The following is a 72,089-nucleotide window of genomic DNA, read 5'->3' on the forward strand; positions in this document are numbered from 1 at the left end:
GATTTTTTTAATCATTCTCGCCCTTAGACACTTCAGTGTCTGTTGACACATCATTATCATAATCTGAATCTTCCTCATCATAATCAGTCTCGCAATCAGAAACATTATTGATGATACTCGTTGGTTGGTCAACTTCAATATCATCTTCAACAGATTTAGAATTTTGAAAGTACCTGCTAAAGTCGATTGAGAGAGTGAAATTAGAAGAAGCATTACTAAGAACGACATTGGTTGAATCATTATCGACATTTTCAATGGGATCATGGTCGACATTTTCAATGGGATCATGGTCAACATCGTTCATCGGTAGATCCCAAATTCTCACGTGATTAACATTTTCAAGAACCCACTGTTGGTTGTCATTTTCGTCACATCGAGAAGGTTCTTGGATGTAAAATACTTGTTTGGCATGCGTAACAAATATGAGTTGATCTTCGCTGTTGAATTCGTGTTGTGGGTCGATACTGGTGAAATTATTATCACATTTAAATCATGCAGTATCGAACCACTTGCAACGAAAAAGTCCGGTGGAATAGTTATGAGGATAATGCAACTCGATAATCTCTTCTAGTTAACCATAATATTTTTGCTTATTCTCTCCCTCAGTTAGAACCCCCGAGTTTTGTGTTGATTGTTGGGCGTCACGCATAAGTACCATAAACCTAACATCATTCACTATGCAACCGATGTAAGTAAAATCATTCGCATGCGCACCGACTAAAAGAGCCGATAACTCCTTGTTAAACTCTGGAGATTTTTGTTTTTGCATATCATAGACCTTATGAAGGAACCATATAGGGAATTTAGTTTTTTCATCACTTTCAGGATGTAATGATTTGAATTCACTACATTGATGAAATATATATATATATATATATATATATATATATATATATATATATATATATATATATATATATATATATATATATATATAGGAAAAAAGGAGAAATTAAAAACAGACAATGAATTAAAAGATAAGAACACTTACGCAATATTCTTTCTGACTTCCTCACAACTATCAAGCATGAACCAATATAGACGTTTTCTCTCATCTAGACTGAGATTTTTCATTTTCTTTGTGCTATCCGGTCAACACTTAGACTGAAACGCCCATAACTTTGTTTCTTTTATGAAAACATCCTCGTTTCTTTCGAGATGATTGAATCGAGTCTTGACATCTTCAAGGTACATCGAACAAAATGATAATGACTATTCAGTGACATAATCCTCAGCTATAGAACTTTCCGGACTTGCCTTATTTCTGACATAGTTTTTTAGTTTTTTCGTATACATTTATTTTTCAAAGGGATACATCCATCTCGTACATATTGGGCCTTCGCAAATAGCTTTATCACGTAAATGCAAAACTAAATGAACCATAATGTAAAAAAACGCAGGAGGATAGATCACTTCTAATTTTCATAATATTTTAATAATGACTGCTTTCGCTTCTTTCATATCATTCACCGATAGTGTTCTTGAGCAAAGTTGCTTAAAAAGCATACAAAGCTCTACTAGTGATATATAAACACCTTTTCCCAAAAGCCCTTTAACTCAATGGGTATCAAATGTTGCATAAGAATGTGATAATCATGAGATTTCGGCCCAATAATGTTATTATTGGTTTCATTCATTGTCTTACCGATGTTAGATCCAAACTCATCTAGCAGTTTCACATCTCTTATAAACTTACAAAAACGAATGTGGTTAGGTTTCGTGAACGAGTAAGGTGGGTGAGGTTTAAGGAACTTTGTAACACCCGAAATTAGAAAGGCCAAGAAAAGAAAGGAAAACCATAAGTTTATGGGGTCGACTCGTCGAGCCCAAGGAAGAACTCGACGAGTCTGAGCAGGTTCTGTGTCGCAGACTAAGTGACCGACTCGGCGAGTCGGGGTTTGGACTCGGCGAGTCTAGTCTGGGTTGGGAAACCCTAATTCCGGGACTTGGTACCCTATTTAAGCATCTTATTCTCTTCCCTATGGCTTATTTGCGGCCCCTATAGTCCAGAACCCCAACCCTAGCCACCATAACCGTTTTTGGAGCAAGATCTACTCTTGGTGAAGTAATTTGAAGCTTGGAAGAGAAGAGATTCATAGTGGTGCAAGAGAAGGCCTTGGATCCAAAGTTGGTGGAAATTTTTAGAGCATTTAGAGGTAATGAATCGTTATCCTTGGCTTTCTCCTTTCTAGATCCATCTTTCATGGAGTTTTAGGGTTTCTTTGAGAATATGTGATGAGAAATTGGTGCACAAGTTAGATCTGTAGTTGAAACTCCAGATCTGACCTCTATTTGGATCAAAGATGTAGAAAGCCCTGTTAGTTGCCATGCAAAAGCCATTCCCCATGAGTTAAGTTCCTTTCTAGCTTGGTTTTTTTGTATTATGAGACAAGAAGCATGTAAAGGTAGCAACTTTATGTTGCTAATGGACTCTGGGAACCCAAATCTATTGTTTAGAGCAAATGAGTAGCTCCATGACTTGAGATTATGAGAATACACGTAAGGACTCGCCGAGTTTGGGATAGGACTCGGCGAGTCGGGCTAGATACCGGACTTAAATCGCGTAGTAACTCGGCGAGTCACATGGGTGGACTCGGCGAGTTGGATGAAGACAGGCAGGAACTCGATGAGTTAGAAGAACAACTCAGCGAGTCTGTTGAAGATTGCCTTAAACTTGGCGAGTCTGTTCTTGGACTCAACGAGTCAGGTCGCGAAACCCCAAACCCTTCTAGTTAAGACTCGGATCAGTGAGTTGAGTGGAGACTCAGTGAGTTGGACAAGACAGAACTCGGAAATCAGTAGACTCGGCGAGTCATGGTCTGACTCGGCGAGTCGAGTCGCGAATGAAAGGGGTTTCTGAGCTTATGAACTCGGCGAGTCAGTAGGCTGACTCGACGAGTAGGGTCAACCTGGAAGGTTGACTTTGACTAGGACTTTGAATTTGACAAGAGTTGACTTAGTTGACTTTTGGAGGACTGTCTGACTAAGTGTTATATTGATATTGGTAGCACGGAGAGCTAGAGGAGCAGCGCCTCAAAGGGTTTTCGGTTAGCAGCCAGAGGATTATCAGTAGAGCTCAGCAGTTCAGGTGAGTTACCTTCCAGTAGCAGTGGGTCTACGGCCACAATGCCAGCCCACCAGTAGAAGTTGGGTGTTAGATGATTGTCTTTGTGATATCATCTAGTTTTGCTACTACCTGATATGTTATATGCTAGCCTGATGTGTTATAGTAGTAGAGTTCGGTTGCTAGGACCGATGGGTAGTCAGACACCCCAGATACGTCTGACAGTATGTGATTCATGATTATATGCTAGCATGATTTGAAATATGTGTTAGGGGTAGTAGGAGAGGAACAGTCCCCGAGTTCGGTTGTTAGGACCGAAGGGTGGTCGGCACCCCAGAATGGCCGTACGGGTAGGTCGGCACCCCAGAATGGCCGTACCGGGTAAGTCGGGCACCCCAGAAATGCCTGACAAGTATGGTATGTTATATGATTGTACTTTATGTTATATGACTGTATGGTATGTGGTATGTTGGGGGAACTCACTAAGCTTTGTGCTTACGGTTTCAGGTACTCAGTTTTCAAAAGAGGAGCTCGGAGAGGTTGCAGCGCACACACCATAGTCAGTTAGCCTGAGAATGTTTTACTCTAATAATAAGATTATGTTTCGAATTAATACTCAGAAATTATGTTATGACTTATGATACGGTTTTTATAAATATGGTTTTAGTAATGTTTTAAAAGAAATTTTTAGTAGTGATTTTTGGGTCGTTACAAACTTGTTGCCACTCTTTTTCAACCATTGAGTTTTCCGAATGTTTAGTTTTGTCATGTCCACCCGAGCATTTGATGTGTCTTTAGACTTATCATTCATCAGAGAAGTACCCAAAATACTCTCACCCGCATTTTTTTCAATATGCATAAGATCGAAGCTGTGTTTCAGCTCCAGAGAAGACCAATACTCAAATTCAAAAAATATGCTCTTTTTAGACCAATTCAACTCGAAATCCTCATGATTTCTCTTAATACCAACTCGTTGAACAGCTACTTTACCCGGTGGACGAAACACTAGACGAGTGTGTTGCGCTTGTATTTCTTCCTCATTAAACTGTCTTAGAGGGCCTCTTGTCTCATGTTCACCATTATAGTCAAAACTTTTTCTCCATGGATGGTCAACATCTAACTTACTTTTTTATTATAGCATTGTACTTTAGCGTCTTAATTTTGATTTTTATTTTTTATTATAGCATTGTACTTTCAACGATATTATATATTTGTTATTTATATCATCTTTTTTTTACATATAAATACCTACATTTTCACATAAAAATGCCTACATTTCATATACATACATTTTTTCATATATATACATATATACATATATTTCACATAAAAATATACCTATACACACATTTTCACATACATTTTTTCATACATGCACATACATATATATTTTTTCATACATATTCACACATACACATTTGCATATACATTTTACATACATATTCATACATTATATCTAGATTTCACATACCAAAATATACACATTTCACATACCAAAATATATACATTTCATATACATTAACAATTGAAAAAACTAAAAAACTAAAAAAAAAAAAAAAGAAAATAAAAACAAAAAAAACTTGTTGCCGGCAAAAGGAAAGTTGTCGCCGGAAAATTCGACCACTCGCCGGAAAATGATGAAAACGGTGGTGTTGTGGTGGTGGTCACCACCGGAGTTTACTTACAATCACAAAAAAAAATAGGGTTAAATATTGGTCAGAAAACAAGAGAAAGAGAAAGGGAAGAGAAAACGCACCTTACCAGAGGTTTATTATCACTGGAAAACGCCGAAAATTGGCAGAAAACACCGGAAAATGAAAGCCTGGAAGCAATCTATGTTAGTGGTGGTTTGTGTTGGTGTAGAACGCCGGAAAAACGCAGCAGAGGACCTTGGTCGTTGGAGCTTTGCGAGAGGGAGGGGTACGCAGAAACTGAGTCGTCCGGAATGAAGGAGTGGTCAAAAGGACGCTACATTTAGCGGCGACAAGTTGGAGGGAAAAACACGCGCTATTCTTTGGTGCCTAGTAGCCGTCCGATCTAAAAACAATTGAATGGTCACGATGACATTCACGCGGATCGCTATCAATAGCGATGACATGTCGCAATTGGTGTCGCCGCTATTACTTCTCACCAGATGAAACCCCAACCGATGGATCACTATAGCAGCCTACGGTCATGATCAAATGGCGTGTGGCACAAAAGGATCGCTGGTGGGAGCCCTTTAGCGACGACATTATCTAGGGTCGCCACTAAAGGCCAGTGTCGTCGCTAAAGGTTACCCTAAGAAGTCATTTCCCCTTTTTATTATACCCTTAATGGTTATTACTATTACTTTTTTAAAAGAACCTTCTTAAATATAAATAGAAAATATAAACTTTTCATGATGCCTTATTTCACACAACGGTCAAAAATGACCACCCGTGGTGTTGGTTGCAGTTTTATTGATAAGTGGGACTTAAAAACCAATGAGAAATACAAAAATGAAACATGGTTTTACATGACTATCTATGTTCGTCTTTTTTGCAAATTTGCAATTAACACGACCACCTTCACATAAACCCAATCTTCGAAGATATCAAGAAACATAAAAAAAGCAAATCTTCCACGACGGTTGAGAAGCAAAGCACCACATGCTATGCAAAATCCAACAGTGAAACCAATGGCCCCACCAATATAGAACCAACCTTGAAGTTCGTCTATACCTTCACCCTCACTTTCACCAATGATGTGTTGTATTCCCGATTCTTCATCTCCAGGACATTTTTTGGTAAGGGGAGGTCCACAAAGCCCTAAGTTCCCTTCGTATCTTGAAGGGTCAAAGGTCTGAAGTTGTGTGCTGGATGGGATTCTCCCTGACAAGCTATTATCTGAGACGTCTAGGTAATTTAGCCAAGTCATTTGAGACATGGTTGATGGTATTTCTCCAGAAAAATTGTTTCTAGATAAATCCAAAATTAAAAGGTTTTTCATCTGACCGATTTTCCATGGAATCTTTCCTAGTAGAGCGTTCTTAGATAAGTTGAGTGCAATCAGTTGATCAAGATTGGTAATCTGATATGGGATTTCCCCTGATAAGTTGTTGCTTGACAGGTCGATGCTCCTCAACAACTTCATATTACTTCTGATGAATTCACGTTCACTTCCTTGCCACTGGATCATCACATGGTCAACATTATATGAATATATTATTAATATATCGTCAGGATCTAAATTCTGTAGTTGAGAGAATCCTTGTTGCACCATGATCGTAAGATTACTCAAACATGAGGGGATGCTTCCATGTAAATGGTTCACGGACAAGTCTAGAATTTGAAGACTTACTAATTGACATAATTGTAAAGGGATGCTTCCAGAGAAGTTGTTTGATCTTAACATAAGAACATACAACCCAGATAAGCTTTCCCCAATCCAAACAGGCAAATTACCAGAAAACTTGTTCGCCCCCAAATTCAATGATTTTAAGCTTGTGCAATTCTTAACAGACAAAGGAAATTCTTCGGAGAAATCATTCTTGTATAAATCCAACGCCTCTAGCTTAATCATAGATCCAAGAGAGGCAGGAAGCCTTCCAGAAAGATTATTGTGTTCTAAATTAAGAACTTGTAGTTCTTTGAAATGCCACAAACAATCTGGAAGTTGTCCGCTTAGAAAGTTATGGGAGAGGTCAAGAATAACTAAAAAGCCATGGACAACTTGGCATAAGAAGGAGATTCCTCCAGAGAATTTGTTTCTGGAAAGATTTAGTAATGCCACAGTGGAAGAGACATTAGTTATTGGACCGTCAAAGCTGTTGGAGCTTAAATCTATCACTGAATTGCTGTCAAAATTTGATGACAGATCTGGTAGTTTGCCACTTATGTTGTTGGAAGAAAGATTCAGGAATGTTAACCGGGAAGGCCATGAGTCCCAAAACTCAAGAGGAATAGTATCTGAAATGCCATTATTTGCAATATCAATACTGGTAAGATTTTTCAAATTTTGAATCCATTTGGGGAAGAGAGGCCCTAGTTTGCAAGAGCTTAGTTGAATAGATTCTATATGAGAACGGTTTGACATGTAATCTGAGGCAGGAAATTCATGGAGTGAGTTTTCGGAAAGATCAAGATGTATAAGCTTGGGCAGTTCCCACAGTTTCTTACTTATAGTTCCTTTTAGCTGATTCTCAGAATGGGACAGAGACGTTAGGGATGTGAACTTTTGGATGTCATCAGGCAATGACCATGTAAATTGGTTTGTTGGAGCATACAACCATTGTAATGAAAGCGATGTGCATCCAGACAAGTTGTTGAGAAAATCAGGAAATTTGATAACACCAGAGTTGTTATAGAAGTAAAAACGTTCCAAACTACAGAGGTTACCAAGATATTTGGGTATCCCATCTAACATGTTGCCAGAGAGATAAAATCGGACTAGGCTATTGCTGGTTAATGGGAACAACCAATGATACATGGACGAGGTGAGATTGTTGTCTCCAAGAATAAGGTATTTAATAGATGAGGAAGAAGAGTTGATAATTTGTGAAGAATATGGATAAATGACCTGTGACAGCTCACATCCCGATAAACTTAAAACAGAGAGTTTACGGAGACTGAGAATAACATCTACCCAATGATTTGTTTTGGCCAGTGAAATCCCATCCATTGCAAGTCCCTCCAGATGAGATAGAGGAGACAACCAGTCTAGGTTCTCAACTCTACACCTTCCAACCTCGACAAGGTAAAGCACTTGCAAGTTGGTGAGGTTTCCAAACTCTGGAGGAATGGCTCCATAAAGAGAATTAGATGAAAGGTCAAGGTATTTTAATTCTGTCAAGGAACCGATGGACATGGGAATGGTTCCATTAAGATTATTGAAGCCAAGGTGAAGGGACCTTAATTGAGTCAACGAACCAATGATCGCAGGAATGGTTCCATGAAAAGAATTGTAGGAAAGATCAAGATAATTCAAGTAGGTTAAGTTAACCAATGAATGGCTAATCTCACCTACAAGACCACAGGACATCAGATCAAGCTCTGTGACATGACCACCTGTTTGGTTGTTGCATGTTACTCCACTCCATTGACAGCAGTTGTCTTGTTCAGCTGTCCACATAGAGAGACGATCAGAAGGGTCTTGAAGGAGAGATTTGAAATGAAGGAGAGAATATTTCTCCTTCTCAAAACACTTCTTCCCAACAACATTTTCATCTCCTCCTCCCACTGCTGCCAATTGGTTGGCAGCTGCAGTCTCAAGACATAGCAAGAGAAGTGAGAATATCATAAAAACACAAGGATGCATGATGTAAATGCAAATCTTAATTGGTGATTTTTTTTGTTTGTATTAATGAAAATTTGAAGATGCCCTATGCAAGTTTATATAGTGCCAACTTTGAAAATGAAGGATTTAAGTGGATGGCGTCAACTACAGGCCTAAAAAATAATAAATTCTGTTTTTTTTTTTTTAAATAGTAGGAACAAAGTCTTTTTTTTCCTTTTATTTTTATCAATATGGAAGCATTATTTTCATCTTGTGATATCTTTTGGTCCTCATCTTATGTCATACAAATCCCAAAAAACAAACTAACAAAATCAAATACACAAATCATTTAGGAAAAAGCACAAATGGTAAATAGGTAATGAATTAGTGCCTGGAAACATTATGTGTCTTTTGGCTTAATATGTTATGTCAAAAAGAAACAACCATATATAGTTAGCTTTCCAGATCAAGGGCTTAATTTATTAAGCCTATTAAGTCATAAAGAATCAGCCCCTAAGGGCCTAAGTGCTGAGTGATAAATGATGAATCTCCAGAGAATGTATTGGATAAAATAACGCTAATTGTTTTTGTATTTTGGATTAAATGAACCATTCGAATAAGAGAAAATGACCATTTTACCCTTATTTAGCAGGTTGTTTGTTTGAGAATTATTGTAATGTGAAACTAAAAATCAGTGTGATGCGACCATTAGACTTAAATATGTTTGTCAAAAACAACCATAACTGTCCTGTAATTATTTTGTACAGATAGTGCAAGACCTTTTTCAAAGCATTATTTCCTAAACAACAAATCAGAATGTAAACGAGTTGTTATATCCAGAAACATTGAATTAAACACTAATTTAACGAGGATTCATGCATATCATATTCCCGTCAGTTATTAAACAACTTCTATTTATGTCTAATTGAGACAATTCTTCCAATCCTATGCAGATTTAATCTCTTAAACAGATTTTTGATACCATTTAGAAAAGTTCCAACTTCCAACATAAACATTAACCCAGAAACAACTCTAATTTATGGAATCAATTGAGGTTTTCTCAATGGAAACAAAAAGGCACCGTTCCGTTAAAACTAAAAAAAATTAAGGAAAAAAAAAAGAAACAGAGAAACATCAGTCAACAGAAAATGGTGAAGAGAGAGAGAGAGAGAGAGAGAGAGAGAGAGAGAGAGAGAGAGAGAGATGATCGAGAATGAACAGCTGAGATAGTCCAACAACTTACCTGATGGAAGAGACCGAGGGAGGAACGACGAAGATGTTAGGTATATGTTGCTTTCACATGGTTAGTGGACAACACAAAAGAGTCACCTATCAATTGGCACACAAAAGGAATAATAGGCACTAAGAAGTAAGAAACTCCAACGGACCACTATTATTATTATTATTATTATTATTATTATTATTATTATTATTATTATTATTATTATTATGGGATAGAGGCCCAAATCACTCCAATGGCACGCCAAATGAGACGCTACTTTTATGTTGAAAATAATAGGCACTAAGAGAACTCCATACGAGACCACTATTATTATTATTATTATTGCGGGATAGAGGCCCAAATCACTCTAATCACATGCCAAATGAGACACTAATTTTGTGTTGAAACTAATAGGCACTAAGAGGACTCCAAAGGACCACTATTACTATTATTGTGGGATATAGGCCCAGATCACTCATGCCAAATGAGACACTAATTTTGTGTTGAAAATAATAGGCACTTTAGAGGACTCCAACGGACCACTATTACTATTATCGTGGGATAGAGAATCGCACGCCAAATGAGACACTAATTTTGTGTTGAAAACTTTTGGCCTTTAAATATGGTGCTCACTCAATTACTACACAAAATCATTTTTACATTATAACTTAGGGTTAATGACTTAAAAGGGTAATTAAGTTTCAATTTTGTACAAAATACACCATTGAAGTATATCAACCAACTTAAAATATCGTTTACATAATACCATCTTAATTGACTTTTCTTTCTTATATTCCATTGTGTAACTGGTTCTACCGATTATGAGGTAAAGATGACTTGAAAAAAATCAACAATTACCGTTCATCGTCCTCTCCATCTTCGGAGCGGGGCGGAGACAGTAGGGGGGCTGTCGGATGTTTTGCCCCCCTCAATCTCTTTTAAAAAGAATAGCTCTCTTATATATAAAATAAGCCTATGAGTAAATATTTATCCCACATCGGTAACTATTAAAGTAAGCCCTTCTCAATTATTTTTATAAAAGCAATTGTTTTATGTGAAAAGTATGAAGTTGTGAGAATTATGACTAATTGAGGCGCACATAAAAAATGACACTCCCTCTGCTCCAAATATTTTTATTTTAATAGGCTATTGATTTTATACCTTATTAATGTCAACTAGATGGGTATCCCCGCGATGCAGGGATTCGAAGGTATTTTTTTGTAAAGTACATTGCTAATCTCTTGAATTCATCTATTTAACTATGTTGGACTGATAAGCAATGCACCATTATCAAACGTGGCACTCGATTGCTTTTTACCTACAATTTCTTTAAAAACTCTGAAACAATGCTGAAGTTGGTATAAATATAAAATGCAAGAATCCTATCATCTATTTTAAAAGTAGTAATCTAGGATCCTTATTTGTAACAAATCAAAGATTCCTAATTACATAAATAGTCCCTGTAATTACAACATTGGAACTATTGTTTTAAGCAGCAGGCGGATGCCACTTTCTAATCTAGCTAATCCCTACAGATGTACAACAGCAACTTTGAACAGATTATGTATCCTATTGCACTTTCTTCTCTGTTAAACCTTCGTCCACTTTAGGATTCTCAGTAAAAAAAAACAAAAAATAGAATTCTATGAAATGCAATGCTATATCAATGTACTTTACCATTGTTTCACATGTGGAGATCAGGTGTAGACTCTAAAAGTTGCATCATGTAGATATGAATAATTAAAAAAATAGTGGAAATTAACATGATATTGACCAAACTTTGGTTTTTTGAGTTATTTTTATGTTTATCTGCTCCTTTGAGTGAATTCCAACAACATCCTTTGCATTCCTCCTACCAATGTATTCATTTCTTTCACCTACTCCATGTATCTGGTAGTAATTTTACCCATTCAGACAATAAAATAAGTTTGGATCTCCCAGTTTGTATCTTTTTAAATAAGAAAATAAAGCAAAGATATGGAGAAGAAGATATAGTGTCGGATCACCCAATTTGCATGAAGAGCTTCCATTAGTTCATCCACTATTGAAATATATTCTTGTCCTTCCAACCTTCATTCTCGTAGCCCTAAATCTGTCAATTAAATTACAAGAAGGTCATTAGTTAAAAGTGTGCTATGACTCTATAAAGAAACGATAGATAACATAAATCACAAAGTTTTGTGTGTATGAAAGTTGTAAATAAAAATAAATTTAAGTTTTGACTTAAAAAATCATACCCTTTGTGGATTAATACATATAAAGTTTCCGAATTAGAATACCAATTTCCTGAACTCCAAAATCACCTAACCCAACTATACGATTGCCATCTCTCAGCACCATGATGTCCACCTCATTTGCTTTAAATTTAGTCAACTAAAAATTGCTATAATGCAAAATGGCTTATTTGACCACTTATGTTAAAAAGGGATCATTGAAAACATATAACCTCATGAGCTGTCCCATTTTAAATTAATGACATCATCTCTCTATCTTTTGCACTAAAGTACATTCCACTTGGACGCTTAAACAATCCTGAATAGTTTTGGCATTCAACTCGCCGGAAACCAGGTCGTCGACTTTACAGGTGTATCTGCACCCTTTCTCTTGTATCTGAAATAAGAAAACTGGAATATCCATTAAAAAAATTTAATGAAAAGAATTGAATTGAAAATTTTGTTAAATGACCCAAACGCCCTTTAATGGATTTTTTTAAACAAAATTCTACTTATGGAGGATCAAATGGGGCCTTCTCTACCAAAATCCATTCAAATAGCTATCTTAAGTCATGCTTACTCTGCAACATGAATCAGAGGATGAATTAGCGCAAACAAACTGAAGCTTATGAAGCATTAAACTTTTAAAATCCACATTGTTGTTTGTATCCAAAGATGTCAAAGGGTTATATGCATGGAATAGCAACCTACTTTAGGCAATATATTTGTTTTCACAGAATGCCTATATACTTTACATTTTGTTTGTATTTTTATTGTTTTACACAAAATAACAACATAATTTAGATTTCATCATGTTAGTTCCTTGAGGCATGTTGCCTAAAATTAACAGAAAAAGTAGGGGTGCAAACGAGCCGAGCCGAGCCCGAGCCGAGCCCGAGCCTGGTCAGGCTCGGCTCGGGCTCGTTTAAGTTATATGAGGCTCGAGCTTGAGCTCAGCTCGATTCGATCTTTTTTGTACTGAGCTCGGCTCGAGCTCGTAAAGAATTATACAAGCTCGGTTCAGGCTCGGGCTCGACTCGTTTTTTATCTGACGTGTCTAAATAAGCTTAAGCTCGGCTCGAGCTCGTTAAGAAGCTCGTTTACGAATACCCTAAATCCATAATTCTCCTAATATCTTTTTATTTTAATATATATATAAATAATAATAAATTATATTATATAAAGGCTCGTTTAGGCTCGCGAGCCTAATCGAGCTTAATGACATAGGCTCGAGCTCGAGCTCGTTTAATAAACGAGCTTAATATTAAGCTCGAGCTCGACTCGGGCTCATTTAAAATCGATTTCGAGTCGAGCTTTTAATGATCCGATCCCGAGTAGCTCGCGAGTAGCTTGGCTCGTTTGCACCCCTAAGAAAAAGGGTGCATTGCTTAAATAAATATTGAAAAGGGTGTGATGCATAAGATAGGAAATGACCTAAAGTGGGTTAATATTATGTGCTAGAAAGTTTTTACAAATCAAAATATTTAGGAAGTAAATGATACCCTAAGGAATAGAAATACCATTACCTGAAAATAATCCATCCAAGTGATATTGCTTTTTGAATTCCTTAAACATTTGAATTGTTTTCTAGATTTTTATAGTTTTATAGCATATTCTCTTATTACATTTTTCAAGATTTTATTACTTATTAGTATATCTATCGAAATGGCAGTTCTTATCAGTCACACAAATTGTTACAAATGGGTCTTTTTGTCAATGTATTAAGCGTACTTACGTATTTTTTAGATATTATTGTTACAAACTCATTACTATTCTTGTCTAAACCCTAAACCCTAAACAAACAACAATACATTTTCCATAATAACAAATATTCAGGTTAACATCAAAATAGCAGAAGAAATTAACTACCTGGCTATAATTTCTGAAACTGGACAACCTTTTTCCTTTAATTTCAAACCCTAGGCAACAAATTGTTGAAGAGGATGATGATGATTCTGCTCTTCAAGAAGGAATTCAGATCACGAACAAAAAATATAGAAGTATGAAGTTAAAACCAAAAATTTATATATTGTTTATTTGTATTAAATCATGCACTCTTCTTCCTTATTCGAGCGAGGAGGTGTTGAAGAAGTTAGTGCCGAGTCGAAATGCTTCACGAACGGTGGCGATGGCTTCTTCATTGGAGACAGGAAGCCTGAAATCCTTCTTGATTTCCAATCGGAAGCCGCTAGGTTAAGAAGACCATGTGGATTCTCTTAGCACTTAATTGGATGAGAACGGCGGTGATGAATGGGCGTGTGGAGATCAGTGAATCGGCGCACAAAGGAAAGATGGACATCAGTCAAATGACAGTGATGAAAAATTGTTGTCGTTTGATTTATGGAGGCAAATGCAAAAATCAAACCTGACACCGACTATTAAGAAGGGATAAAATGAAGAAGCAGAAGGTAGACTATGCTGGAGCTAATGGCGGTGACACCACCAACCTTGGTTATAAACCCGACAATGACATCAAACGTCAACCTACACCATCAATTTAGAGCAGAAACATCAACATGCGTCTAGGTTTCCTGAGGTTGGAGCGGTGGGAAGCATGGAGAAGAGCAAGATAACCTGATAGAAAATAGTGGAAGCGTTAGATGGAGAGAGATAGTCAAAGATATCTATGGAGTTACTGGGTGATAATACGTGGAGTACCGGTATTGTATCGTAGAGACGGTGTATCATGGGGAGGACACGTAGCACCGACGAAGAGTGAAGAGGGAAGGAAAGAATGAGACGTATCAACGGTACAATGCAGATGAACAGGGACTAAATTGCCAATATGACAAACTCTTGTGGCAAAATCCTTAACCAATGAAAATATGTAAAGTTGTGGACCAATTTTGTCAAATCCTTAGCCACTTTACTGTAGCTAAGGATGGACAATTTTAATATATATATATATATATATATATATATATATATATATATATATATATATATATATATATATATATATATATAATTCGTCAAATATGAAGTTCTTGGCTATATTGTTATTTAATTTAATTCTCTAATCAATAAAAACCAAATTTTGTAAACCTTATTATACATTTTATTTTTTTGTAACTTGTAATTAATAATTTAATTATAATTGAACTTAAAGTCAGATACTACTTTGTATATTTTTATAAATTTTATTTAATTGCATTCTTCTAAAATGGAAAATAATATGATATTATTTGTTTCCTAACTTGTTCTTTTTAATAGTAATAGGTTAATAGATAACAAATATGATTTTGATAGTTTGAAAATTTTAAAGATTGTTTTTTACAAAGATGAATATAGTTCCTATTTAAATGAATTTTTTTCTGTATCAATTTCTTTTTAAATTATACATACTCTATTATTATACTCTATTGTGATATTTGGATATAAAAATATTTCAATATCTAATTACAATATAAGCCCCTCTTATCCTAAAATTGTGACTCCGCCCTTGTCCATCTCTTCCTGGCTTCCGTTCCAGGTCTAACCGGAGACCTGCTGTACCTCCCCCTTGCGCACTGCCTTTTTCGAACCGACATCCAAATGACCCCTCGCATGCTACTGTTCATCGTCCTCTCCATCTAAAAACCTGCAACAAAAATCATAAAAGGAACCAACAAAAAAAATGCTTCTGCTCACTGACAAGTCGGAACCACCTCTTGTTACTTTGCTTTGCTCCAAGAAACATCACCAAACTAACCCATTTTCCAGCCCCTATCGGGATGCCTTTTTCCAGCCATATTCAAACCTCAGTCACCCTCGCAACCTCCTCTTCTCGCACCACCTCCAAACAAACTTGCACCGCCTCTAAACAAACTCACATGCTGCCTTCTTCGTTTCGGTCCAACTAGAGACCTTGAAATCCACGGGATACTACCTTTAAAAACTCGAACACCATCACCACCTCTTACCTGTTTTACCCTGAATCATCAAGAACCGAAGCTACTGTTCATCTTTTCCAATCGAAACCTTGAACAAAAAGAAAATACAAGAGAATCCAAATATCAACTGTTCAATCTTTCTCTGCTGCTTCTTTCATCGTCTTTACCGAGAACCCAACACTCGGAACCACCATCGAAAACCACCTCACCACCATCGAACCTACCTACTGTCACCACTCTTTTTCGTCGCCACCACTTCGTCGGTTCCAGCAGAGACCCCGAGACTTCCTTAGCAGCTCCTTCCCTTCGGTTCCAAACTAACCCATCTTGAAAAAATGGTCTTTGGGGATGGCTTTTTCCAGCCATACCCAAGTTACATTAATTCCATGTAGTATACTAAAAAGCCAAAGTAAGTGTTATTTTTTTTCCCCGGTAAACTATACCTCAAAATCGGCGGAACCAGTTAAACAAAGTAACAGAGGAACAAAAAGTCAATTTAGATGGTATTGTGCGAACCAAATCTTAAGTTCAATGGTATTCTGTCAACAGGATACACTTAAATGGGTTCATTGGTTGTCAAACCCTTTCCTAGATTTGTTTTTGTAATTTTCTAGCTTGCTAGTGGTTCTTTATAAAATTCAACTATTCAAAAAAAAAAAAGATTAATCTTGAAGAAGATGTGGCACACCGCACATAACATCAATACAAAGAGTTACAATTTCATCAACCTATAATGAAGTTATGTCATAAAAATTTGATGGAAATCAAAAGTGATAGTGGAATTAAAGCTTGAATGGACTGATTTTCCACACTTGAGAGATGAGTCTCTCCCAAACACTTGTTACTGATTATAAAATGACCAAATGAATCTAATATTACCTGATTTTCTTCCTTTTGACTTATTTAACTTGGACTTTCCTGATTGACTTCTTAGGCTGGAGGGAGTGACGCCACCGAAACCGCACTCTCTTCACCATCACATAAGCGCTACGTCACTTTTTACCACACAAGTGTGGTTTCTTGCCACACCAAGGGAGTGGTGCCATAATTTTATTTTTATTTTATTTTTGTTTTTTTTTAACTATTTTAATTTAATAAAACTTATTTTTTAATAAAAAAAAACATTATTTTAAAAATATAATATTTCATTAATTAAAAATACAAATATCATACATTGCTTAACTTAAAAAAAACCTAAAAATTTAGAAAAACAAATTAGAACCATAAAACCTATAACTTATTAAAAAAACATACACACACCAAATGATTAAAAACTTGAAAAAAAAACTAGAAGTTAGCCACGATTTGCGTAACGTTTTTTCACTTTCTCCTTCATCGTCAAAATAACTTGAAGCTCGTCCCCGGTCATATTCGACGTGTCCAACGATAGTACTCGCATGTTGTTGTCCCTTTGTTTCCAAAGCTCTCTTTCAGAAGCAATTTGCAAAATCTTGTCTATTCTATCTTTTATACCCTTCATGTCCGCCCCCATTTCTTTCAACTCATCTGAATTCGACATTTTGCCTTTTCTTTTGCTTTTTTGCTTTGTCTCTTCCCATTGGTCGGGAAGATGGTGAAACTGAAACACGTTCATCTTCGTTCAAATCAAATTGAACACGAGCATCTGATATAGTGTGGTCGAACTCAAATGTTCTGCTGCGTTTTGAACCACTGTCGATATGCCCGTATGATGTTTTGCAACTTTGCCATTTCTTATTATCTTTCACAAAATTCCAAACTTCAAGAAACTTGAAAGCCTTCTGGTTTTCTTTTTGATACACTTTCAGCGCTTTCCTCAAAATCACTTTATCGTTTTCTCCACTTTTCCATTGACGTTTCATGTTGTTATACAAATCATTAAACAACATGATTTCCTTATTCATCTTCCTCCATTTCGAGTACGTTTGATGTTTTGAATTGTATTCTCCATGGTTCATTCATTTATGGAACCTATGTAAAACGCGAATCCAAAAGCGGTCAGGCTTTTGGTCTTTTCCAACCATCGCGTCTTCTGAAATATCGGTCCAAGATTGTGTCAACAATAACACTTCTAGGGGTTCCCAACATTTAGCCTCCACCTTCTCTTTTCTTTTAGTTGCTGCTCGAGTGGGCTGAGTTTTTATAACGAATTCCGGTTCGGAATCAGAAACGACCGTTTCTGGTTATGTTTGTGTTTGTTGAACAAACTCGGGTTGAGACAAAAAAATCGAATTGATTAAAATCTGTGTCGGGTTGTGGTAGTGGTTGTGTTGATCGTTGTGGAAAATACGAAAGCATACCGCCATAGTGGTAAAACGGAGGTGAAAAAATCGGTTGATCAAATGAATTTTTTCTAACGGGTGTTTTTTTCTTTGCTGGGCCTTGTGGAAGAAGACATTTTCAAAAAAAATTGGAGGAAAAGAGAGTAAAAGTGTAAGGATTTTGGTTGAATGTTATGTAAAAAAATTGTAAGTATATATATAGAGTAAAGTAAAAATAAAAAAATAAAATAAATAAAATAAAAATAATAAATTAAATTCAGACGCAAGGACCGTTCAGCGGTCAAAGATGCAACAACCAATCACAGCACGCGGTCTTTTCTAGCCACACTGCGGCCAAAACCGCAGGAAACCGCACCCAGGGGGCGGTGTTTGCAGTCCAGGTGGCATGAATGCGGTTACAAACCGCAGCCCACTCCCAGCAGCCTTAGATTTTTCGAACTTCTAGACAGTCGTCAAGACCTGTCCTCAAAACTATCACCTTGTCCTTAAGTTGATGTTCATGGAAAAAAAAAAAAAAACTATTTGTGTTTATATCCTCTATCAAACATTAACTCTGCTTGATGTTGAAACATTTGTAATTGATAGGACAAACTGAGCCTTGAGTAATTGACCATTCCCAAACCGTGTCTGAAGTTGTAAAATTCCTTTAACCCATCAACAATCTTGATTGCAACATTCTTTTCTACAATTGTCGAGCACCCTTGTGATATTATCATTTTAACCTCTTCTAAATTTCGAACATCACTAAGAAGCATGTCTCCCTTTCTTCAACTTCAACGTCACTGGAAGAGCTAAAATTAATATAAAGATTATTAGGGTTAATGAATTGTACCTTGAGCATAAATTCTGGTTTTTTCTTAATAACTAAATTAGCTACCCCGTCCTCTGAATCAACTAGCTTCTCATCTTCTTCACCCACAATAATTGTTTTGATTTACTCTTTTCTTGGCAGCAAGATCTTCTGATGCCCTCGAATTCAGATTAGAAAGTAGAAATGATCCACGACTTCATCTATATCGTTTTCTAGCCCAATTTCTCTATTTCTTTCCTTTTATTCTTGAACTCCATTGCAGGTTTGTATCTCTAGTAGGTTCCATTTGAATGAAAACAAAGTATTATCTTCAAAAGGTCAGTCCGCCCTCCAAGTGTTTGATGAAATGTCTGAAAGAAGTGAATATTGATTCAAGAATTTGATTTCTTCGAATAAATCTGTTTCATGTGTTTGATCTTGATTTCTAATTCTTGATTTTTCTTCTGACCTCACTGTATGATTGTGTTTTGCCGCCAACACTTTGTCCTAATTCTTCCCAACTACAAATCGATCTTCTGTTGTGCTCAGTTCATAACAACCTACAAACTTTCATCATTGTACGATTGATTTAGGGAAACATATTGATCAACTTTCAAAATCCATATGGATTTGAGCCAACAAATATAGATATCTCTAATTGTTTACCTAAGATAGCAGAAATTAGTTTTGGTTCTTGAATTGTCCTCTGTTTCTTGATCTTTCTCCATCTTTAAATGGTAATCAATCTCTTTTATTTGATTCTTTTTTAATTTGATTGAGATGGTTAAATTGTTGCAGAATTTCTTGTAACATTCCCTCCAATTCCATGGATTCAAATGTGAAACCTATCCTTGATTGTGGATTCATGCATTTGCTTTGCTTTTGTGGATTGTAATTTTGTTATTCCGCCTTCATTTCCCTCCATGTGATTGTTTGTTAATCTTATTTCCATGGTGAATCAAAACTGCTCTTATACCATTTGATGCATATTACAAAATTAATGCTACTCGACTTCCCTCCCTTTATACTCATTCCATCCAAGTCTAACAGAATTTCCCTCCCATATATGGCTAGTTAACTAACAACTTTGACTCATTAACTTTGACTTTCCTGGTTGATGAAAAATTTCCCTCTTCTAGACACCCGGCTCATCATTATGGTGCACAGTTTTGGTAAACTCTTCTTTTTAACTGTTTGTTATGAAACATTTTCTAAAATATATTTGTTTTATGATGGAGTGCAATTAATGATTCCAAGTTATATTCAGAATAGAAATCAACTTCTGGTTCTAAGCTTTTGAAAGAATCATCATTTTAGTTCACTTCCCATTACCTATATTGCATGTTTTCATTTCCATTTTGATGTAACATCCTCAAATGTTGGAGGAATTTGTAATAAATGATGAATTGTTAATGCTAAGTAATGACATTTAACTTAGGTAGGGTATTATTTTAATGTAACAATGTTGATTTTCTGAGTTGAACATTGATTTACCGATGAACAAATAAGGCCAGTGAAACGTTTTATTAATTATAGACATAACTTCATGTTCGCAGCGGGGGATTAGTTGGTACGTGAAAGCTGGTCTGGAAACCCTCGTTAGAAAAGTTCCCTTTCCAATAAAAAAAAATAAGAAAAAACTTTCTAAAATATAAACTTTTTATGATGCCTTATTTCACACAGCAGTGAAAATGGCCACCCGTGGTGTTGGTGGCAATTTTATTGATAAATGGGACTTAAAAACCCATGCCAAATACAAAAATGAAACATGGTTTTACATGACTATCTATGTTCTATCTTTTTTGTAAATTTGCAATGAACACCACCACCTTCACATAAACCCAATCTTTGAAGCTATCAAGAAACATAAAAAAAGCATATCTTCCACGGCGGTTGAGGAGCAAAGCACCACATGCTATCCAAAATCCAATACATGAAGTTCGTCTACACCTTCACCCTCACCCTCACTTTCACCAATGTTGTGTTGTATTTCCGATTCTTCATCTAGAGGACATTTTTTGGTAAGGGGAGGTCCGCATAGCCCTAAGTTCCCTTTGTATCTTGAAGGATCAAAGGACTGAAGTTGTGTGCTGGATGGGATTCTCCCTGACAGGTTATTACACGACACGTCTAGGTAACTCAATAAGGTCATTTGAGACATGGTTGAGGGTATTTCTCCTAAAAACTTGTTTCTAGATAAATCCAAAGTTAAAAGATTTTTCATCTCACTGATGTTCCATGGAATCTTTCCATATAGAGCATTCTTTGATAGGTTGAGTGCAATCAGTTCATCAAGATTGGTAATCTGATATGGGATTTCCCCTGTTAAGTTGTTGCTTGACAGGTCGATGCTCCTCAACAATACCATATTACTTCTGACGAATTCACGTTCAACTCCTTGCCACTGGATCATCACATGGTCAACATTATACGAATATACTGAAACTCCACGTTCTAAATTTTGTACTTGAGGGAAACCTTGTTGCACCATGATGGTAAGATTACTCAAACATGAGGGTATGGTTCCATGGAAATGGTTAACCGACAAGTCTAGAATTTGAAGACTTGCTAATTGACATAATTGTAAAGGGATGCTTCCAGAGAAGTTGTTCGATCTTAACATAAGAACATACAACCCAGATAAGCTTTCCCCGATCCAAACAGGCAAATTTCCAGAAAACTTGTTGGCACCCAAATTCAATGATTTTAAGCTCGTGCAATTCTTAACAGACAAAGGAAATTCTTCGGAGAAATCATTCTTGTATAAATCCAATGCCTCGAGCTTAATCATAGATCCAACAGAAGCAGGAAGCCTTCCAGACAGATTATTGTGTTCTAAATTAAGAACTTTTAGTTCTTTGAAATGCCACAAGCAGTTTGGAATTTGTCCGCTTAGATAGTTATGAGAGAGGTCAAGTATAACTAAAAAGCCATGGATAACCTCACATAAAAAGGAGATTCCTCCAGAAAATTTATTTCTGGAAAGATTTAGTAATGCCACAGTGGAAGAGACATTAGTTATTAGACCATCAAAGCTGTTGGAGCTTAAATCTATCACTGAATTGTTGTAAAATATTGATGACAGATCTGGTACTTTCCCACTTATGTTGTTGGAAGAAAGATTCAGGAATGTTAACCGGGATGGCCACGAGCCCCAAAACTCGACAGGAATAGTATCTGAAATACCATTATTTGCAATATCAAGACTGGTAAGGTTTTTCAACTTTTGAATCCATTTGGGGAAGTGAGGCCCTAGCTTGCAAGAGCTTAGTTGAATAGATTCTATATGAGAATGGTTTGACATGTAATCTGAGGAAGGAAATCCATGGAGTGAGTTTTTGGATAGATCAAGATATTTAAGGTTGGGCAGTTCCCACAGTTTCTTACTTATAGTTCCTTTTAATTGATTCGTAGAGAGAAACAGATATGTTAGGGATGTAAACTTTTGGATCTCATCCGGCAATGACCCTGTAAATTGGTTGTTGGAAGCAACTAACAATTGTAATGAAAGCGATGTGCATCCAGACAAGTTGTTGAGAAAATCAGGAAAAGTGACAACAGCAGAGTTCCTATCAAATCTCAAACTTACCAAACTACAGAGGTTACCAAGATATTTGGGTATCCCATCTAACATGTTGCCAGAGAGATCAAGATATATAAGGCTATTGCTGGTTAATGGGAACAACCAACGATACATGGATGAGGTGAGACTGTTGTTTTCAAGATAAAGGACTTCAATAGATGAAGAAGAAGAGTTGAGAAATGAAGAAGAATATGGATAAATGACCTGTGACAGCTCACATCCATCTAAACTTAAAAGCGAGAGTTTCGGGAGACTGAGAATAACATCTACCCAATGATTTGTTTTGGCCAGTGAAATCCCATCCATTGCAAGTCCCTCCAGATGAGACAGAGGAGACAACCACTCAAGGTTCTCAAGTCTACACATTCCAACATATGAAAGGTAAAGCCCTTCCAAGTTGGTGAGGTTTCCGAACTCTGGAGGAATGGCTCCATATAGAGAGTTGTAGGAAAGAGAAAGGCCTCTTAATTGGGTCAAGGAACCAATGGACCTGGGAATGGTTCCATTAAGATTATTGTAGCCAAGGTAAAGGGACCTTAATTGAGTCAACGAACCAATGATCGCAGGAATGGTTCCATGAAAAGAATTTCCGGAAAGATCAAGATAGTTCAAGTAGGTTAAGTTAACCAATGAATGGCTAATCTCACCTACAAGACCACATAACATCAGATCAAGCTCTGTGACATGACCTGTTTTGCTGTCGCACGTCACTCCACTCCATTCACAGCAGTTGTCTTGTTCAGCTGTCCACATAGAGAGACAATCAGAAGGGTCTTGAAGGAGAGATTTGAAATGAAGGAGAGCGTCTTTCTCCTTCTCAAAACACCTGTTCACAGCACCATTATCATCATCTCCTCCTCCTACTGCTGCCAATTGGTTGGCAGTTGTAGTCTCAAGACATGAGAAGAGAAGTGAGAATATTATAAAAACACAAGGATGCATGATGTAAATGCAAATCTTAATTGGCGATTTCTTGTTGTTTGTATTGATGAAAATTTGAAGATGCCCCATGCAAGTTTATATATTGCCAACTTTGAAAATGAAGGATTCAGTAATTCTCGTGAGAACGGTAGGAATACATAATTCTTTATTCCCTTTTTTTTCATCAATATGAAAACATTTTTTAAGGCTAAAAATAATAAATTCTGGAATTTTTTTAATAAAATAAAACACTTCCTATAGCAACATCTATAGATGTCTATTTTTACATCACAAAAAGATATTTTGGTATATTTGTTTTTATTTTTTGAAAAAAATAATGCTCTAATAGATAAAAATAATAATAATAATAACATAAAATAACAATACTTGTCAATGAAAACATCATAAGAAAGACTTTGTATATCTAATGGATGTCTATTTATACAACATAAAAATATATACATTTGGGTCTTTCTGTTTTTATTTTTTCGAAAAGTAATATTACATTAAAAAATAAAAGATAACAGTGATTAGGCATATTCACCAACAAATGGTTTATTATTTCTCATTTTTACAACTATGTTCTTATCAAAAAAAAAAATACTGAAATTTATTATTTTTATCCTCTAAAAAAAAAAGATATCAATATACAAAAAAAAAAAAAAAAAAAAAAAAAAAAAAAAAGGTTCCTACCATTTTTCACAAGAATTGTCTTTCTTGCGTTTACAAACACCTTATGAGTTGCGATTCGTGTGGAGCATAAAATCTGTATTTTCCTTTGAAATAGAACCAAACTATAAGACAAATTAGAAAAGAAGAATTGAAACAAACTACCGCAAATCAAACATTGTGTGGGGCATAAAAGCCTTGGTTTCCTTAAAATAGAACCATTCAAACTATAAGATAACTTAGAAAAGAACAATTGAAATGGATAGCTAGCTTCAAAGAATCTCAGGTCTTGAAATTTTGTATTTTTCCTATACATATCTTTTTTCATATTGTGATATCTTTTGGTCCTCATTTTATGTCATACAAATCCGAAAAAACAAACTAAACATTCAGGAAAAAGGACAAATGGTAAATAGTTAATGGGTTAGTGCCTGGAAACATTAAGCGTTTTTTTGGGTTAACATGTTATGTCAAAAAGAAACAACCATCATATATATAGTTAGCTGTCCAGATCAAATGCTTTATTTATTAAGCCTATTAAGTCATAAATGATGAGTCTCCAAAGAATGTACCGGATAAAATAAGGCTTTTTTTTTGTATTCTGGATTGAATGAACCGTTCAAATAAGAGAAAATGACCATTTTACCCTTCTATCTATCTAAAAGTGATGTAGAATAGCAAATTGTTGTTTGTTTGAGAACTATTGTGATAGGAAGGCACCGATCCCAGTTAGAGTATCCAAATATTTGACTGCATGGAGTTAACGTTTTTATTTCACAGGATTTTTGTTGTTTTCTATTTTTGTTTTATTTGTTTGAAGTTGTCAAAGTAGTAAACTAGTTATTTGGGTTTCCACAAGTGTAGGAAACGTGGGGTGGAAGTGCTAATGTTTGTGTCTTTCTTTTCACACATATTTACTGGAAAATTGTAAGATTTTCCTGAAATTTATTCCCTGTACTTGGCAGGATGTTTTATTTACATGCTATTCTAACCTTTTCGCAGACAGTTAGAAGGTGATCTTGGAAGACTAATCTAAATTCTCATGGTTTGACGATCATATTGTAATTTAAAATTAAAAATCACTTTGATACATACGACCATGAGACTTAAATATGTCAAAAACAACAAATCAGAATGCAAACGAGTGGTTATATTCACAAACATTGAATTAAACCCCAATTTAACAAGGGTTCATGCATCTCACATTCCCCTTCGGTTATTAAACAACTTATGTTTATGTCAAATTGACATAATTCTTCCTATCCTAAGCAAGAATTAATATCCTAAACAGATTTCATGGAATAAACCCAAAAGACAACTCTAATTTATGGAATCAATTAAAAAAATGTCAATTGAAACAAAAACGCACCGTTCAACGTCAAAACTCAAATTTTAAATAAATAAATAAACAGAGAAACATCATTCAAACAAAGAATTTAGAAGAAAAATCAAGATTGAAAGAACAGTGAAGAGAATAGAGATGATCGAGAAGGACTACCTGAGATGGTCCTGCAACACACCTGATGGAAGACCGAGGCGAGAACGACGAAGACATCGCGGGACAGCGATGGAAGATGGAGAAGAATAGACCATGGGGTAGAAGTGAACGCGCTGACGAAGCAAAAGGCCGTAAACCCTTACATCTGCGTATTTTTGCGTATTAAAATCTCTTTGCAGCCTTTTTTTTTTCTTTATTTAAGTTTGACCGAAACTTTAGAATTTAGATGTTGTTCTCTTTTTATACTTTTTTGGTTTCAAATCTTTGGGTTCTTTTAAAAATTTCTTATTAATTTATTAATTTTTAAAAATTCAATAAGTTAAAAAAATATTTGGACAACTAATAAAACATTTTAAAACTCATTTTTGTTTAACCTTTGAAAATGAGTTTTCAAAAATTGTGACTTTTTGAATGACTTATAATAAAAAACAAACAAAAAACAATTTTAAACTAAATATTTTTTAGTTTATTGACTTATTGATTTTTAGCATTAAAAAGCTAATCCAAACATTTTTTTAAAAAAACTCAGTTTCTAATCTTCATAACTTCATAAGTCAATAAATCATTTTTGGCAAAAGTTATTTTTAATTTCATAATAAAATCTCAAACAATCTTTAAAATATTAAGTTGATTACCATTTCAAGTCATTATCCTAAACATTAAAAATACGCGTTAAAATGCAAAAAGAAAAAGTAAACTCCATAAATGAAAAGTAAGGGACCAAATTCATAACTAATATTAAAAATCTTGGCCAAATCTGTAAAAGGAAAAAAAATAAGGGACCATAAAATAAAAATAAAAGACCAAACTTGTTATAAAAGTTAAAAGGTGAGTCCAAAATTCTAAAAAGAACAATAAAATGTGAGATGTGGGCAAATGTATGGAATAAATATTATTCATCAAATTCCGGTCGTCCCAAAAAACAAATGAAGGAATATACAATATCATTTCCACTTATATTGTAGATTCATGTTGTTATAATCCAAATTAGTTGTATTAATTGTAATAAAATTATATATACCCTCTCTCGTTCTAGTAAAAACTGGTCTAGAATCTAAACACTTGTTTTTGTTTTGCAAGATAAGAAAGAACAATTTACATTGCCTTTGACCAACATACATTGGATTTCCAAAATCTCATCTTCTTCAGGCGTCCATGGCCCTTTATTCATCCCTATCTCCACCATCTTTCCCATTATTATTTTTGCAAGAATACAAAAAAGAAAAATAATTCAAAATCTTCACCCAATATATGTATTTAGTGATGAATCAAAATGTGGCGTACAAGTATTGAATTGTTGTAATAAAACTACATAAATGTTTTTCCCTAATTATCCATAGTTTTAATTTTGTTTCCTATAAAAATCTTATTCTATTTCAAGTAATGGGCTAAATTCAGAAGTTCCAAAACAGAGACACCGCCTTTGAAGAACACCCAACACCACCAATGATAAAAGTCTCGGTGAATGACCACGAGCACGGTGATCGAAGCTACTCGATTCATTGGAGAATCAGGAACCCTACCTGAAAACTAAAATTAACTCTACCCTGTCACTGTAAAAAGCCTCAAACCCTTTCCACTCCAGAAAAAAAAAAAACCACTGGTATTGTAATTTGCTTCGTTGGCATTGACGTGGGGCGAAGAGGAAGTCGGTGAAGTAACTCAATTCAACAAAAGTCATTATCTGAGTCGACATGACAACCACCGTGTGTTAATTTCTTTATCTCATGTCGATTTCCATGTGAACAACAGGAATGGAGTTACCTAAGAAGAGGTCCGACAATAGTTGATCGTCTCTTTGGATGGATGAATAACATCCATCATGAATGGAGTTACCTAGAAGCCCTAACTAATCTTCTTTATAAAATCTATTATATTTTTAATTCGAATGTAGACTGAAGTTGCAAAACCATTGCTTGGAGGATATTACATGGATCCAAACAAATCATGTCCCATTCCATTCCGTTTTGTTGGAGTTGTTGCAAATAGTATGAGAAAATATCATTATATGAGTTCTGAAGGGGGAGTAATTAGTAAATCCTTTTGTGAAATTGTTCTTCTCATTAAGCATATCTGATAAAGAAACATTGATTGTGCAGTCCAAGTGTTTGTGAAAATGAAAACCTGAATACCAATTCAGGTGAACACAATTACTTCATTAACATTTTTTTCAGTGTTTTTACAAATCTGAAAAGTTTCTTGTGTTTTTCGGCAACTTTACTCTTTGGGTAACATCCTTGACCTACTTTCTTTTTGGATAACATCCTTGACCTACCTTCTTTTTGGATTTTATTTGGATCTTCTCTTCTAATTTTAAGGTAAAAGCTACTTTGATTTATGTATCAAATGAAGTTGCTATTTTGATTTTCTTCAAAATGAGACACATGTATTAATATCTAAGTTTATGTAGTATAATCTTATCCTACCTGTATTAAAGAAAAAGATTTTAGGAATCAAATTATCAACCTTTTATGTTAATTGTATGGTTTTAAAGCTCATTGTAACGACCAAAATTTCAAAACAATTAAAACTTTTCAAAAACCACCCATTTCAATAACGTTGTTACAAAAAGGTTTTCAATACATTATTTAACAGAGTATTTTCCCAGGTTCATATCATAAAACACCAACGCGAAGAACGGTACGATCACGCCTTTGCCTTGCCACAGACTCCTGAAAACCTGAAAACATAAAACCACAACTGTAAGCCCGAAAGCTTAGTGAGATACCCCCAATATACCAACCACATATACGCCCTTCCAGGCCACGACCTTCCGGTCCAAACATATTGCCTTCCGGCCCATAACATATTGCCTTCCGGCCCATAACATATTGCCTTTCGGCCCATAGCATAAAATGCATACATAACATAACAAATCATAGAACGACCCTACATATCGGGTCACACCCCAGATCTAGCAATCATAACACATAATCATATAGCAGTTCACAGTCAGCAATCGATCAACAGATCACATATCATAGCATTACTCTAAACAAGATACCGGTCTAGCCGGTCACTAGCATAACATTACCCTACGAACCAGTCAACATACTAAATGCATACATACGCCTTTCCAGACCATGACATTCCGGTCCACACAGCAATGCCTTCCGGCCCACAACAAATAATGCCTTCCGGCCCACAACAAATAATGCCTTCCAGCCTGCAACATATAATGGACAACTACCCGGATTTCCATCCGATAAAAAGGTTGGCCGTGGTGCCATAAACCCTAGCGATATAGTGAGGATAACTCACCTCGAAACTGCCGACTGAACAGATAGCTCAAGCTGCTCCGATCACTGATACGATCTCCACCTCTAGACAGCCACCAATGCACTGAACTCAAACAATAATCAATCAATTACCAAAATACCCCTGGAACCACTGGTCAACCCTTGGTCAAAGACAAGGTCAAAGTCAACCCCTGACTGACCCTACTCGCCGAGTCCCCATACTCAGAACTTCACTCAATCCGTGATCTAACTCGCCGAGTCACCCCGAGACTCGCCGAGTTCAACAACTCTGAGTCCACTCGCCCTCAACTCACCGAGTCATCCCTTGACTCACCGATTCTCGAATCAACCAGAGAATATCGGGACTCTTCGACAAGACTCGCCGAGTCTAAGAACAGACTCGCCGAGTCTATGGCTATCTTCAACCTACTCGCCGAGTTGTTCATACAACTCGCCGAGTTCCAAGCCATCTTCATCCGACTCGCCGAGTTGTTCTTCCAACTCGTCGAGTCCCAGCTCATCTTTAAGCAACTCGTCGAGTTCACCCATGTGACTCGCCGAGTACCACCGATCTGAATCCATACAGAAGCATCCCAGACCATGCAATTGATCCAAAACATAGATCCAACCTCCTACAACTCATCCATCACGTAAAGTGGCAAACTTTACGTGAATCCATAGAGATCTAGGCCATAATCACTCATAACTAGGGTTTGGGACTTGCAAGCTTCACTAAACAATCCAACACAGGGACTTTCATGCTCTCTGATTCTCCTCTACTCCAGATCTGAGGTAGCAACCTCAGATCTACCCTCTAGACTTCCAATTACATCCATAGGCAAGATCCCACAAACCCCAAAATGAAGAAACAACATACAATCAGACCAAGAACGAGATATTACCTCCAATGGACGCCCCCAACTGCAATGAAGTTGATTCCAAGCAAAGCCCCTTGCCCCAAGCCTTCAATTCCCACAAAATTCCTTCAATGATTACTTCCCAAGCTTCAATCCACTCAACAATGGAGCTCCTCTGCGATTTAGGGTTTCTGGAACTCAAGAGGGAAGCAAAGAGGCTGGGGAAGGAACATAATGTTCCTTATATAGGGCTCAACCCCGAGAATTAGGGTTTTCTCCACCCAGCGCCTACTCGCCGAGTCTATCTCATCGACTCGCCGAGTCGACTACTTAACACGCGGTCAAGTCGCGACTCTACTCGCCGAGTCCAGCCATGGACTCGCCGAGTCACTCTTTCCCAATTAACACTTTTGGCCCTTCAACTCTACTCTCGCTATTTCGGGATGTTACAATTCTCCCCCACTTATATTAGGCTTCGCCCTCGAAGCCTATAGCAGCTCAACTCCAAGGTACTCCCGCAACGCGCCACCTGGCCTCAACCAGACCAGGTCCCACAAGGCATACCCAATGAACTCGAATACACTTTCCTTCCCTCACGGTGTCCTGACCACCGTCTCAAATAGGGCACCGGATTCACCCTCTAATAACTTCACTTACCCCTGAGAATTACCCATAATGCAACACTGCTCCAAATCACAACCATCACTCGACTCATAAAGGCTAGAAGACCATGAACCATCGGATCCCCGATCCGAATCCCACTCTACCCATTCCGTGATGACGGAAAAACTCATTCTCTATATATCAGAGCAACTCTCACGAGTTCTCCTCTTGCAACCGCACACACAAGTTGAACCAGCTCTAACACCTTCAGGTTGGGAAACCTGATACACCGATACTATCCTCAAACATCTCCCAGGATGAACCACTAATATCCACCCTATACCCTGATCAGAATCACACTGAGAATTCAAGATTCTCTCTCTCCCTGCGTCCCTTCTGAGCCTCAACAGACATCACAAACCGGATGAGTTCCTACTTCACTGCCGCGAACACGATGCTCAAAACCATACCCGAAATACTCTAACCATAACTCTGCTCTGCAGCTTTCACTTTCGTGAACTTGCACTCCCCTTCGGAGTTACACACCTTTCTCTCTTCCTTTTCCAAGGAACCCTCTTGGCCATAATGCCACCCCAACCTGTGCCACGGTGCTCGCCCAAGCGACACCACCCTTTTTGCGTAACCGCTATTCACATACTCTGGCTCTCATTGCAGGGGCTCTCAAGCCCATGCACTCCCTCCACTCAACAAAATCACTACCTCGACTAAACAAGATCACTAACCCGGGGCCAGACCTTCCAATGTAATCACACTGCAACATACACAATCCGAAATCTCAAACTGATCCAACAATACCATCAGAGTCTCCATCATGACTGGACCGACTCTCATAACACACACTAGCCACTCGAGGCTATATCTCTGTGGGTCCGTACACCCAAACTCTGTGAACCCTCAGGTTCTAACTCTGGGAACCTTCCGGTTCCAACTTTAGAAACATGCACAACATAAATCCCGTGGGATTAATGCAGTACAACCCATCACGTACATCAAGCATACAAATACTCTGATCACATAACCCCGGTTACCTACTCAAACTTGATCCCGGCCTGCTCCCAGGCCTCCACAATCAATTGCCCTAGGTCTGTATCCCGCCCCGCATACCCGAAACTCGCTCTTGTCAGCCTATACTCTGAGCTGACAGAACACTGCTGAATCCCAACAGCTAAGCACCCTCACATACTCATCGATCTCCCGGAGAATTCTCCAATTCTCCCCCACTTAGAGCACTGACTAACAGCCACCGATCGCCATTAACGACTTTCCAGAACAACCCCGCACAAACAAAACACTTACACACTGACTGCTTCCCACAAGCATAAGCAACCCTCAGCAAAACACATCTCCTCCCTGATCAATCCGCTCAAAAGAATCCGGTCTTTCAATTATCCACTCCACGACTGCAGATGCTACCCGACATTCAACCCAATGCCGCATCTCCACTATCAACCCTCACGAATGATAACCAACGGAATTCCCAAACAATAACCCATAACCAAACCCACAACCTGCAAAAGGATGAATACCGCATCAAAAACCGCACAAGGATACCAGCACCAAAACACCAAACTATAACCATACCAAACCTTCAGGGAATAACGGATGCCAAAACGAAAACCTGAAACACCAATCCATAACCATGCCCAAACCCGCGAACAACGAATACCGCATCGAAATCCATACAAAGATACCAGCACAACAATACCCACAATAACCGCAAGATAACAAGACACTAAGAAAGGAACATACCCGCAGCTACATCCGACACTGCTCTGACTTTCTCTGCCGCAGGCTGATAAGCGTGACCCTGAGCCCTTTGGGCTCCACTCCTTCCTGACCTCTACTTGGAATCCTCAGAGTGGCCAGTGCTGGAGCCTGCACCGGCCCTGCAGAAAACGGTGGACAGCTGACCCTCAAATGTCCAAACTGACGGCAATGACAACAAATCCTCAAATCCCGAATCGTCACTGACTGCCGACAATCCCGCGCATAGTGCCCCTCCTTGCGGCATGCACCACCGGACCAACAAGCTCCGGTGTGACCCCTCCCACACTTCCCACAAGTGTGGCCACTCCAATCCCTCACTCTAACATCAACGGTCCTGGACCGTTTCGGCGCCGGCTGCGACTGCATCGGAGCCTGCCTCAGCTCACGAAACTGCAACTCAACCTCTAACTCACGCCGCCTGGCGGCCTCCTGCAACTCCAACAAGGTCTCGCACCTATGCGCAGACACGAACTGTCTGATATCCCCCTTGAGCATACTCAGATATCGGGACATCTGAGCCTGCTCCGAAGCGAACTCAGGGCAAAACATCGCCCTCTCAGCGAACATCTTGGTGATCTCAGTCACCGACTCTGAATCCTGCTTCAGCTCAAGGAACTCTTGAGCCAATCTCTCCCTCTCATCATGCGGAACAAAGCGGGTGATGAACATCTCTCGGAACTGATCCCATGAAACTGCAACCCTCTGCACATCTGAATATGACCCCGTGGTCATTCTCCACCAACCCTTCGCCCCGAGCCTCAACAGGATCAGAGCACACCTCACCCTCTGATCAGCAGGGCATAAACACGTGAAGAAACACCCCTCCACGTCTGATAACCATCTCATAGCAACAATCGGGTCCTGAACTCCATCGAATGTGGGAGGCTTCATATAATAGAAGTCTCGATACTGAAAACCCCGACTAGCTCCTCCCCTTGCCGCTGCTACAGCCGCTGTAGCCGCCGCGGCAGCCGTCTCTGCGAGAGCCGCATAGCGCTCGTCGAAATACTCAACCATGGCGGTCTTAATCGACCCGAACAATTCCGGCAACTCAGCCCGGAACAATGCAGCAACCTCATCACGTAGGATCTCGCGAATCCTCGCCTCCAACTCACTCGTGCTCATCTGATCGATAACCTCAGACGGCACCGATCCACCCGGAACTCGCTCTCCAGCTCCCGATCCTGATCCGGATCCACTATCATCATGCCTCGAAATCTCCATACCGAAGACACCATACCAGATCTCAGACACTTCCCACAATCCTGGGATCCAACTCTCGCAACCCAACCCTAGAGATTATGGTTTCCCTGATACGCGTATGGGTCCTGTGCTTTCAGTAGTACGGGCCCATACTACCTTCCACACCTACCCATATTTGTATGAAGTACTACCACAATACTCTAGAGAACATGCATAACGACTATCAACCCTCACCACTAGAGGAACACTGAGAATCTCCCATAAGGGACCCTAGGCTACAGGCATCACAAATCAGGCAACATTATCATGAATTCCTGAAGATCCCTAGCCTAACTCTAGCATGCTGTTCTATCAAGCTCAATAAAACAAATATCATGTATGGTATCTTGGGGTTACTTACTGGCTCCGGCTGATCGTACCTCCGCGTCCTCCCTTTACTTAATTTGAAAACCATTTTAATTTTCTCTTTTTAAAATCCTCCTCGATTTGAGACTGGAGTCACACGAATGTTCCCCCAATTCACTCAAACCTGGCTCTGATACCAACTTGTAACGACCAAAATTTCAAAACAATTAAAACTTTTAAAAAACCACCCATTTTAATAACGTTGTTACAAAAAGGTTTTCAATACATTATTTAACAGAGTATTTTCCCAGGTTCATATCATAAAACACCAACGCGAGGAACGGTACGATCACGCCTTTGCCTTGCCACAGACTCCTGAAAACCTGAAAACATAAAACCACAACTGTAAACCCGAAAGCTTAGTGAGATACCCCCAATATACCAACCACATATACGCCCTTCCAGGCCACGACCTTCCGGTCCAAACATATTGCCTTCCGGCCCATAACATATTACCTTCCGGCCCATAACATATTGCCTTCCGGCCCATAGCATAAAATGCATACATAACATAACAAATCATAGAACGACCCTACATATCGGGTCACACCCCAGATCTAGCAATCATAACACATAATCATATAGCAGTTCACAGTTAGCAATCGATCAACAGATCACATATCATAGCATTACTCTAAACAAGATACCGGTCTAGCCGGTCACTAGCATAACATTACCCTACGAATCAGTCAACATACTAAATGCATACATACGCCTTTCCAGGCCATGACCTTCCGGTCCACACAGCAATGCCTTCCGGCCCACAACAAATAATGCCTTCCGGCCCACAACAAATAATGCCTTCCGGCCTGCAACATATAACGGACAACTACTCGGATTTCCATCCGATAAAAAGGTTGGCCTTGGTGCCATAAACCCTAGCGATATAGTGAGGATAACTCACCTCGAAACTGCCGACTGAACAGATAGCTCAAGCTGCTCCGATCACTGATACGATCTCCACCTCTGGACAGCCACCAATGCACTGAACTCAAACAATAATCAATCAATTACCAAAATACCCCTGGAACCACTGGTCAACCCTTGGTCAAAGACAAGGTCAAAGTCAACCCCTGACTGACCCTACTCGTCGAGTCAACCCGATGACTCGCCGAGTCCCCATACTCAGAACTTCACTCAATCCGCGATCTAACTCGCCGAGTCACCCCGAGACTCGCCGAGTTCAACAACTCTGAGTCCACTCGCCCTCAACTCACCGAGTCATCCCTTGACTCACCGATTCTCGACTCAACCAGAGAATATCGGGACTCTTCGACAAGACTCGCCGAGTCTAAGAACAGACTCGCCGAGTCTATGGCTATCTTCAACCTACTCGCCGAGTTGTTCATACAACTCGCCGAGTTCCAAGCCATCTTCATCCGACTCGCCGAGTTGTTCTTCCAACTCGTCGAGTCCCAGCTCATCTTCAAGCAACTCGTCGAGTTCACCCATGTGACTCGCCGAGTACCACCGATCTGAATCCATACAGAAGCATCCCAGACCATGCAATTGATCCAAAACATAGATCCAACCTCCTACAACTCATCCATCACGTAAAGTGGCAAACTTTACGTGAATCCATAGAGATCTAGGCCATAATCACTCATAACTAGGGTTTGGGACTTGCAAGCTTCACTAAACAATCCAACACAGGGACTTTCATGCTCTCTGATTCTCCTCTACTCCAGATCTGAGGTAGCAACCTCAGATCTACCCTCTAGACTTCCAATTACATCCATAGGCAAGATCCCACAAACCCCAAAATGAAGAAACAACATACAATCAGACCAAGAACGAGATATTACCTCCAATGGACGCCCCCAACTGCAATGAAGTTGATTCCAAGCAAAGCCCCTTGCCCCAAGCCTTCAATTCCCACAAAATTCCTTCAATGATTACTTCCCAAGCTTCAATCCACTCAACAATGGAGCTCCTCTGCGATTTAGGGTTTCTGGAACTCAAGAGGGAAGCAAAGAGGCTGGGGAAGGAACATAATGTTCCTTATATAGGGCTCAACCCCGAGAATTAGGGTTTTCTCCACCCAGCGCCTACTCGCCGAGTCTATCTCATCGACTCGCCGAGTCGGCTACTTAACACGCGGTCAAGTCGCGACTCTACTCGCCGAGTCCAGCCATGGACTCGCCGAGTCACTCTTTCCCAATTAACACTTTTGGCCCTTCAACTCTACTCTCGCTATTTCGGGATGTTACACTCATGTAATCTAATACATGCTACTCATGTATGATCCCTTCGAAACATGTAAGCTTCAATTTTGATGTATATAGGCCTTCAATAAAAGAAAATTAATTATATTTTTAAGGTATATAGGCCTTCAATATTTTTTTCAAGAGTAAGTTATACACTTTTTTAAGGTATATAAGCCTTAAAAATTAATTATATTTTTAAGGTATATAGGCCTTCGATATATTATTAAGGTATATAGGTCTTCAATTTTGAATCATGTAAGCTTCAATTTTGAGGTATATAGGCGTTCAACATTTTTTCAAGAGTAAGTTATACAAATCGTCGATCCGGTTTGTACAATCTGTAGGTTTTGTCGCTAAATTGTTCTACTTGTCTCATATTTATAGTAATTATTATATTTTTAAGATGTAGAAGTCTAAGGCTATATTGGGCGTATTAGTTGAAAATCTAGCTGTTAGCTGAAAAACCAGTTGATAGTTATATAAAAAGCGATGGTTGTGAAAAGTAGCTGATAAGTTAGCTGAAATATATGAAACGATATGAAAGGTCATTTAAAAAATATTTTATTTTATAATTAGTTAAGGATATATTTAAAAAAAATTAAAATTTTTTTTTTTTAATAAACTAGTTTAAATACTTTTTCAAAAAAAACTAGCTTATAAGCTACTGTTTTGTCAAACATTACAGCTAAAAAAGATGGAAAAATAAGTTAGCGAGTGAAACTCAACCTAAATATTGAACAATTTTATACAATTACTATTTTGACTTTCAATTATATTTGAGCCTCATATTCAAATTTTTATTCCCTAATGCTTAACATCTCTTATTAAGGTATTCAAATTTTGTCTGGTTGCTAAAAGAGACTAATGCATTTGTGATATCTTAAAATTAATCATAACCAAACTATATAAGGTCCAATTTATTCGGTTTGTTTTAGCAGTTGAACAGAATAAAATTTTGCATGTAAAAATAAATATTAAACTAAAAAAAAAAGCTTACTAAACTTTTTACCAAATGAAAAAGATACACCAATACATAACATATATAACATATATTGTCTTGTTTTGAAGTTATAAAATTCCTTTAAACCATCAACAATGTTGATGCAACATTTTTTTCAAGAATTGTTGACCACCCATGTGATATTACCGTTTTAACCTCTTCTAAATTTCTAACTTCCCTAAGAAGCATGGTCAAACATGTCTCCCTCTCTTCAACTTCAACGTCACTAGAAGAGCTAAAATTGATATAAGGATTATTAGGCTTAATTACTTGTACGTTGAGCATGAATTCTGTTTTTTCAACTAAATTAGCCACCCCGTCCCCTGAATCAACTAGTTTCCCATCTTCTTCACCCACAATGCTTTTGGTCAATTTTTTTTTTTTTTTTTGGCTACCATAAACTTTCGGCAGCAAGATCTTCTGATGCACTCGATTTCGGATTAGAAACCATCCACGACTTCATCAGCATTGTTTTGTAGCCCAATTTCTCTATTTCTTTCCTTTTATTCTTGAACACCATTGCAGGTTAGTATCTCTAGTCGGTGTCATTTGAATGAAAAGAAAGAATTATCTTTATATGGTCGGTCCGCCTTCCAATTGTTTGATGAAATGTCTGAAAGAAGTGAACATTGATTCAAGAATTTGATTGCTAAGAATAAATCTGTTTCATGTGTTTTATCTTAATTTCTAATTCTTCATTTTTCTTCTGACCTCACTGTTTCATTTTTCTTATTGTTTTTCAAAATCGATTCAAGATCATTTGTTTTAATTCTGCCCAACTACATATCAGTCTTCTGTTGCGCTCCCATTGATACCATTTGAGAACATCTTTTTCAAAATACTTCATCGCAACATCCAAACTTTCATCATTGGACAATCGATTTAGGGAAAAAATATTGATCAACTTTTAAATCCAAGAGCCATCAAAGATAGATGTCTCTAATTGTTTACCTATGATATCAGAAATTGGTTTTCGTTCTTGAACTCATGATCTTTATCCATCTTCAAATGTTGATCTATTTCTTTTATTTGATTCTTCTTGAAAAAGCACAACTGACATATTTTCTTCTCTGTAGAGTTTTTTTATTTGTTTGAACAGATGCTTAGAGCAAATCTAGACAGCACCATCATCTTCTTCCTTTTCTCTTCCATATTTTGTTTTTGCTGATAATTTTTTTTAGATACCAAGGCTTTGTTTCACTCTTTTAGGCTTTATTCCTTTTTTCATCTTTATCCATCTTCAAATGTCGATCAACCTCTTTTAGGCTGCGTGACTATAAGTATCATACACACTCTACGTGTGTATGTGTCTCTGGCTGTGTGTTATCTGCACCAGAACCTAAACAAATCAGGTAACCATCAGCGGCTAAAGAAACTTGGATGCACTGCTGTTAGTTATATCAAAACATATACTTTATTTTTTGTTTAAGAGGCTTATTATATGAAGATGATGTTTGTATTTTATTCGTCTAATTCTAATAGAGTGGTTTGATATGTAATTAATAGGTAAAGCTGTGACCAAAACAATTACTTAACAAGTGACATTACTAGCAAAAGATGAAGATGAAAGTACATACATGGGGTAGTGTTCAGCGGCCTGTGTATGTGTGTGTTTTAGGAAAAAAAAACTATTTATTTTTTAATAAAACATTGTATTTTGAAATATTTTCTCATATGTATAGATTTTTCAATAAAATAAAACACTAAAAAATAATAAACTCTGGAATTTTTTTAATAAAATAAAACACTAAAAAATGAAAAATCAACACCATATTCTTCAATGAAATAAAGTGCTATAAAACACTTCTTATAGCAACATCCATATAGATGTCTATTTTTACATCATAAAAAGATATTTTGGTATATTTGTTTTTATTTTTTGAAAAAAAAATAATGCCCTAATAAATAAAAACAAAATAACAACACCCATCAATAAAAACATCATAATAGAGACTTTGCATATCGACATGGATGTTTATTTGTACAACATAAAAATATATAAATTTGGGTCTTTTGTTTTTTTTTTCCAGAAAAGTAATATAACCTTAAAAAATAAAAGATAACAGTGATTAGGCATATTCATCAACAAATGGTTTATTATTTCTCATTTTTGCAACTATATTCTTTTCAAAAAAATATATATACTGAAATTTATTATTTTTATACTCTAAGAAAAGATATCAATATAAAATGTTCCTACCATTTTAACAAGAATTATCTTTCTTGCGTTTACACTTTACACACACCTAGTGAGTTGTGATTCGTGTGGAGCATAAAATCCTTATTTTCCTTTGAAATAGAACCACACTATGAAAGAAATTAGAAAAGAAGAATTGAAATAAACTGCCCCAAATCAAACGTTCAAAGATTTATACACTCTGTAAGGCATAAAAGCCTTATTTTCCTTGAAATAGAACCATTCAAACTATAAAACAAATTTAAAAAAAAAAAGGACAATTGTAATGGATAGCTAGCCCCATATAAGACTTTCAAGGACTTTCAAGTTTTGGAAATTTGTATTTTTCCTATACATATCTTTTTTCATCTTATCATATCTTTCGATCCTCACTTTATGTCATTGTAAATCCACAAAAGCAAACCAATCATTCAGGAAAAAGGACAAATGGTGGGTTAGTGCCTGGAAACAACCATATATAGCTAGCTGTCCAGATCAAGTGCTTAATTATTAAGCCTATTAAGTCATAAAGAATCAGTCCCTAATTGCATAAGAGCTGAGTGATAAATGATGAGTCTCCAGAGAATGTATTGGATAAAATAAGGCTAATTATTTATGTATTTTGGATTGAATGAACCATTTGAATAAGAGAAAACAACCATTTTACCCTTCTATCTAAAAGTAATGTAGAATACCAAGTTGTTGTTAATTTGTGAGAACTATTGAAATTTTAAACTAAAAATCACTTTTATATATACGACCATGAGACTTACATATGTTTGTCAAAAACTACCATAACTGTCTTTTGTCAAAGCAAACTTGCAGTGTAATCTTACCATTATTTTCTACAGATAGAGCAAAATCCTTTTGGCTTTTGCAATGCATTGTTTCCCCAGACAACAAATCAGAATGCAAACGACTTGTTATATTCAGAAACATTGAATTAAACCCCAATTTAACAAGGATTCATGCCTCTCATACTCCCCTTGGGTTATTAAACAACTTCTATTTATGTCTAATTGAGACAATTCTTCCAATCCTATGCAGATTTAATCTCCTACACAGATTTAATCTCCTACATCAATTACAAACACAACAGAGCCATTAGCCGTATAGCTTAACAACAAAATAAGCAAAACTTATACCTTTATAAATGAAGATGAATAAGATCACTATCATGTTTCTTGTAATTTGTTTAGTGAGTGATATAAATTAGAGCTTACACCCTTGATTACAGGGAAGGACAAAAGTGTGTGTAGATACGAAAAACATAACTCAAGACAAGGAATGAAACAATGAAGATGTCACACCCCGAAAACCAAAGGCGGAAACATTTCCGGGGTTGACTCCACGTTGAGTATCAAATCCAATGTACATAGTAATCACAGTAAACAACCATTACATTACATATATTTGAAAGTTTACATTTGTTTCAAAAGTAAATTGTACAAGTTTTATACATATATCATATGAACAAAAGTTGAGACGAGTCTTCTGAGCACTCTGTCTTCACCAAAAGATATCGCCGGGTACCTGTCTAACTTGGACCTGAGAATACAAGCAGTTTGAAAATCAGCATAAAGCTGGTGAGTTCATAAGCAGTTTTGTTTTGTGAAAATGTACCAGTTTCCTTTAGTTTTTCCGAAAAGGTTTGTTATCCAAGAAAATCTCATATTTTCTTATGTTAAACAGTTTAGTTATCTTTCATTACAGTTCAATTACGCGTTATACGATACCCCAGGAAAATCCCATATTTTCCTAAATGCAAGACCGATTGAATAACACAGAGTATAGTTTAATACACAAAACTATATATTGAGAATCATAGGATTACTATCCCGAATTAGATATGAAATACTTTAATATACACGAACTGTAGATAGAAAGTAGTTTGAAAACCTTGGGACTAACATCCCATACTACATATAGATTTAATACCATGGGACTATCATCCCGGACTAGATACAAGATAGTTTGATATACTTGAAAATATAGATTGAAAACCATGGGAATACCATCCCGGACTAGATACAAAATAGTTTGTTAGAAACCATGGGATTACTATCCCGAACTAGATATATGATAGTTTGATAAAACCATGGGATCACTATCCCGAATTAGATATAAGATTTTTTAATAAAACCATGGGATCACTATCCCGAACTAGATATAGATTCTAACCATAGGAATAACATCCTGCAATAGATATGAACCCTGTAGACTAAAAACCATGGGATTACCATCCCGAACTAGATATAAGATCTAAAGATAGAAGATTGATATAAAATCAAATCAAAAACCAAGGCCGTGAATAAACTTATATTAATACGTATTGTGAGTCGGGTAACCATGCTGATACAACAACAAGACCTCCTTGACGCTTGTCAGACGTCGGACGATATCCAGAATTTGTCACCCCAGGCGTGCCCGCCTAACTGTAGCTAGCAGTTAAGGTTTGGGATTGTCAGTCCCGAATAGATCTATTCACAAATTCCTCGCTCTCCCTCCAGGAGACTCTGGTTACACTTCCGGGGAGGATTTACTGATCATCCATAAAGGGTAGTGACTAACTCACAAACTAGTACTAAACTATTAACAGGGTTCTCATACGATATCAAACATACAAAAGATTATGAAACATAATACAGTGAATATAGGTACATACTATGAAACTATCTGACAATACATTCAAATGATACGGAGATAAACTGAATCAGACATAGTTTATCTAATAACTTTATATACATATCAGTACATGATAAAACGAACACTAAAGAACCCCAAATTATTCCTATAATAATTTGATTAGTTTGATTATTTTCTTAACTAAAATCCATTTAGTTGTACTTGATAAATCATCCCTTATGCTCAGCATAATACATAAAGGGTAAAAATGTTTATAAGTTTGCCAGATATTATTTGAAACATATCAATGTTATAATTCGAAAACACTTATAGTTTGCTTGTATTCCCCCCTGAAAACATTGAAAAACACGGAAAAAGCGTAGGGGTATGAACTCACCGGACGAGAAACATGACGATTTAGGATGCTAAACGTTGGATCGGGGCTTGCAAACGTACGATATTCCTATGTATAATGAAAAGATACACATTTGTATCTAATTAGGACTTAGATTATTTAATTGTTAGGGACAAACACTTTTAGTCGCGGATACACCCCATTACAAGTGTGTGGAAGGACTCGGGTGGCGTTTAAGGACTTGAATGACCGGGAAATGGAGTTTACTCTTCAAGAGTAAACTCATACAAGAGTTTTCAGCCAATAACACCCACTCCCCATGAGTTTACGGCAGTAAACTCATGGTGGGGTCATTTGTGGGCAAAATGGCTATTGACACTTAAGGGGAAAATTTCTAGGTTTGGTTTAAGGGCTTGGAATAAATTTTAAACACCAAATGGACATACTTAAGGGAGTTTACGGCCTAGCATGGGACTCATGGCCGTAAACTCCTATATACCCATGAATAATTGTGTTAATGATTCCAAACAAATCACATGTGATTGCTAAAATTGTTCCAAGGCCTTACATGAATTTTTATGGAACTTTTGAGGTGTTTTTGGAGTTTACGGCCCATGAGACCCCCCTCATGGCCGTAAACTCTCCTAGAGTGTGATTCATTATGTTTTAAGGCCAAAAAACTTGTTTGTATACACTTCTAAAAATTATTCTAAGGCTTTAGGGGTGTTAAAGTGGCTTTCTAACACCTTTGGAGGAGTTTACTCCCCATATTATGGAGTTTACGGCCCAAGCATAAGCCTTGGCCGTAAACTCTCATTTGTCCCTCAAAATATATGTTTAAGGCCCTTAAACCATTTTTAGTTGGTTCTATGATTTATTCCAAGGCTTTTGGTGAAGGTATATGACTTTATAACATGTTGAAAATGAGTTTATACTCATGTTTGAGGGGTTTACGGCCCAAAGCATGTGCCTTGGCCGTAAACTCCTTCAAATCCCTCAAAATCCATGTCTAAAGTGTTCTAAGTCCATTCCATGAAGTCATTTAGCCATATCTAAGTCCCAAAATTGTTTAGGAGGGGTTTAAAGGCATAAAAACCCCTTTACTATGTGTTTACGGCCCAAGCTCCTTCCAGGGCCGTAAACTCATATACAAGGTCTTAATTCATGTTTTAATCTCGAATTTGAAGGCCAAATATGCTATACAATGAGTTTAGGAAGGTACCTTAGAGATTTGAGGCCTTAAAATTGAGTTTTGGACCCTTAAACTTAGATTTAGGAGAGAGGTTAGAGAGAGAGTAGTGAGAGAGAGAAAAAGCTTCAAATGAAAGGTTTAACACGTTTATATAGGTCGCAAAACTTGGACACGGTGGAATTCTACCCGATACCGGCATTAAACGGGGCTTTTGGTCGCACCCGATTAAGTTTCTGAGACTCGGCGGGGACGTTCCTAATATTTATGAAATACATATTTTAGGCTAATTTCATGAGTTCCTAAGGGGTTTGGACACTCATTAGCATCAATTAAATATATATAAGTTAAATTAACTTAACCCAAAAACGACATCAGAATGTTTCGATATACGACGAGTTATACGGGTAGAACGGGGTTTTCGGCGATGAACAACTTCGGGTTGTTACAGAAGAAATAGTCACCTTCCGTTGAAGAACCTTGGCACTCTGTTCTTTCTCGTTAAAGCGAAGTAATTGGGGCTTTCTTCAAGTTCAAATTCAAACTTTCTTATTATGCTTCAGATTCAGCTTCAGAAGCAGAAGCAGAAGAAGTAGCACCAGCAGAAGCAGAAGAAGTAGAAGCAGAAGTAGAAGCAGCAGCAAAAGCAGAAGCAGCAGAGGAAGAGGAAGATGAAGAGGAAGAGGAAGAGGCAGCAGCGCCAGCAAAAGAAGAAGAAGAAGAAGTGACCTGTGACAGCTCACATCCCGATAAACTTAAAACAGAGAGTTTCCGGAGACTGAGAATAACACCTACCCAATGATTTGTTTTGGCCAATGAAATCCCATCCATGTGAAGTTCCTCCAAATGAGATAGATTAGACAACCACTCGAGGTTCTCAAATCTACACCTTCCAGCATATGAAAGGAGAAGCCATTGCAAGTTGGTGAGGTTTCCGAACTCTGGAGGAATGGTTCCATGAAAAGAGTTAGATGAAAGGTCAAGGTACCATAATTCAGTCAAGGAACCAATGGACCTGGGAATGGTACCATTAAGATTATTGCCGCCAAGGAGAAGGGACCTTAAATGAGTCAACGAACCAATGAAGGTGGGAATGGTTCCATGAAAAGAATTTCCGGAAAGATCAAGATAGTTCAAGTAGGTTAAGTTAACCAATGAATGGCTAATCTCACCTACAAGACCACAGGACATCAGATCAAGCTCTGTGACATGACCACCTTTTTGGTTGTTGCACGTCACTCCACTCCATTCACAGCAGTTGTCTTGTTCAGCTGTCCACGTAGAGAGACGATCATATAAGGGTCTTGAATGTGAGATTTGAAATGAAGGAGACCATCTCTCTCCTTCTCAAAACACTTATCATCTCCTCCTCCCACTTCTGCGCGCCAATTGGTTGGCAGTTGTAGTCTCAAGACAGAAGAAGAGAAGTGAGAATATTATAAAAACACAAGGACTCATGATGTAAATGCAAATCTTGGTGATTTTTTTTGTTTGTATGGATGAAAATTTAAAGATGCTCCATGCAGCTTTATATAGTGCTGCAAACTGTGAAAATGAAGGATTCAGTAATTCTCGTGAGAACGGTAGGAACATAATTCTTTTTTCCTTTTTTTTTCATCAATATGAAAACATTTTATAAGGCTAAAAAATAATAAATTCTGGGATTTTTTTTATTAAAATAAAACACTAAAAAGATGAAAAATCAATTCCATATTCATCAATGAAATAAAATGCGCTATAAAACACATCCTACAGCAACAACCATATAGATGTCTATTTATAGGTCATAAAAAGATATTATGGTATTTTTGTTTTTATTTTTTAAAAAAAAAATAATGCCGTAATAGATAAAAAAATTTAACAATACTCCTCAATGAAAACATCATAATAAAAACTTTGTACATCGATATGGATGTATAGCTGTACAACATAAAAATATATAAATTTGGGTCTTTTGTTTTTTTTTCTTCGAAAAATAATATTACCTTAAAAAAAAATACTGAAATTTATTATTTTTATGCTCTAAAAAAAGATATCAATATAAAAGGTTCCTACCATTTTTAACAAGAATTATCTTTCTTGCGTTTACACTTTATACACACCTAGTGAGTTGTGATTCGTGTGGAGCATAAAATCCTTATTTTCCTTTGAAATAGAACCAAAGTATAAAAGAAATTAGAAAAGACGAATTGAAATAAACTGCCCCAAATCAAACGTTCAAAGATTTATACACTGTGTAAGGCATAAAAGCCTTATTTTCCTTGAAATAGAACCATTCAAACTATAAAACAAATTTATATTAAAAAAAAAAAAAAAAAAAAAAAAAAGGACAATTGTAATGGATAGCTAGCCCCATATTAGACTTTCAGGTCATGGAAATTTGTATTTTTCCTATACATATCTTTTTTCATCTAGTCATATCTTTTGATCCTCTCTTTATGTCATTGTAAATTCACAAAAGCAAACCAATCATTCAGGAAAAAGGACAAATGGTGGGTTAGTGCCTGGAAACAACCATATATAGCTAGCTGTCCAGATCAAGTGCTTAATTATTAAGCCTATTAAGTCATAAAGAATCAGTCCCTAATTGCATAAGAGCTGAGTGATAAATGATGAGTCTCCAGAGAATGTATTGGATAAAATAAGGCTAATTATTTATGTATTTTGGATTGAATGAACCATTTGAATAAGAGAAAACAACCATTTTACCCTTCTATCTAAAAGTAATGTAGAATACCAAGTTGTTGTTAATTTGTGAGAACTATTGAAATTTTAAACTAAAAATCACTTTTATATATACGACCATGAGACTTACATATGTTTGTCAAAAACTACCATAACTGTCTTTTGTCAAAGCAAACTTGCAGTGTAATCTTACCATTATTTTCTACAGATAGAGCAAAATCCTTTTGGCTTTTGCAATGCATTGTTTCCCCAGACAACAAATCAGAATGCAAACGACTTGTTATATTCAGAAACATTGAATTAAACCCCAATTTAACAAGGATTCATGCCTCTCATACTCCCCTTGGGTTATTAAACAACTTCTATTTATGTCTAATTGAGACAATTCTTCCAATCCTATGCAGATTTAATCTCCTACACAGATTTTTATGAAACCAATTAGAAAAGTTCCAACCTCCAACATAAACATTAACCCAGAAACAACTCTAATTTATGGAATCTATTAAAAATTTGTCAATTGAAACAAAAAGGCACCGTTTAACGTCAAAACTGAAAATTAATAATAATAATAATAATAATAATAATAATAATAATAATTGTGAGCAAGAGAAACATTATTCAACAGAAAATGGAGAACAGAGAGTCGAGAAGAAAAATCGAGATTAAGAGAACAAAAAGAGAATAGATATATCGAGTATTGAATAGTTGAGATGATCCAACAACTTACCTGATGGAAGACCGAGGGAGGAACGACGAAGACATCTTGGAACAGTGATGGAAGATGGAGAAGAGAAGACGAAGTGAAGGCTGTAAAAACTGAAAAGAAAAGTAGGGTTAAAGGAGGACGAGGATAAACGAGTAAAAATCAAATTCATAAGCTAAAAGGGGATAACAAAACCAAACCCACAAACCAAAAAATCAATAATCAACTAGAAATGTAACCCATGCTATGGACGGAGGCGTTTTAGAGCTGCAAATGTTTTTTTTCTTTATTTATATAATGCATGTTTGTTTTTGAAGATGAAGTTTTTCTGTTAATGTAAGACAATTGATAAATTGAAAACCACATCACAATGTTATTACAAATGTAAAATTGTAACTCTAAAATATTTAGAGTTTTCCCAAGATATTCTGATGATGGAGTAATGAATTTGATACAAACCTTCATCAATCGGTACTAATTCCCTGCAAGCTTTTTACTATTTTCACCTAAGGGGTAAAAACAGAAAGAAATCAACATTATTTGATTCACAATGATTGCAAGTATTTTTTTCATTTAATTAAGAATGCAAAATGTACTTGCTCATCTTTACAAATATAACCTTTCATCCACCTCGAAAATGGCAATATTCATATTCTCATGCATTGCTACACTCCTTTCTTTTGAGTACCAAAAATCATACCTACCTAAAATATTTTCACTCTTCACCAACATACCATAGGGACAAAACCTATATCCCGTGCAATTTTGGTCAATCCTAAAAGTTGTTAGTAGAAAATAAATTTGTTTTAAAAGGATAAAGAACATGCTCCATGATTCAAAATAATGGAATAGAAATGAAATTAGAGTCTATATACTTGGATGGAATGGAATAAGCAAGGTTGCTTTGGTAGAAATGGAACAAACTTACTTAATATATATTTTAAAGTTAAAGATAATAGAAGCTTACTAACCCAAATAAGGTATAACAAAAATAAGAGTGAGCTACAAATTTGGTACCTATGGCTATACTACAGTTAAAATTGCAAAACTCGCCGGTTTTAAGAGCCCCTTTCTTTGTATCTTGCATGGTGTCCATCGTTTTGAAACACTACAAAATTTCACTGACAAACTATTAGTATTCAGTTCGGATAAAGCTAAAGGATAAAGCTAAATCAGTTAAACAAACCCATGAATTAACTAACCCCTAATCAAAATCCTAATACGCTGACTGTCGGCCAAAGCCTTCCTGCAAGCATACTGAAAAAGAAAAAAAAATCTTAAAGATAGAAACTGATACCATTTCACTTCACAATCCACTATCATCACTATTAACATATAAATTTGAAACCAAATCATAAAAGTATTTCATAGGATTCACTTGTTCTTCATCGATCTGATATTACAAGTGCTTGTCGTCCAAAAATCATCAGAAAGAATAGATATTTTCATAGTTTTGCCTTGTACACATATCATAAGTAATGAACTCTCAATGTACTTGATGTAAATTTGGACTTGAAATAATGTCACAAAAAGGGTAAGTGCAATGTTATTATGTGATATTTAAGAAAGTAGAATGCTAATTTTCAACTTCAAAGAGCTAACTAAAAGTAAACACCAAATTGGATACATACACAAAATATTACATAAGAATTGCAATTGTTCCATTTTATTTCAATCTTTCAGCTGTTTTGCATTGTTCCATGTCAATGAAATTGATAAATTTAGATATTTAATACATAATTCAAAATCAAGAATTATTAAAATTATTTATATTTTTATACTGACACTTTAACCATTTCTTGGAAATGTGGAAACGTAGCTATAACAGATTATATGCTGGGGACACAAATATTGTCTTCTACTAATATATTCTGGGAAATTTAATAATTAGAAAATATGACTATGGTACATATAAAGTGATGTTCAATGTAAAAAAAAATGGTCGTTTCTAATAATTTACCTTTATGGGGAAGTTGCTAACAGTAACATTGATACACACCATTACACCTTATGCAAAACATAAGCTTGTTTGGGTCACCGGTCCTTTTACATACCTGGGTTTTAGAAAAGATATGTATACAAATTAAAAAAGCAGCATTTTTATTATATTCAAAGTCCTTACCGGTAATATAGGCTAAATACAAAACTCAAAATCAAAAAACAACATCATGAACGCCTTAAAAGAGCTCAAAAAACAATTAAAATCTACAACCCCTGTGATAAATGAACTAACAACCTAGATCAATGGATTTACCTTCGCATTCCTGCAAGTGCCAATACATCGGACTTATAATTCTTTGCTACTTCATAGTTACTCAGACAACCACCTAAATCATTATAGCAAACCCTCCCTTCCGTTGAAACGGCTTCTAAATCTAAGAAAATTAGCACAGGAGCAATCTTGACACCCAAATATTAGACAATAGTTTTCTCATCCAACACGCCAGAGAACAAATTGGCTGCTAAAAACAAACCTTTTAAGGATTAACATAACAAACTTGTTAAATTTTAGAAAACCTGACACAAATACCTGGAGAAAAAAAAAAGCATACATCTATAAAAAATTTCTTGCTTCTTGCTTTCAAAAGACTGTTTGAGGGAGATGGGGGGTCAATTTTTCATAGGGAATAGCTCTGCGAGCTGCAAAAAGAAAATGAAAACATAAAAATCAACATGTTGACATCATAAAATCCCGAAATAATCATACCGATATAATAAGAATCTAGGTCAATAGAGCATAAATCATAAATCGATGACTTCAACATAAATCAGATACATAACTCCAAAATAAGTACCGACGATGTCAATAGCGTAAGTCTGAAGAGTGCGGTTGAATTATGATCGATGAATTTGATCAGAACTTGAAGAGGAACCCACCGACAAAAAAAAAAAACTGTATTAGAATGCTTCAAATTCAATGAATTGAGACAATAAGTATCTAGCCAGGAAGATTAAAAAACAGATAAAATAAATAAAATGAATCGACTTCTTGAAGATGTTGAAAATTACCAAATTGGAACCCCGACTTCAAATTAAATCTGACAACCTGGAACATGAAGGACGGTAACGGCGGCAACAAATGTTTGAGGGTATCTAAATTCTTAGTCAAAGAAGAAGCAGAAAGATCGGTGGCTGATATGGATAACAGAAAAAGATAACCCACCTAGGGTTTGGAAGTGAGACAGGGAAGTCGATCGAAAAAAGAAGTGAGCTTCACAAATTCCAGAAGTAGGAATTAATAGGCTTCATCTCGTTTCCAGAAAAATGAACGATTAGCTTGAAGCAGGAAAAGTTCGTCTGGTGGTAGCAATAGATGATTTTGTGGGTTCATTAGTTGGGAATTTTGAGGTCTTCTTCTCAACCTGTACCGGCACAGCTTTGAGCGATTAGGGACGATCTGCCTCTTTTCAATCTGCTATGCTTTTCGCCCCTCAATCAGTCGATTGTAAGTGTTGTTGGACCGCGAGAAGTAGTATTGGAGACTTTGTGATCGGGTGAGAGATGGTCTGTAGGAATTGTTCCATCTTGTAAACGATTGAATGTTCAAATAGATGGTGATTGAAAGAAATCAGGGTTTGTGAGACATTGTTGCGATCGGAATGAACAACGGGATGGGGAATGCAGCTGCAGATGCCAGCTTGGCCGGAACAGCCATAAAAAACAGGTGCATCAAACAGAAACGATAATGTAAAAAAAACAGAGTAGCATAAAGAAAATATAGAAGCCTAACGGAGAGAAATTACCTGGGGAAGAAAAGAACGTACAACGAAAAGCAAAAGCGGCGGAGTTTCAGCGAAGAAGAATGCGGAAGAAAGAAGAGAGTACAAGAGAGTACCACGTGGAAAGTGAAGGACAGTGAAAAAGACACGTATAATCTACAATGATTCGTCAGCAACCGGCGGATGAAGAAAAAAAAACAAATAAAAAAGGAAGAAATATAGTGTAGCAAAGAGTAGACAACTTTTTAAATAAAGAAAGACAACAACAGGATAATATATATATATATATATATATATATATATATATATATATATATATATATATATATATATATATATATATATATATATATATATATATATATATATATAGATGAAGGGCCAATTATGTCAAACCTTAGCTATTTACTGTAGCTAAGGTTGGATAATTTTAATATATTGTATAATAAAAACCAATAAAATCAAAAAACCAAAAATTTGAACCAAAAATACTTGAGTTTTTTTTTAAAAAAATATATTTGGTTTGGTTTCAGCTTTAAAAAAATATAAAAACTAATAAAAACTGAACCTCGAATTTTATGAAATATATTTATTCACTGAATTATATGGTATTTATTTATTGCGTGAGAGATAATAAAAATCGAAGTTTTGTTTGGTGACTAAGCAGCGCCGGCCTTGCCTTGTGTCAAATTAAGCAAGGGCTTAGGGCCTTGCTTGTTTACTTTTTATTGTATTTACCTCTTAATTTTACATCTAAATATGAAACCGAATAAGTGTGAGGATGAATAAGTGAGAGGAGAAAGTCTGAAAGAAAAATGCACATGCTTGCCCTTCCCCCGTATGTCTCCCACCAACAAAAAAAATTTATTGGGTTGTTCATTTTTGAAAAGCTAATAAGTCGAAAAAGTGTTTGACAAACTCAAAAGTATTTTTCATAATAGTTTTCCATTAGTTTCAAAAAGCACTTTTTAAAAAGCATGTAAAACTTGGTTTTTAAAAACTGCTTTTGACTTTTTAACCAAAATAACTTCAAAAAGCACTTTTTAAGCCAAACACATTTTAATTTATTGACTTATTGGCTTTCTCATCATAAAAGTTAATCCAAACACTTTTAAAAAAACTCATTTTACCACCACTATAAGCCAATAAACATTTTTATATATCGCCTCGTTCCATAGTTTAATAAAAGAAAAGAAGAGAAGATAAAAGAAAGTCATGAGAGAAAATCAAAAAAGAGGAGAAAGGAAAGGAAAACAAAATTTTGTTTTGAGTTCCCGAGTTGGAGAGAAATGGAAGGAAAATGAATCATTTTGTTCTTTCTTTTCAAATCCTCCCAAATCGGAAGGAAAGTTAGGAGGGAAAGTGATCCTCTCATTCCACTTCCTTCCTTTAATGAAACTCAGAAACACCAATTTGTTTTATTTTCTTCTCATTTCCATCAATTTCATTTCTTTTCTATCGTTAAGTTAAACTTGGGAACGGGGTGTAAAAGTACTTTTAGAGTTCAAAAAGCACTCACAAACACCCATTTAATAAAGTATTGTGTTTCATATACAAGGCAACCCTTCTCCTTCATTGTTTTTTGATAAACTCCTTTTGCAAATTTTGTGTTGTTTGTGGTTTGTTTCCAATGGGCCTCAAACTACAAGCCTATTTGTTGGTCATTTATTTTAGCAAATAAGATAAAATATTATCCAGCCTAGTGAAAGTACAATACATAAAATATTAGTTTAAATCTCTCTCTCTCTCTCTTTCTCTCTCTCGCACACACACAGAGGAACAAAATTCTTGTTTTTCTCATCAACATATAAACATTTTTTAAGGATAAAAATTAATAAATTCAGGAAATTTATTTGATATAAAACACTAAAAAAGGAAAAATCAACATCATTCATCAATGAATATAATGTAAAAAAATGAAGTTTAATACCGATATGGATGTTAAAATGTAAGACATAAAAAATATTAAATTTGGTATATTTGTTAAATATAAATAATTAACATTCATCCGTTAGCACTACAAATTCATCATTGAAATAAAGTTCTATAAAACACTTCCTATATATATATATATATATATATATATATATATATATATATATATATATATATATATATATATATATATATGCTTAGGTTATTCTATTTTATTTAATTATTGTGTGGATGTAAGGATGAATATAGACCAATGGTTTTAGTTCTTTTAAGTAATGATTTACCTATCTTTATATCAGGAGACACATGTTTAAATTAGGAAACACATGTTTAATTAATGCAAATTTCGGATTTTAAGGGATACTAATTCTTTTAATTTTGAATTCTGATTTTTTTTAATTAATTCATTTTTAATTCTAACATAATTTTTTATTTTACTCGAATTTATTCTTTTAGATTGCAATTCTATTAGAACAATATTCTATGAAAATTCCATAATATATTCTAATAGAGTATATATTTTGATTGAAGTAACTTCTTGTAGAAAAACAATATTCTTGAAGATTCAGTTGAAATATAACGTAATCTTTATATATTCAAACATTGAAATGTAAATATAGATTCATACATCTTCTTACAGAGAGAGAGAGAGAGAGAGAGAGAGAGAGAACGACAGTGAGGTGTGAGGCACAGGAAGAAGAAAGAAATATGTGTTTTGTATGGTCGGTTAGGTTTTTAATTCTTAAACTATCTTGCCTAAATTAAAGGGATTAATTAAACATTTATTTAATTAATAAAATTAATTAATAGATAAAATTAAAAATTTACCTTATTTAGGTTTTTAAATGATTGGCTCACATTGATTCCTACATCCACATAATAATAGTTAGAATACTTGAACCTATCTCTCTCTCTCTCTCTCTCTCTCTCGCTATATATATATATATATATATATATATATATATATATATATATATATATATATATATATATATATATATATAACTTCAAAAATTGTCCATGTGGTTTCACATAAATCTAAAGTTTGGTCCCTAATTTTAAAAAACCTCACGGATGGTCCATGTGGTTTCAAAACGTTTAATATTTAGTCCTTTCGGCTCACTCCGTTACCATTTAGCAGTTAACTTGTTTCTCAACATTAAATTGCAGGGGCAATTTTGTCGTTTCACTTTTAACCTTCACTCTTTAAAAGAAAGATTGCATGCTCGGTTTTTGTGCAAACCCTTTATCTGTGATCATCATCTGTCTTCTCCCTTCCACTGTTGGTCAACCGTTACACCCTTTACAATATCTAATCGCTTCGCATTCAAAGATGGTGACTTGCTGATGTAGGAATGAAGCAATGAATATCACTTCATGGACGGATCGTAACCTTGAAGGAAATTTTGGAACTATACAAGATGTGGGTTCCTTCGATGGTCTGACCCTCCTATGTGTGTTAGGGCATTAGTGGTGATTCATAAGATAAATGAATCAATTGGAAGAGAGGGTTGCTATTACGAGTACAGAACTATGGAACTACCAGCTGATGTTGTTTTGTTCATGAGTGTTCTTTTTTTGGTTTTATTTTAATCAGTATGTATCTCTTTTCGAATGAATATCTATTTTCGTATTTATTCATTATTCAGGGGTTGATGAAAGAAACCATATAGTGTATACCAGGTCATGAAGGCTATTATTCAAAATCTTATGAGGCTTGGGACACATACAGCAGCATGCTTCTAGGGATACTTAAGTAAGTCATCAAATATATCCCCATAAACGAACGAACACACAAGAAAATAAAAATAAAAAAATATTTTTGGAGTTTTTGAGATTTATTAAAAAAAAATAAAATAAAAGAAAATAAAAAGAATAAAAAAAATAAGTAAGAAAAAAAATAAGACGTAAAAAAAAACTTTGGAAAAAAAACGAAAAACCGAACCCGAACGTTCGGTTGGTTTCGGTTGGGAAAAAGTTGAAAAACCGAACCCGAGCGTTCGGTTGATTTTGCTTCCAGAAAATTTTGAAAAACCGAACCCGAGCGTTCGGTTGGTTTCGGTTCAGGAAAATTTTGAAAAACCGAACCCGAACCTTCGGTAGGTTTCGGTTTTGGAAAATTTTAAGAAACCAAGGAATTTAAACATGCAATTGGAAAATACTTTTAACACAAAGAAAATCAAAAAAATGTACAAGTAATATACAACAGAGAAAAACTACCTTTGAAGTAATGAGCGAGTCAGATGGTTGAACCGAACCCGAACGTTCGGTTGGTTTCGCTTCTTACGTTTGAGGTTGAGTGGTAGTGTGAGGTACTGACTCTGATTCCATCATACCTAGCCCTTGCAATATATTATTGAATGATGCTTCAGGAAGAGCTTTGGTAAAGACGTCAGCCAGTTGATCAGTGGTTCGTACGAAATGAACTTCGACGTTTCCATCTTCCACATGATCTTTGATGAAGTGATACCTCAGTGCTATGTGTTTGGTTTTAGAGTGTTGCACTGGGTTATGACAGATCCTAATTGCACTTTCAGAGTCACAATATAGTGGGATCTTCTTCATATTGAGTCCATAGTCTCGAAGTTGACTCTGGATCCAAATCACTTGTGATGTGCAGGAAGCAGCAGCTATGTATTCCGCTTCAGCAGTAGACAACGACACACACGTTTGTTTCTTGGACTGCCAGCTGACCAACTTCCCATCAAGGAATTGACAGCCACCAGTAGTGCTTTTTCGGTCGAGTCCACATCCTCCAAGGTCAGCATCAGAATAAGCTTGAACGAAGAAGCCTGAGTTAGATGGATACCATAGACCTAAGGAGGTGGTTTGCTTGAGATAGCGTAAGATGTTCTTCACTGCAAGCATGTGAGGTTCATGTGGGTTTGCCTGAAATCGAGCACAGTAACACACAGAAAACATGATGTCAGGCCTGCTAGCAGTTAGATACATCAGTGAGCCTATCATTTGACGATAGAGCATGATGTCGACAGCCGGTTTGTCAAGAGATGGAGTAAGCTTGGTGTCGAATGCCATTGAGACTTTGACTTTTGAGTCTCCCATCATGCCAAACTTTGCTAGGAGAGTCTTCGTGTAAGCTTCCTGATTAATAAAGATGCCTTCGGGTCCCTGTCTAATATTTAAACCAAGGAAAAAGTTAATAGGACCCATTGAGCTCATTTCAAATTTAGTCTCCATCAACTTTCTGAATTCAGCTGTTAAGCTGGAATTCGTGGAGCCAAAGATGATGTCATCGACATAAATTTGAACTATCATAAGGTGGTTACCTTCCTTTTTGCGAAAGAAGGTTGGGTCAACCGAACCTTGTTTGAATTTAGACATCTTTAAAAATTTAGTTAGCGTTTCATACCAGGCTCTTGGAGCTTGTTTGAGGCCGTACACAGCTTTATCCAGAATATAGCAGTGATTTGGATACTTTTCGTTCACGAACCCAGGAGGTTGCTCCACATACACAGTTTCTTCGAGTTCTCCATTGAGAAATGCACACTTGATGTCCATTTGGAAAACCTTAAAGTTTTTGTGAGCAGCATAAGCCAGAAATATTCTAATAGATTCTAGCCTAGCTACTGGAGCGAAAGTCTCTTCATAATCTATCCCTTCCTCCTGACAGTATCCCTTTACCACCAGACGAGCCTTGTTCCTTATAACATTACCTTCCTTGTCCATTTTGTTCCTAAAAACCCATTTGAGACCAACAACCGAAGCATCTGGAGGAGTTGGAATGATGTGCCAGACTTTGTTTCTTTCAAATTCGTTGAGTTCGTCTTGCATTGCTTGAACCCAATCAGAGTGATCGAGGGCAGTGTTAACTGTCTTCGGTTCAACTTTTGATACGAATGAGTTAAACATACAAAACTCAACCTTTGAAAATAAGGATGTATGTTTTGCCTTCAGTTGTGATCGGGTCAGAACCTTTTCAGATACATCACCAACTACTTGAGAGATAGGATGATCTCTGGTCCATTTGGTAAGAGGAGGGTAATTCAGATCAAAGGTTGGGTCTAGTTCAGCATTGATCATTTCTTCTGGCTCTGATTGGCTATCATAATCAAGCGTCATATCATCATGCTCCCCCTCGATTGATGAGCTCTGAGTAACTTGAGGTTCAGGGGTTTCTTGTGGTGCTGAGCTTTCAGGCGTTGAAGCACCTTCGGTTGGAGTTGTAGAACTTGGCTCCCCCTCGACATGAGAGTTTGGCTCCCCCTCGACATGAGAGTTTGGCTCCCCTTCGACATGAGAGTTTGGCTCCCCCTCGACATGAGAGTTTGGCTCCCCCTCGACCGAAGTATTGTTGGATGGAGGGTCATCAGTAGTCGATCCTCCTTCATGCATTCTCCTTGCAGCTTCTTCGACAATCTGCTTCATGTGGTCAACCTTGTTGTCTGTTGCACCTGCTTCTGAGAGAGAAGCTTTTTCTGGTTCATCAAAGAGCTCCAGAAATTTATCGTATAGGTTAGCGATCGAGACTGTGACTTGGCCAGTTTGAGGAAAAATTTCCCCAGCGGTGTCTTCTTTGGCCTGTAGCTTTTTGACATAGCTATCGTCAAAGGTCACATAGTATGTCTCTTCAATTTTTCTCGAACGCTTGTTTAGGACCCTGTATGCCTTGGATGTGAGCGAGTAACCCAGAAAGATTCCCTCGTCGGCTTTGACATCGAACTTGTTGCGGTGTTCTTTAGAGTTAAAGATGAAACACCGTGAGCCGAACACATGGAAAAATTTCACATTGGGCTTTCTGTTGTTTAGTATCTCATAAGGTGTGAGCGTGAATCGCTTGTTGAGATAAGACCTGTTCTGTGTAAAACAAGCAGCAGAAATAGCGTCAGCCCAAAAATAAAGAGGTAAGGAAGCGAAACTTAGCATAGTTCGGGCAGCTTCACACAAAGATCGGTTTCGTCTTTCGACTATTCCGTTCTGTTGAGGTGTGTAGGGAGCTGAGAAGTTGTGACTTATTCCCTTTTCTGCTAGAAACTCTTCAAACTCCTTGTTCTTGAATTCCAGACCATTATCGCTCCTAATGTTGCGAACGACCTTCTTCAGATGTACTTCAATCCGCTTGATGAACATTTTCAGCTTATGAGTCGCTTCAGATTTGAGCTTTAAAAAGAACACCCATGTAAATCGTGAAAAGTCATCAACAATAACAAGAATATACTTGCTACCACCGATGCTTTCGATAGATGAAGGACCACACAAATCGATATGAAGTAATTCGAGTGGTTCAACAACTTTTGTGTTGATTACAGATGGGTGACTTTGACGACTCTGCTTCCCCATTTCGCATGCAGCGCACAAATGATCTCTGTCGAACTTGAGCAATGGAAGGCCCCTAACATGACCTCCAGTGACAAGTCGGTTGATATCTTTAAAGTTGAGATGAGAGAGTCTTCGGTGCCACAACCAGCTTTCGTCAGATTGAGCTTTTGATAACAGGCATATTGCTGGGTTTCCTTTGATGGGTTTCATGTTTAGAGGAAACATTTCACCCTTTCGCTCCGACTTGAGAATTACTTTCTTTGTCTTTTTCTCAATGATTTTAGAACCTTCATCATCAAATGAGACTTTGAGCCATGTACCTCCAACAAGCTGAGATACACTGATGAGGTTGTGTTGGAGTCCTTCCACATAAGCCACCTTCCTTATAGTAAAGTCCCCATTTGTTATCATCCCGTATCCCTTTATGGTGCCGAAGGAGTTATTTCCAAACTTGACGTTACCACCATTTGCAAGAGATCTGTATTCCCTGAGCTCCTCTTTCAACCCTGTCATGTGACGTGAGCAGCCACTATCGATGTACCATTCTTCGTCGAACTGCTCGTCACTTATAACCTGCAAAAATTAAGCAGATTTAGGAACCCAAAGTTTCTTGGGTCCACGTGAGCTTTTCATGGGAACAGGAACAGTAAGAGAGATGTCAACTAGATATGTTCGTTTTATGAGAGTTGTTTCATCTTTCTTTTTAATGGTAAAAACTTTTATCTTATTAGGATTGGGTGCGTTCGGTTTGGACTCTGGTTTGGATTCATTAACCTTCTGTTTGCCCTTTTGTTCAGCTGACGAATGAGATTTTTGAGAACAAACAGAATTAGCTTTAGAGCAAGATGAAGATGAATTGGTGGAAGTAGAAGAATTAGAAGAACTAGAAGAACTGGAAGGAGTGGGTTTGGATTGAGAGGACTTCTTGGCTAGAGACTCTAGGTGACCCTTTTGCTTTTGATCATTGGAGGGACTGACCTTAGAGTTTTGTTCTCTTTTAACTTCAGAACCGAACCTTTGCGTTCGGTTGGAATCGTTCTTTGGACCGAACCTTTGCTTTCGGTTGAAGTCATTATTAGAACCGAACCTTGGCTTTCGGTTGGTATTTACTTGTGAACCGAACCTTGGCTTTCGGTTGTTGTGGCTCTCAGGCTTTCCAATATGATTGTTTTCATACTTTAGATTCTTGTCTTGATGTGAGAAGTATGCATTCTGGGATTGCCAGAATTGTCTCCTTTCAGAGAGATTCTTCCTGTATCTTTGGTTCCTTTCTCTCTTCTTATTCCTTATCTGCTTTGGTTGATGATGAACATTAGCTTTCGTTTTCGGTTTCTCCTTGGCTGGTTCCTTTTGAATTGAAGGAGTTTTACTTTGAGCCGAGGGAGTAGAGGGAATGTCTGAAGGAGTTTCACTTTGAGCTGAGGGAGTAGAGGGAATGTCTGAATGAGTTTCACTTTGAGCTGAGGGAGTAGAGGGAATGTCTTCTTTTGCCGAACTTTCATCCTCCAGAGGAATGTCTTTCGTACCACTGGTGCTAGGCTCGTTGAAATTATCCGGTTTATTCAAGGGTTCAGGTATGTATCTACCTTTACTCATCCAGGAGGTTCTTTCAGATAAGCCAACCGTTTCGTTTGCATTATCTATTGGAGCAGACCAGAAGTACTCATCACAGCCATCAGCATTGTCTTCGTTTACAATAGTTGTGAGTTCAGCTATCTGATGTTCGGTTACTCCAGTCACCTTGTATACTTGATTCGGAGTGGTCCGGACCTTTTGATACACAACTGCTTTCTCTGCTAATATCGGGGACTTTTGTTGGGACAATCGAGCGAACTCTACTGAATTTTCAGAGATAAGATTCTTGTGGTTTTCAGGTTCGCTTTTAACAAATTCTGAGCAGTCAACCGTGTCCTCTACAGAAATTTCACTCATGTTGTCGTCTTCGTTAAGCTCAGATGCATTTTCAACATCAATTTTGTTTTCTGAGCTTACGTTGGCGTTTAAAGAGTCAAATTTTTGTATGGTTTCGTTTCTCAGTTTAAGTCTATCATTTTCATCCAAAAGATTTTTAAGCATGTCCTTGTGGTCCTTGGATTTAATGAAGGACTCAATTTTGTCCAGTCCATACATGTAGGTCGGATTGACATCATCAGATGATATCACACTCTCACAATTATAGGCTTCGGCATCGATTTCATCCTCCTTAAACTCAAGGAAGGGCAAAATCATGCGATGGATCTTTTGGCCTATTTCACAGTCCAAGTGAAGCTGAGTAATATTAGAATATAGACGTTTTGCAATTAAACAAAAAACATTCCGCTGTTTTAATAATTTTAAATTATCTCTTTGCAAGTAAATGTTTTCGTCTTTAACTTTAACTAATTCAGACTCCTTCAACTCGATCCACATTCGCCGCTCCTCACTCTTCGACGCCACCCTGCTTAATTGATCAGTTAGGTTAGAATTGGTGACTCGAGTTTGAGTTAAGCTACTATCTAGATGAGAAATTCTTGTATTAACATTTTTAAGTTCTTTCTCATATGAGGATTGTGGTACTTTAAATGAAACAAAAACCGATTGTACCTTCTTTATCAGTTCGTCAAGCTCATTGAACTGCTGGCTGAGTGGTTTGGCCGTAAAGCACATGTCCTCCTGCACCTTCGGTTCCTCGCTTCCACCATCGGTGTTGTATCCCCTCATCTGAGATACATCAGACACCATGAAGCATCTTCCTCCACTGCTCTCCTCCTTGGCCACATAAGCCTTTCCATGGGTAGGCTTTCTTACTTCATCATCTTCTGAGTCGGTAGACCAAACTTCCGTGCTACCGAACTCGTCATCATTAACCGAACCCTGCACAATAAGAGCATTAATAGAAGGGTTAGCGGTAGACTTCTTCTTTCTCAACTCATCCAGCCTCTTCTGCAACACAGCTTCCTCATCCTTTCCATCATCCTTTTCAGCCATCTTCTTAAGGACACAATCCTTAGCATAGTGGTTTTTCCCACCACAGTAGTAACAGCTTACTCCGGAATCGCCATCCACCTTCGGTTCCTTCTTGGGCTCCTCAACCTTCGGTTCATTGTTCACCTTTTCTGAGCTGTAACTCCCCTGCCAATTTCGGTTTTTATTGCTGGGGAATCTCTTCTTTATGAACCTCTTGAGATTGGACACCATCATGGCATAATCCTCAGACGTGAGGTCATACTCCTCCAAGTTGAGGTCTTCATCCTCCATCACAGCTTTACTTTTTGATAGGAGGGCCAACGAACCAAGGCTTGAAACGACGTTCTTCTCCTGCACCACAATCTTCTCTTGGGACTTGAGAATACCCACCAGTTTCGCCAAAGAGTATGATTTAAACTGCTCATGGGCTTTGATTGTAGACACCACTGCTCTCCATTCAGACCTCAGACCATTTAAGAAAGTAACCTTCTGCTCGATAAGCTTCCTTTCAATATCGTGTTTGATCATCTTGCTGAGAAGATGATTGAAGCGATCGAACGTCTGGGTCACCGTTTCTTCGGCTCCTTGCCTGAATTCTCCAAACTCAGATAAGAGCAAGGTTTGGATAGAGTGTTCAAGATCCTCGTCTGTAGAATACAGTTCGCGAAGTCTATCCCAAACTTCCTTTGCCGTCGTGCATGAGCTGACCAACCTGAATGTGTCGGACTGAAGGGCGAATCTGATCAACCTTAACGCCTTGATATTGCACTGGAATTTGTCTTTTTCATCTTGTGCAATATCCTTCACATCCTTTAGCAGATCATTGTACTCCTTTTGTGTCTTAATAGTCCTGGACGTTGCAGAATGAGAAAATGGTCTATTAATGATGGCTTCCCATATGAGGTACCCATTATCCTCAGATCCAATCACGTAGTCTTCGAAGTGATGCGCCCATACTTCATAGTCATGGGTGTATAAGATTGGAATCTTTGTCGTCGAACCGATGCTGTTGGAAATATTAATAGGGTTTGATTGCGACACGTCCATTATGATCGTAAAAACCTGTTCAAAGATCAGACTTGTAATAAAGCAGATTAGGGCAAAACAATAAATATCAAGATACGTCAATGATGAGATGACGGCTCAATAAATATCGGTAGTTGCGGAAAAACCCTAATAGAAATCTTTTCACAGAAAAGATGTGTATTGATTACACAGCCTCCAGCTCTGATACCAATTGATGAGATTAAAATAACCTTTAATCTATGAAGATCGATTAGATCTTGAACAAGTATGTAAATATAAAATTATAAGAACATGAAAATAAGAACGAAACAAGATTGAATCAAACGTGTCGAATGATTAAACAAAATCCTCAGAAGAGCTCGATTAAGAACATCAACTGTAGAGGATTGGTAGGTTACAAGAACGATTAAAGAAACCTGTAATGCTATCGTTATGCTCTAGACGAATCGCTAAAATCGTTACTCTCTAAAAATCGTTAACCTAATATGCATGCAAGCATATACTTATATATTAAACATAAAAGGCTCTCGGTTGGACAGGCCCAAACCGGAATACAAAATAACTATACTATCGAGCCCAATCGACGCAACACTTCAAAATAATCTTCAGCCCAACAAATTGTGTGTCTAAGAAGGGGAATCAAGAATTGAACAAATGGTTAAATCAAGAAGTCAATCATACTTCGTTCCAAAACAAGTCTTAGAGTTAAGATTATGACTTCGAGTGATAAGTATTAAGAAGGTTTATAACATTCATCAAATGTGGAAAGTTGTGATGCCTTAGATAAGACAAAGACCAACTATGACCATTTTATGAAGTACTATGTTTTGATAAAAACTACATTAACTCTTGAATATTTAGTTGTCAAGAAATGTTTATTGACAAGAGAATCTTATATGTCAAGGAGTCAGTGGGAGTCTTAATGGTCTTGAAAGGTTTCAAGAACAAATCAAAATAAACCTTATCGATCATCACTAGCACACAAGTTGAGGTTTACAACCTATCGTGTTGACACAATTTTGTTTCTATGCCATTCCAATTAAGTTAATTATGCATGTGAGTTCTATGAGTTCTCATTTAAACGCATGAAAGACAGGCACCTTGATCAATGAAAGGTACATTGATAGGAAAGTTGAGTTGCTTAACTACTTGGAAGACATGGTGGGCAGCCGTGCTACCATAAGGCAAGAAATCAAGATTAAGAAAGTTCAGTCCATATGAGTTTAAATTTGTCGTAAACCTTGGTTTTGACAAATTCACATGGATAGGAACACATACACCGTTTAAATCTAAGTGTCATAAGATTTCCTCCTTCATGAAAATGATTGTGAGGAAATGCTTTCACTAAGAAAGATTTTTAAAAGGATAGTGATTGTAAAATTGCATTCTCAAATTCGATTATGGTTACGGTATCCCTTTCCATGATTTGATTTGTGAGGTTTGGCAATTAGTCTTAATCGTTTAGACACACATATAAACTATCTAAGGCAAAGGTGTATAAGTTTAAGAAGCTTTGATAAAAGATTATCGAAGCATTAAGTATTAGGAACATGAACTTAAGAAATTCAATAGGTATTGTTTTTCTGTAAGTTAAGCTGTTTTCTGAATACATGTCAAAGCTAGTGGGAGCATAAGTGTTATGTTTTATAATAATCATCATGATAGTGGGAGCATAAATGTTATGATTGTATGATTATTAAGGAAAGTATTGCAAGTTGGCAATATTAATTATAGAAAACAAGAGTCATTCTTTGCAAAGTTGTAAGGATGGAATAGTTGTTTTACTATAACTAAGGGAGAGAGTATTATGCTTCATTTCAAATCTAAAGGCTTAGGTTGTGGAATGTTAATAAATTTAGTCAAAAGTACATAGTGTGTTCTTAAAATTTCGATTATGATTACGACATTCCTCTTCACAATTCGAATTTTGAGAACATAGCAAGTAAAATATTATGGCAGAAGAGTGATAAAGTATTAAATCTTCATGTAAGACATTGTGCATCGTGTCTATACGCTTCGGGTATAGGATCAATTGCAAATGCTATAATATTTGACCATTATAAGATTTTCTAAATGTCTAGCGCATTTAGAGGGAAAAAGGACAAGAATCGGTATTGACTAAGATAATTAAACAACTATCAAAGGACAATCCAAAGTTCGCCGAGGATTGGTCACTTGTAAGTAGTTGGAAGTATAGTATTGAATAGACCATATCGACTTTATTATGAATAGATAAGATTCTATTAAGAATGAGTTATCATATGGAAAATATGGAAACGTGTCCATATTGGGGATTGAATATTGAAAATCTATGTCTGGATTAGAAACTTTTATGCAAAAGGATACTCAAATGAATGTACTTTGAGTGAGAGACATCACATCTATGGAATTGTCTTGTAACAATCTCCAATAGAGGACTTTGTAATTTCATTGGCAATAGTCTTTGTGACTTTGGTACAGTGACATTACAAAAGGATCATTGCATAAAATGTTAGAATCTAGCATATTCTATAAGTAGCAAGAATTTGATATTCTTTCACTTATGAATAGGATTTGGAGTTGTGAAATGAGAATGATTGGAAATGTTTTCAATTTGATCTATTTCACAAAATAAGAACCATAGGTAAACATTGTGTGCATGCGAAAGAGCATGGGGCAAGTGTAATAATTCAAGTAAGAAGTTGATTACCCGAAACGACAAATAATGAGTAATCGATATGGTGATAAATAAAAGGTGTTCTATTTATACTCAAAGGTTTGAGGCCATATGGGATTAGTATTATTCTTGTGTTTCACTTTGCATGTTTTGACTTCATGAATAATTTAATTGATTAAGGACAGTCAAATTATTCGAACGGGCCACAGTCGTTTATATGTTGGAAGTAGGTATGAATGAAGACTATTGTGAATTGGTGTGTGGATTGTCTAAAAGAGCATTAGACATAAGCAAATGTTTGCTGCAACGTTCATGAGTGCTTATGAATATGATTTGAGCATTGGATTAAACCCACGCTCACTTGGATCACTCCATGAATTGTATCACAAGTGATTGGTGAGACGATAACATCTTATATTCTTGAAACTGAGATGTGTGAGTTGTATCTTGCAAATCGGTTGCACATTGATAATATGTAAACGCACCAGTAACTTGGTGTCATAAAACATATTGTTGTGTGTGATTCGGTGAGTGAGTGCAAGCGAGCATTGAATCAAAGTTTATCCGTTCCTTTTATTCAAAGTAGGATAAAATCGATATCTTTGGGCCCCTCAATGATTTAGTGATGACAAACGTAAATGCTCGGCCGGGCTAGGGCTAATTTGATTTGTTCAATTAGTCAGTCGTCATAAATCAGAAGTCGAGAAATAGTACAAAGAGAATGATTAGAAATCATGTCTCATATGATATCTAGAATGGAGGAATATATGATCCCTTATCTAAAGGACACGCGTATCTAATAGGATCAGAGTTAACAGCGGCTTTGGAAAGCTACGATTGCAGATCAGGATCTGAAGTCATACGCATAATAGTTATTAGACTTATCCAAGTGGGAGACTGTTGGATTAGTGTCTAAGTCCATAACTATTTTGGTATGTACTTTACCCGATGGTGCATGGTCCTTTTGGGTTGCCTTCACCAAAGCAACTTGATAGGATGAATTATGGAGAGAAAGGATTAAATATGATTTATTAATATATTATGAGAATTATATATTAAAGGAGAAATCATATTGTTATTAGTCAAGAATTAATTGGTAATTAGTTTTGTGACTAAAAGAGATTAATTAAACTTAAGGGATTGGAATTGTAATTATAAGATAATTGCAATTTGGGCCATGGATTGCCTGTCACACCCCCAAACCAGAATGGCGGAAACATTCGGGGGTGGGTGACTTCACGTAGTATCACAACCATTGAATATTGTAAAGAAAGTAACACAACCATCACATATATAATGAAAACGTATGTTGTTGCGTTATACATAATAGCAAAAGAATATTACAATGAGATGATAAATGTTCAATAATAAAACATCTTTAGTGTTTCCTTCTCCAAAAGCTGGTAGTTACCTGTATTACTGATTCCCTGAGAAATACAAGTGGTTTCGAAAAAGTGTCAACAATTAAGTTGGTGAGTTCATAAGTGTTTTGCATTGAAAAGTATGTCCTTTTTGATAGTAAATCGATGAACGAGGTTTTCAGAATATCCAATATTTTCTATAGATGATTTGAAAAGTTTCCCGTGTTGGAGTGCATTAGTGTTTTCCATGCTTGAATAATAGTGATAACATTTGTATTAACAATGAAATGGAAAACTGAAATGCATGTATGAATCTCGTAAATCTAACTTGTTTTTATACTTTTATGTGAGTTTTATAACCATGCTAATGACATTGTTGGCCTGTAACAACGTTCTTCAGGCGTTGGAACTGTTATGACATTTGTCACCCCAGGCCTGCCGGCCTAGCTGTAGCTAACAGCTTAGGTGTGGGATTGTCAATCCCGTATAGATCTATACACAAGTATCACGCTCCCCCTACAAGGGATTATGGTATATAATACAGGACTTAATAATGCATACTCGAACGTACGTGAAGCTGTCTCACATTACTAGGTATAAACAGATTTACGATGATAAAAGACTGTACTTCTTTTGAAAGCATTTCATTTGTCGAGATGTATATGTAAAATGTATGAATCACTTGAATACTATGCTCATTATAGTTTGTCAAAAGTATGTTCCCATTTGGTAATAACAACTTGGTGATATAATATCCCTTTAAAACGTAAAGTTATTTTTGTATCAACACTCTATAAGAACGATATTATAAAAATAATACTTTGATTTGTAATGTACTTGTATTTCCCCCCTAAAATGTGAAAAGAATTGAAAAGTAGGGGTATGAACTCACTCGTTTCGAAGAGAGAGGCTAGGGTTGAGCAGAACTTCGTCCGCGGATGGTTGCGTCGTCGGGCTCTTCGGGGATCTCTACAGCGTAAATCTTCCGTCGGGGGCTCGAGTGCGGAAACCGAGGTCGTCGGGATAGCTTCTTATGCTTGGAAGTGTGTGAGAGTAACTGGGGATTTGAGAAAGGTGTGCAAAGACTCGAGCTCATGCCATCTATTTATAGTGCTGAAAGAGTGAGTACGCGGGGCGTAATTTTGGAGTACGCTGGGCGTACTCACGTACGCGGCGCGTACGTCGTTACGCTGGGCGTAATATGGCGTCATGGCTTACGACTCCTGGCTAGCTAAGCGTAGCTTGGGCGGGCCGATGGGACTCGACTCTGGGTCTAGTACGCGGGGCGTACTCCCAGAGTACGCGGGGCGTAATCCCTGCTTCCGACTTCTAAATTCCGTAACTTTCGCGTACGATCTCCGTTTTTCGCGTTCTTTATATCCACGCGTAGGTGAGATTATGCTCTACAATTTTCATTTAGACTCCGTCGGCTAGTTTTGACTTTATTTTTAATGATATATTTTCAATAGGCCGGGCCTCCTAAAGTTCGATAAAAATTCATAGGTTCTTTATTCGGCGTCGGTTTTCGTTTGTCTTTTTATTGTTTTATTACTACTGAGGAGATCTTCAACTTTCGTTTAGGTTGCGTTAGCTAAATAACACTCGATCTTCAATCCGAGTTTTTAGCCCTCTACTACCGTTACGAAACTTTGAAAATTCGTAACTTCTTCATACGAGGTCCAATTTGGGCGATCTTTTTATGTACGTTCACCTTTCAACGATATCTACGACTTTCGTTTAGATACTTAAGGCTTAAAATGCATTTTATCGAGATTCTACTTTTTACGTCAAATAATGTTTTAACGTCGAGTCGTAAATATACGAGTGGTTATAATTTCTTCAATATAACCCGGTTTTGAGCGTTCTTTATGTTTTTGGAATCCTTGGCATGATATCTAATATTCGATGCATCCCAACTTAGATACTTGAACACTTTATTTTCGAGGTTAATTTCGTTGTTTTTAGCTTTCGAGTGTTTACAATGCTTTTTGGGAAAAATAGGGTTGTCACATCATCCCCCTGTTAAGGGAATTTCGTCCCGAAATTTAATCTAAGATAGAGTTTACAGTTTTAGGAAAAGGTGCGGGTACTTCTGTTTCATCTGATCTTCGCGTTCCCAGGTGTATTCAGGTCCTCGCTTGGCGTTCCAGCGGACCTTTACAATGGGTATGCGGCTTTGTTTAGTCCTTTTGATTTCCCGATCCATAATCTCTACTGGTTCCTCCACAAATTGAAGGTTTTCATTTATTGCAATTTCGTCTAGAGGGACGACAAGGGTCTCGTCGGATAAGCACTTCTTTAGATTTGATACGTGAAAGGTAGGGTGTACGCTGTGGAGTTCCTGAGGTAGTCTAAGTTTGTAAGCCACTGGACCGATCCTGGCAAGGATCTCGAATGGTCCGATGTATCTAGGGTTCAGTTTTCCACGTTTTCCGAAGCGTATTAAGCCTTTCCAAGGTGAGACTTTGAGTAGGACATGGTCTCCAACTTGGAATTCCAAGGGTTTGCGTCTCTTATCTGCGTAACTCTTTTGTCTATCTCTTGATGCTTTTAGACGTTCTCGGATTTGAACAATTTTCTCCGTAGTCTCCCTTATGATTTCTGGTCCAGTGAGCGTGTTGTCAGTTGCTTGTCCTTTTGCTAGTTGCGTGTCCCCCACTTCGGCCCAGCACAAAGGTGACCTGCATTTGCGGCCATAAAGGGCTTCGAACGGGGCAGCCTTGATGCTGGTGTGGTAGCTATTGTTGTACGAGAATTCGACCAAGGGTAGATGTGTGTCCCATGCTTTGCCAAAATCGATTACGCAAGCTCTCAGCATGTCTTCTAGGGTTTGTATAGTTCTCTCGCTCTGGCCGTCGGTTTGTGGGTGATAAGCGGTACTCATGTCTAGCCTTGTCCCCAAAGCTTTTTGTAGCGACTGCCAGAACCTTGAGGTGAATCTACTATCTCGGTCCGAGATAATGGATATGGGCACACCATGCAGTCGTACAATTTCTCTGAGGTATGTCCTTGTTAACTTCTCCAATTTATCCGTCTCTTTGATCGGTAGGAAATGCGCTGACTTAGTTAACCTGTCGACAATTACCCAAATGGTGTCGAGTCCGCTTGTTGTCTTGGGCAACTTTGTTATGAAATCCATGGTTATCCGCTCCCACTTCCATTCAGGTATTTCTGGTTGTTGTAATAAACCCGAGGGCTTCTGATATTCCACCTTGACCTTGGCACATGTCAGGCATTTGCTCACGTAGGTAGCAATTTCGGCTTTCATGTTTTGCCACCAGTACAATTTCTTGAGATCGAGATACATCTTATCGGAGCCGGGATGTATGGAGTATCGTGTTTTATGGGCTTCGTCCATAACGATTTCTCTGAATCCACCAAACTTCGGTATCCAAATTCGATCCATGAAATAACGAATTCCGTTGTTCTTGGTCTCAAGGTTCTTATCCATTCCTCTTAGGGCTTCTCCTGTCACATTTTCGGATTTCAAGGCTTCTATTTGGGCTTCCTTGATTTGCGTGAACAGGTGTGAATGGATTGTCATAGTTAGGGATTTCACTCGGCGACCTGAGTACTCCTTCCGACTGAGTGCATCAGCCACTACATTAGCCTTTCCGGGGTGATACCGGATTTCGCACTCGTAATCACTTAGTAGTTCTACCCATCGCCTCTGTCTCATGTTGAGTTCCTTCTGGTTGAGGATATGTTGGAGGCTTTTATGATCAGTGAAGATGGTACATTTTGTGCCGTAGAGATAGTGTCTCCATATCTTCAGAGCGAAGACGACTGCTCCTAGCTCAAGATCATGCGTTGTGTAGTTCACTTCGTGCGTCTTTAGTTGTCTTGAGGCGTAGGCGATGACCTTCCCTCTTTGCATTAAGACACACCCAAGTCCTTGGTTTGAAGCATCACAATAGACCACGAAGTCCTCCGTTCCTTCTGGCAAGGTTAGGATGGGCGCACTACATAAGGCTCGCTTTAGTGTCTGAAATGCACTGTCTTGTTTTTCTCCCCAGTCGAAGGTCACATTCTTCTGGGTTAGGGTGGTAAGTGGCTTGGCAATCTTTGAAAAGTTCGGTATGAATCTCCGGTAATACCCGGCGAGTCCCAAAAATTGCCGGATTTCTGTAGGGGTTCTTGGAGTAGTCCAATTATCTATTGCCTTTATCTTGGAAGGATCCACGTGTATTCCTTCTTTGCTTACAACATGTCCTAGGAAATCCACTTCCCGAATCCAAAATTCGCATTTGGAAAATTTTGCGTAAAGTTTCTCTGCCCTTAATGTTTCCAATACTTGGCGGAGGTGTTTGCTGTGTTCTTCCTGGCTTCTTGAATAGATGAGTATATCATCTATGAACACGATCACGAACTTGTCCAGGAAGGGACGACATACTCGGTTCATCAAGTCCATGAACACTGCTGGAGCATTCGTCAATCCGAAGGGCATTACCACAAATTCGTAGTGACCATAACGTGTTCGGAAAGCCGTTTTGGGGATGTCTCCTTCCAGTACTCGTAGTTGGTGATAACCAGACCTTAGATCGATCTTTGAGAAGTAGCTTGCTCCCTGAAGTTGGTCGAATAGATCGTCTATGCGCGGTAAGGGATATCGGTTCTTGATCGTGAGTTTGTTTAGCTCCCGATAATCGATGCACATGCGAAAGGATCCGTCCTTCTTCTTCACAAATAGGACTGGCGCTCCCCATGGTGAGAAACTTGGTCTGATGAATCCCTTGCTCAGCAGCTCGTTTAATTGACTGGATAGTTCCTGCATCTCGGCTGGGGCTAAACGGTACGGCGACTTTGCTACAGGGGTAGCCCCGGGGATTAAGTCGATTCTGAACTCGACTTGACGTTCAGGTGGGATTCCTGGAAGATCTTCAGGGAAAATATCCGGGAAGTTGCAGACTTCCGGAATATCTTTAATGTTTTTCGATTCTCGTTCCTTGTCTACTACGTGGGCTAGAAAGGCATGATATTCCTTACGAAGATACTTTTGTGCTTTAATACAGGAAATGATTTGTAAACTTGAACTAGGTTTGTCGCCATAAATGACAAGAGTTTCGCCGTTTAGCAGATTTAAGCGAACAGCCCTTTCGTGGCAAAGGATATCGGCATGGTGAAGGCTCAACCAGTCCATACCGATGATGACATCGAAACTTCTTATGGAAATGGGCATAAGATCGACTTGAAACAAACGCTCGTTTAAATTTAGTGTGCACCCTATGTATAAATCGTTTGCGTGTTCTGTTTTACCGTTTGCCATTTCTACAGTGAATATTTTACTGAGTGGTTGGGGTTTTTGATTAAGTAGGTGTTTGAATTTATGACTCACAAAACTTCTCTCCGCACCGCAGTCAAAAAGTATGCATGCATAAGTGTTGTTGAGTAGAAACGTACCCGTAACCACCGTGGGGTCTGCTATTGCTTCTCTCTGTCCTACTGCCAGCACTCTCCCCACACCGCCAATATTCCTTTCCTTGGGACAATCCCTCCTGAAGTGTCCAGTCTCTCCGCACCCATAACATGCCCGACTTACCCCAGTTCCAGGAACCTGAGTAATTGGTCGTGCCGGTGCTTTACAGAAACGGGCTGTGTGCCCTTTCCTGTCACAGTTCTTGCAGTGCATCTCGCGACAAATACCATGGTGATGGTAGTTGCACTTGCTGCACTTGGGCAGAATCCCTGCATATGGTTTTGTTGGTGCAGAGGTAGCAGGAGTTGTGGTGGGGGTAGTAGCAGCATGAACTGTAACCATTTGTTTCTTTGAAGGTTCTTGTGAAGTTTGCCCCTTCCTTTTGTTCCAAAATTTCTTGTTGTTGTTGTTGTTGGCATTGATTTCATTGTTGCTGTTCCCTTTGGTTGGTTCAGCCATAATCGCCGCGACTCCTTGACAGACACCATGATCAACAAGAGATTGCGCTAGTTCCTTGGCGCTGGCGAAAGTCAAGGGTCTGGAAGCTAGCACACTTCCTCGAAGTTGGGGTGATAGTCCCCAAATGTATCTCTCAACCTTTTGGCTCTCCAGGGTTAACATTCCTGGGCAAAGTGTTATTAAGTCACTGAACCTGTTGGTGTAACCAGCTATGTCCGATCCTACCATCGAGAGGTTCCACAGTTCCTGTTCAAGCTTCTGAATCTCGCCTCTTGGGCAGTATTCTCGAAGGAGCATTCTTTTCAGGTTTTCCCAACCCATGGAGTTTGCCACCACCAAGGTTAGTGTCTGGACGTGGCCGTTCCACCATGTCAGGGCGCGTTCAGAGAAAGTAAAAGCGGCGAATTTTACTTTGCTTTCTTCAGGACATGCACAGATTTCGAATACAGCTTCTGTTTTCTCTATCCATTGAGATAGAGCCAATACTCCCCCAGTCCCGCAAAAGGGAATAGGTTTTCCGTTGGTGAAGTCTTTGTAAGTGCATACCCCTGAACGGCTTTGACCTTGGCCATTTGTAAAACTGTTTGTTCCTCCCCCCGATCCGTTGTTGCTCATTTGAGCCATTGCTGCAGTTACAGCAGCGGTTACAGCAGTCTGGAACATAACGGTGTCCATAATTGGAGGAGGTGGTGGAGGTGGTGTTGAAGTTGAGTTTCTGCGTGTTGATCTACGAGGAGGCATGTTCTGGTAGAGAAAAATAAGAATGAATATTATAAGTTTCTAATGTTTTGACAATCGTGTGTTAGTTGTTATTTGTTTTGACTTTAGTTTATGGTTTCAAGGTAGGCATAGAAATTTAGGACTCGTAATTTTTGAGAGGTATATAATAAGAAATACTTCATATTCATTCATATAGGTCACACTTGAGGTG

General features: G+C 37.2%; 2 protein-coding genes and 1 long non-coding RNA gene across 9 annotated transcripts; all 3 read right to left on the bottom strand.

Moving 5' to 3' along the window:
• Positions 1-5,452: 5,452 nt before the first annotated feature.
• On the bottom strand, positions 5,453-9,663 carry LOC111903313 (receptor-like protein EIX1). The gene is made up of 2 exons (XM_042895792.1): positions 9,543-9,663; positions 5,453-9,393 (listed from the first exon to the last, which is right to left on the bottom strand). Exon 2 carries the CDS (start codon positions 8,339-8,341, stop codon positions 5,570-5,572), a length of 2,772 nt encoding a protein of 923 aa, XP_042751726.1. The 5' UTR covers positions 8,342-9,393; positions 9,543-9,663; the 3' UTR covers positions 5,453-5,569.
• Positions 9,664-20,327: 10,664 nt separating this feature from the next.
• On the bottom strand, positions 20,328-25,441 carry LOC128125897 (receptor-like protein EIX1). Its single transcript, XM_052764662.1, has 2 exons — positions 25,329-25,441; positions 20,328-23,937 (listed from the first exon to the last, which is right to left on the bottom strand). Exon 2 carries the CDS (start codon positions 23,249-23,251, stop codon positions 20,573-20,575), a length of 2,679 nt encoding a protein of 892 aa, XP_052620622.1. The 5' UTR covers positions 23,252-23,937; positions 25,329-25,441; the 3' UTR covers positions 20,328-20,572.
• Positions 25,442-40,188: 14,747 nt separating this feature from the next.
• Positions 40,189-50,267, bottom strand: LOC111903316 (uncharacterized). 7 transcript variants are annotated; one of them, XR_002854107.3, is made up of 11 exons: positions 49,373-50,267; positions 49,159-49,223; positions 48,916-49,003; positions 48,618-48,822; positions 48,324-48,417; positions 47,566-47,620; positions 47,381-47,471; positions 46,823-46,869; positions 46,388-46,476; positions 45,854-46,074; positions 40,189-40,354 (listed from the first exon to the last, which is right to left on the bottom strand). It is a non-coding gene; the product is annotated as an uncharacterized LOC111903316 (long non-coding RNA). The 7 variants fall into 7 exon arrangements; XR_002854109.3 differs by having other exon boundaries at positions 48,894-49,003; XR_002854106.3 differs by having other exon boundaries at positions 49,145-49,223.
• Positions 50,268-72,089: the final 21,822 nt, after the last annotated feature.

The sequence above is a fragment of the Lactuca sativa genome, chromosome 6 (genome assembly GCF_002870075.4).
Source record: "Lactuca sativa cultivar Salinas chromosome 6, Lsat_Salinas_v11, whole genome shotgun sequence".
NCBI classification, from domain to species: domain Eukaryota; kingdom Viridiplantae; phylum Streptophyta; class Magnoliopsida; order Asterales; family Asteraceae; genus Lactuca; species Lactuca sativa.

Bases quoted from the DNA above. Each gene is read 5' to 3' on its own strand.
- LOC111903313 (XM_042895792.1), bottom strand. From the start codon at position 8,341: ATGCATCCTTGTGTTTTTATGATATTCTCACTTCTCTTGCTATGTCTT.
- LOC128125897 (XM_052764662.1), bottom strand. From the start codon at position 23,251: ATGGGGCATCTTCAAATTTTCATCAATACAAACAACAAGAAATCGCCA.